The following is a 72,089-nucleotide window of genomic DNA, read 5'->3' as shown; positions in this document are numbered from 1 at the left end:
TGATATATGTGTGATCTGGCCGCTGGGGACCTGAACCTACATCACTAGAAGATGTAGCACAGAGTATTTGTTAGTACTTGAGAGTAAATTTGAAACAACATATAACCGAACAAAGAGATAACATGAACTGAACGTGTTAAGGATGCTGAAATATTTAACATAACTAAATTTAATGCAACGACCAAGCTATAACATGTTGAGACTTAATACTGAAACCTGGTCAATGCAATAGAGTCTAATTGAAATGTGGGATCTACTAATAACCGACATAAATCCACATGAGTTAAATGTGGAGTCCGATGTATATGCCTCATTGAGAGGACCTAATATACCCAACCAAAGGTATAGAGGCATGTTGGTGTGATCATTAAACTGATTCCCACAAAGGGACTTACAACCTATGTGTCTCATAGTTTTGGGACTATATGGGTGATTCCCTAATCCAACTTGGTATTATACTACTCCGAATGGATTAAATGATTAGCACATTAAGACTGGATTTCTTAATATATTGGATAACTGAAAACTGACATGCAAATTGAGAACATTATTAAACTAATAATGACACATTTACAAACTGAGGCATGTGTATCTGGATAGGTAAAATTTATGACCTAGCATGTGTAATTCAAGAACTAAATAAATACATAGCTATTTTTTGAAATTTATGCAAGAAACAAAGTAATAACATAATAATCTGATTAGGAAATGTAAATAACTAATTCATGATAATCTACTGAAGTTTTAGAAACCCTAGTCTAGTTAATAGTAGGGACTCAAGAATTTGACTGAATTTTAGGGACCTAATGGGTGAAAGGAACCAACTACTGAAATCCCACATACGTGGTGACTAATTCCATAGAAAAATATTTTGATTTCAAGGCTAGAACTGATGTCATCTTGTAACGTTCTTGAACTGGGATTTTGTCACCTCTTTCTTCTCTCTAGGTTCTAATTTTCTACGTTTTGATAAAATATCTCACTTAGGTAAGTTCTAGTTGTGTTTTTACGCTAATAATAACCAAAACCAAGAAATTTTAGGTAAAATGATGAGGTTTAGGTCTAATGGAATAGGAAAAGACCAAAATACCCCTAACTTAAAGTTGCAGACGGACTAACCACCTCCATCTTCAAGGACTATGAAAGGGACCAAAGACCTTGAAGTCGGTCAAGGTCTGGACTTGGTCAGGGAACTGAGGGCCTATGATTCATGATCCCTTATCATGGCCCGTGTGGAGGACCACGGACCGTGAAGGTTCCCGTGATCCTCACTTGGGCTGAGGTCTATAGATTAGCATGGGAGTCTACTGGTTAGACTTCACGGACGCCTTCACAACCCATGTGAGAGACCACGCACCCTGAAGGTGCCCATGATCTTCACTTAAGTGAGGGGTCCTAGCTAGGAGAAGTTTACTCTCTCGACCTTACGGATGCCTCCACGGCCCATCTTTAGGACCACATACTGTGAAGGTCCCCATAGTCCTTACTTGGGCGATGGAGGTGCGATGCTGGGAGGTGGCCTACTAGTTAGTCTTCTACGGATTCCACCACGACCTTTTGTGAGGACCACCGACCGTGATGGCCCCCGTAGTCCTTACTTGGGAGAGGGGATCTGCCTCTCTACTAAGAGCTAAGTCCACGGGCAGGCCTATCATGATCCGTGAACCCTGACGTGGTTCACTGATTCAGGTAAGTTTTGAAACTTTTTTTGGGGTCTGATTTTCGAGGTGTTACAGGGAGCATAATGTATCGTTTCTTGTAAATATGGATTCTTATGCCTCATTCTATAAAGATGTTAAATACTTGACAAACCAAGGGTCAAGTTTTTGATAATGGTACCAAGAAACCAATAATGATCCTTGGCGTCCTCTAGATGAGAAGCAAGGTTGGAAAGATTGAGATTGTACATGGAGAGATCGAGAAATATGGAGGATGCCAAAGTGGTATCCAACATGACACTCTCTCAAACTCAAAAAACGATGGTCATTGTATGAAGATAGTCACAAGGAGAGAAAAAGTGTTAGAGGATGCCAAAGTGGTATCCAACAAAGTTGGTTGGAATAAGGTTGATTATGGGTCAAGTCCTAGTGCACCCGAATTGTGGTTGATGAGAAATTGTCAAAAGAGGAGAAGATAAGCTTTGATGAAGAAAAGGAGGGTGATCCATCTAAGGTGATGATTGATATTGAGGAAGAAATAAGGGATAAATCATTTAACGGGCCCAAGTGTGCCCCTCCTAATCCTCAAAGAGTGATCAACAAGAAAGAAGATGTTCATTTCAGAAGTTGTAGATCAGCACAACAAACGGTCAGTGAATATTCTATTAATTGATGATCTGTTGCAAATGTCGGGGTAGTTAAGTCTCACCATTACAATGGTGTGATAGACAACCTATTCGCCACAAAGAAAAAATATCTGAGAGATTTCACCATTTCGTGTACAATTAAGGTGAACGAATTTGATAAAGTGTTACATGATTTAGGGGAAAATATCAATTTGATGCCTCTTTTAATTTTCAAGAAGTTGGTTCTCAGGTATGCCAATGGATATACTATTTGACGTCTCAGTCAAAGTGGACAAGTTCACTTTCCTGATGAATTTTGTAATGCTTGATTGCAATATGGACCTAGGTGTGTCTATCTTTTTAAGCCTACTATTTCTCACCAGAGGTTGAGTAATTATTGATATATAGCTTGGAGAACTCCAATTTATAGTTAGAGAAGAATTGATGAAGTTTCAATGTGGGCACACCTACAAAAACCACCTGATGAGTGTAGAGTAGTATCTGTGAATGGGTTGGTGAATAAGCAGGTGAATAATCCATAGGAGGAGAAAGTGCCATTCGATATAGCATAATTTTAAGGTACTAGCATCGTGCCAAGAGGTTAAATCATAGAGCTTCTTTGTCACGACCCAAAGTATACTATAGACGTGACATAGAGAATAGGCATAACACCTAAGATTTAAAAAGAAGGAAAATCCTTAGGTGGCAAAGTTCAATAATTCTGAAAATATCAAGGCTCCATCAAAGAATTCAAAACAAAATGATGATTCCTATTTAACATTTGTACTCTGCTTAAGCTTGGTGTGTCCTTACTGATCTAATGTTCCATATAAGACATAAATCATATAGAAACATTAGATTTTGCAGCTGCACTTCTTGTCACCCTACTAGTGGTATCACTAATGTCACTAGCTTGTTCCTTCTTCTCTTTTCTTCCTTTATTAGTAAACCTAAGGGAAACATCTGCTTGCTTCATTATTTGATCATAGTTTTATTTATGCCCTCCTCTTGATCCATCGAACCTTTTCCAGCATCATCTTCTTTTCCTTTCAATTGGAATGTGAGCAAATCACGTGCAAAGTTTTGTTAGGAGATGCTTGTCTATACAATGTAATCTCTACCACTGAGTCACCTGAAACTTCCCTACTTCCACTTAGACTTATGATTGCAATAGGTTTTGGATTAGCTTCGACTATTGCAAGATTGCTTTGAAGGATTGTCCAACTCGACACTCTTATCATTTGTGTTCTCATACGTCTCCACCTGGCCTTTTTGTTACTATAACAACTTTGCTGGTCTTGGGAAATATTATTTGACTCGTTAGTCTATTTAAATTCCTTTCTCTTGTCTCTTTATTATTTGTTGAATTTTGTCTCTTGCCTAATCTTGTAGATTTTCTTAGTGTTGTGAATTTACTATCACGCTTTCTTCCTCCTCATCATCTCTGTCTCCCCTTTTTTAGGAAGAAACTTGCTTGTATTGTCCCCCAAAAGATTGAGTGGCGCATTACTTTGTATTGGAAAGATCTTGATGCCTCCCACCACTGCCTAATCTAGCCTGCCATTCCTTATCTTCTTCTGTTTGCCCGTCCTCATTGACAAGCATGTCAAATTTATTTGTAGAAGTAATGTCTTCTTTGTTGCTAACCCCTTCCTTTTGTTTGTTATTAATGTTCTCCTTAACTGTATTGTCGTTCTTCATATTGATGTTTTGTTCCCATTATTGCAAGTCACCAACAATACAACCACTGGTAAGCATTTTGGTATCATGATGTGGTTGTCTCCCCCTTTTTGGAGACTCATCTTGATTTTTCCTCTCATCCTTGGAGTCGCTACTTCTACTCGACACATTGGGAATTGGCCTTAATTAAGAATGCAATACCCTATAAGTTGTCACACAATGACCCTGGAAATTACACTCCCTACAATAGTTCGGCAAATAATTGTATTGTATTTTAACATTATTTGCACAAACTTGGGCAAATCGGATATCAAGTCTACTTGAACGTTGATTCTAACACAACTAGGTCGAGGTTTACTAATAGTTGTCATGTCTAACTGCAAAGGCTTTTCTACTGGTGAAGCAAAAGAGAATAGAGTTTCCTTAACAAAATAGGTAGGTAGTAGATTTGGGAAGGATATCGACGCCATAGCTTATTGTCCACCCTAAAAGTAGAATCATATATTGGAAGTAGAAACTCCGATTTTATCCTTTATGTAATGAGAATTTATGGACGTTAGATTGATAAATTCTTCAATGAGTTCACATCGAATCAAATGTGACGATTAAGTAAGACCCTGATCCTACAGCAATCCTTTATCCCATATTAAATCGGCAAACCTTTCCTTAAGTCCTCAACATCAGGCCAACCATAAAAAAATTCATACTTCAGCACATTGCAAATCTTATTGGGCATTCATGCGATCAACTTTAGCTTCCGTCCACTGAATTATCAATATATAGTGTGTTTGGTATGAAGGAAAACATTATGTTTGTTATAAACAATTTGTATTATAGTGAATGTCTAATTATGTGGAGTCCTAGTAGGATATGGTTAGGAATCCTACTTGGGGACCAAGTAAGGTTTTCCCTATAAATAAAGGGTTTTCCTTCATTGTAAAGAAGATTGGTGAAAGATCTATGAATCTTGAATATACTTCAAGATGAATAAGAAGTCTTTTCTCTTCTCCCTACTTTCTTCTTCTTCTAAATTTATATAGTTTCATAACACGTTATCAGCACGATTGTTCTACTCTTAAAGAATTATTATAGAAGACGGGAAAAGTACAAAACAGATCTTGCATAAGTTATGCAATAAGGTTCTTAAATCTTCAAGGTATGATTTATCTTTACGTTATAATTATTTATTGACAAATATGGAGTTACCATCTGGAGTAAGTATTTAAAGTTTTATACGTTTAATTTACACGGATGAGAAGAGAATTCTTTAATCTATTTTAATAATTGAATAAGCACAATTTAGTGAAAGATATGTTTTCCACCTTTATATGAGGTATGTGATCTATTAAGCTATATTTATTAACTACTAATGTTGATTATAAGAAATTAATAATCTCAATTATGTGTGTAATTATAATGTACGATCATATTAATGATCATCAAAAGTGATAAAATTAAATTATTTTGAAGGCTTGAGGTTGAGCCTCATTGTGGGTAAGACGGTAGATTTAAGTTTTATCGCACCAAAAAAATAAGACGATGGATTTATGTCTAATCGCACAAAGAGGGTAAGAATTGGGTTAAACTCCTGATGCACTATGATGATAAGATATTGGGTTCAAGACCCGTTGATTTATGACCTAAGACACTTTTATATGAATAAGACATTGAATTTTGAGTTTTAATGCACCATATTAATGATATAATAATGACTAAAGAAAAACTAATGTATTTTAGATGAAGAGTAATGAAATTTACTGAATTTACTCCATTACAAAAGTGAATGTTGTATTAGTGCATAATATGTCTGAAAGAAGACAAGTGATTGAATAATGCACATAAATATGGAATGAGGTACTAGCTATTATAGTTTGATAAGCTCACATGTTTGTGTTCCATTCATGAAGAATGAGAACTTCTGATAAATGCTAAAATATGGATCCATTCTCTAAAGGGAATGAGGTGTAAGACACCATGCTAGTCATGAGAAAGATTGCGACCTTGGTCAATGATGTGATATCACCAAGAATGTCTCTAAGAAGACATGTATTATAGAAAAGTTTCATGTTTTATCTTCGGGCTTGTATTGGACAAGAATAAGAAATTTACTAATTCCTATACTTTCTTAGTTTAACATGATTGTCTGCGACATCGTTAGTCTATAATGTTTAGAAGAATTATGGAAAAATAAAATGGACTTTCATGGAAGAAACTAAAAATTCTTTTAAATGGTGAATTTTCTTGTACTACTTGTTAGCAAGGCAAGCTAACTGTGAGACAACCATAAATGAAAGTTGAGATTGAACTTTCTGCGTTATAGGAACGTAAACAGATATTTGTGGACCTAGTCATCCACCAAGTGGATCGTTTAGATATTTAATGGTCCTAACAAATGTTTCTTCTATATGGTCTCATGTGTGTCTATTATTATCTCGCAACTTGATGTTTGCAAAAATGTTGGCACAAATAATATGTTTACATGCACAATTTTCTTCAGATTAGTTCATTCAATGATCGGATAACGACTCACCTAAAGGATAAAGTGATTGAGAAGAAATAAATCTGAAAATTACTCTTGGAGTAATAAAATTGAAATTTACTCATATAATAATAAATTAGAAATTTACTGAAGCAGAAGGCACATGGCGTAGTTAACTTGAAGTTTACGAGTACTAATAATTTTATTAGTTGGCGTGAATAATTTGGTCATCCCAAAGATGTGGATACTGAGTAATGGACATACATTGAAAAACTAGAAGATTCTTCAAGAATTCTTTACGTTGCTTGTTCTCATGATAAAGTTGATTGGATCAACTAAAGTTGGGACTAAATCCCTAAATTCTGAAAAGTGTAAAAGGTGAATATGGGACCGTTCACCTATCATGTGATACGATAAAAAGATGCATCTATAAGATAATCACATGTGTTTTTGTTGTCAACATGTAGTTTGACATTCACAAAATTGTTTGTGCAAAAATAATTGAGTTAAGAACACAATTTCAAAATATGTAATCAAGACAATTTATCTTGATAATATTGATAAATACTCAAGATGATGTGACACTAAATGTCTCAAACAGTAAAATTATTTTTTGTGAAATTTAAGTTTCACATGTTGATATGAAATATGATATTACATACAAACATAATTGTATGAATCAAACCAATATAAGTTATGATCAATTTTTCTGTTAATTGGTTTATGGTCAGGGACCAAATAGTTTTCATCTGATAATTTTGATGTGCAATATATGATTAATGAATATACTATGATGCACAAAGATAGATTCTCCAACAGATTGAGATATATGTTAGTTTGTCTAACATAAGGGGAAGATTGGAAGCAACACAAAAGTTGTAAATACTCCTATCGAATGTCCCATAAGGATAAAGTCTATGACATACATGAAGCATGATAGACTAATCAATTCTAAATAAAATAATCCTTGAAAAAGGGGGAGGATCAAAGAATCAGAATGATCATAATAAGTAGACAATGCGCTCCTGGAGAGCCTACGATATAACACTTTATGAAACCTCATGAGAGGGGTAGCTACCTAAATATAATGAAGTGATGAGATCTCAATAAGTTATGTCGTATTGTGAATCAATGCAAAATGGTATATCGTGGACGATATCTTTGATACAATAGCGTGCAATATTGTAAAAGATTATGAGGATATGAATTCTACATCTATTAAAGAATGCTTGTGTAGAAATAATTATCAAGTGAAAAGTGGAATGATGCATCTTGGTAAGCGTAAAGCTTATTTGACTTGCAATCTAGGCACTAGAAGATGTCATACATCTAATATTAAGTGTTGTTACTTAACGAGATTGATATGAAAATATCCAATGGGTTCAAAATTTAAAGCATAAACAAGTTTTTGGAAAACTTGTTTATCATCCTCATAAGGATCAAATAGATTCAAAATGCATAGAGCATATAAAAGTATTATTATGCAAGTTGATGACTAGAATTGAAACTCTTGGCAATAGATTATTTGCTTAAAGAAGTTGAAGTAAGGAACTTGCAGAAATCTTTGACCCTGAAGGGAAGATTCATAAAAGCAGATAGAAGAAAGCATACTTCATCAAGGTTTTTCTACACTCATAAGCCCCCAAGAATGGTGATATCAACATGCAAGAGGTCTGTTCAAGTAATATTATTGTTGATTATTCATCAGGTCTCTACCAACTACAACTTTCAAGAAGATGGTGCACAAGCTTGGAAAACGAAGATTCTAGTCTCTGAATTGATGTTGTCATTAGGGGGAGTTAATACGCGATGTACTCTTTTTTCCTCACAAGGTTTTGTCTCACTGGGTTTTCCTTGTAAGGTTTTTAATGAGGCATCCATAATGTGTATTGTTATATATGTGTACTCTTTTTCCTTCACTAGATTTTTTTTCCTACTGGGGTTTATCTAGTAAGGTTTTAACTAGGTACATAATCTATCGACATTCAAGGGGGGGTATTATAAACAATTTGTATTATAGTGAATGTCTAATTATGTGGAGTCCTAGTGGGATATGGTTAGGAATCTTACTTGGGTGGGGACCAAGTAAGGTTTTCCCTATAAATAAAGGGTTTTCCTTCATTGTAAAGAAGATTGGTGAAAGATCTACGAATCTTGAATATACTTCAAGATGAATAAGAAGTCTTTTCTCTTCTCCCTATTTTCTTCTTCTTCCAAATTTATATAGTTTCATAATAATGTTTTGCTTTTTAATAATTTTTTCAACTTAAATTTTTATTTTTAGACTCCTACCTCCCCCCTGGCTAGCCCTCCTACCCACCCCTACCAGCCCCCCCCCCCAACCCCAACCCCAACCCCCAAAAAAATCACATTTGCTTTTTAAAAATATTATCATTCAAATTTTTATGGAAAAATACTCAAGTACCCCCTCAACCTATGCCCGAAATCCTAGAGACACACTTATACTATACTAAGGTCCTATTACCCCCCTGAACTTATTTTATGAGTAATTTTCTACCCCTTTTTTGCCTACGTGGCACTAGTTTGAAAAAAAAAGTCAATCATCCTTGAGCCCACAAGATAGTGCCACGTAAGCCGAAAAGGTGTAAAAAATTATTAATAAAATAAGTTCAGGGGGGTAATAGGACCTTAGTATAGTATAAGTGTGTCTCTGGGATTTTGGGCATAGGTTGAGGGGGTACTTGGGCATTATCCCAATTTTTATTTTTTCACTCCTACCCCCTCCTCCTGCCTCCCCTCACTACCTCCACCGCCACCACCCCACCCCAAAAAAAATTATTTTTAAAAACTATTTTTCAATTTCATAAATTATTTTTTACTCTAGTAAAAATAAAAGATGTTCCTCAAAAATATTTTTTATTCATAAATCAAACACTAAAAATCATTTTCGAAAAATATTTTCTACTCACCAACCAAACATGAGAAAATAAGTTCAAAATCTACTTTTTTTAATGAAAAACATTTTCCATGGAAAATATTTTCTTTCATACCAAACACACCCATAATTTATTGTCTTTGTAGGAATGGGGTCAATTTCCATGGACTTTCAAGAGATTTAGCATCCATAAAGCCCTTAAAAATCCAGGGGTTCACTAGGAGTTAAGGGTAATTTTTTTAGAGGGTAATGCAGGGAACTGAATTTGGTCAGCAGTATTCTCAGTCATCATCCCGGCAAAGAGATCATCGTAGAATTCGCTCTATTTCCATCAAATCGCCAAAATTGTAACTCCATTCATACGTAAATTCGTCTAGCACTACAAAATCTAGATCTTCAAGATGATTCATTCTATCCACTTCTTCCTCCATCCGTTTGATCTGTGGACTGTGGTAATTTCTTTATGAAGGAGATTGAATAAACATAATCAGTAAGCAATCCCTTTGGGCATACTAGGTTCAAGACATTAGGATTATTTATGTAATTACAAGACAGGAGGGAAATTTGAAGTGGACAAGTGTAGACCACTAATGATTGGGTTCATAGGCTAGGTTATGTATGCATGTTTAAGAGAGAGAAGAGAGAATGGTAAGGAAGTAGAAAGTCATTTCTCCTTGAGAAACAAGTCAAACCTAAATCCAGAAATAGAAATTTATTTAGATATATTTTAATCAATTATCCAACTAATATTACAAAAGCTACAATTCTTGTATTAGAAAATGTTGATGCAACAAAGAAGTGCACATACGACCAAGGCAATTATCGAACGAGATGCACAGGTTCACATGCACTTCCATCCTTGAAACTAGTCTAGATTTCCATGACCAAGAAAGAGAGATTGAAAAATGAAAATGTGAAGCAACAGCTAAAATTTCCGAATTGTCTCCAGTTTAAAATTGATAAACTCGATTCAGTTGATATTTAGGGGTATAAGCAATTGTGACAACAATTAAGTATATGATCATCTAAACCAGGCATGATTTACCCTCGTTCACTCCAAAAGAAAACTTCTGATGGCAAGTCCTCACTGAAAATAGTCTAGAGAAGTGAGTGAGCAGAACGTTTTATAGAGAGCATCAACATCTCTGTCCACCATTAGCATTCCTCCCCCCTGAAAAATAGCATATACCAGGTCCCTTGCACATGCATATGGCTGCAGCAAAATATCAATTTCACAATTGAACTCGACACTCTATCTACTGTCGTCTCTATGCATGCTTACTAAACAGCAACTCCCTCCCCTAATGTTGTAGAAATACATGAATAGCACGAGTGGAGCTTCCAATTCAATGGTTCTGCTCTATGACCTCAGATCCTGGCAACCCATTTCCTCGAGTTCCTGGAGACATAGGTGACATGCCAGATTCTGGGGCTATCTCCATATTTGGTTTTGAATCCACTGGCGCAGCTCCAGAAAATCCATCAACTGGTGCACCTATAGACAATGGAGGCATCACAGATGGAGGAGCAACCTGAATGCTTGACATTCCTGGATCTGGATCCATCTGATCGAACTTACTTTGGCGAGGCCTCCTTTGATATCTATCACGACTACGACTACGACTGCGGCTGAGGCTGCGGCTGCGGCTGCGGCTACGCCTGGGGCTGTAGCTGCGGCTACGGCTTCGGCTGTAACTCCTACTATAACTCCTGCTTCTGCTGCGACTCCTGCTTCTGCTTCTACTACCCCATGTTCGAACTCTCTCTGGACTAGGACTATAACTTCTTCCTCGACTCCGACTTGGCATGTCTCTTCTATTGTCAAAACGTCCACGCCCACGACCTCTCCCACGTCCTCGCACATCTGAACTGTCATAACGATCACTCCTGTCCCAAGCACTTTGAGCACCACCCCTGCCACCACGGCCACCAAAATTGTTGTCCCTCATCCCAACACGGCCACCAAAGTGACCATCCCTTCCACCGCGGCCACCAAAGTTGCTCTCCCTTCCACCACGACCACCAAACCCACCATCTCTCATCCCACCAGGGCCACCAAACCCACCATCTCTCATCCCACCAGGACCACCAAACCCACCTTCTCTCATCCCACCAGGACCACCAAACCCACCATCCCTCATACCACCACGGCCACCAAACCCACCATCCCTCATTCCGCCACGGCCACCAAAAGCACCATCCCTCATCCCACCACGGCCACCAGAATCCCAACGTGTGCGGCCACCATCACCATCGACAAGATCAGAACGGTTCATGCCACCTCTATCCCTGCCACCAGCACGTAAAGCCATCTCCCTAACATCCGGCGGTACTTGCTGATTTGCGCCTTCCAGAACTTTAACAAGATCAGGAGCATATTTCCAGTCCTGATCAGATAAAAAGGTGTATGAAACACCAGTTGCACCAGCCCTACCAGTTCTTCCAATTCGGTGAACATAATCCTCAATCCCAGTCGGAAAATCATAGTTGATCACCACTCTGCAGCATAGTGAGAACTTAAAATGATATAAATGGTCTACTACTATTTCAAATTAAAAAAAACAAGGGCATATTATTTAGCAGTACACATTGATAGTTTTTTTTAAGAAAATTCCGAAGAACACATCGAACTCACTCAGATATCAAATGAAAAGGAGGTCCTCACCTTATATCAGGTATATCCAGTCCTCTAGCAGCAACATCCGTTGCTACTAAAATTGGGGTCTTGCCAGCGCGAAATTGGTTGAGAACCCAGTCTCTCTCACCCTGGGACTTGTCTCCATGAATAGCTGCAGCTCCAAAGTTTCGACCAATACTTCGTGCAAGTTGGTCGCACAACTTCTTTGTGGAACAGAATATAATAGCTTTAGAACCCCTTTCTTGGGATCTAAGAATCTGCTCCAACCGTCTCTGCTTCTCCATTTGCGGGACTACTTCAATGTACTGCACAAGTATTTGACATTTGGAATAACCACGTCAGTATTTAAAATAGGAGAATGCTAGTTTCACAGCAGAGGGAGCTTGGTTTAAGCAAGCAACACTTCCATTGCTAATTAGTTACACTCCAGATCAATGCAGGAGCTAAAACCCTCAACAGTACTCACTTGTTTAGACTACCAAAATATTTAAACTTAGTTTCCACATAAAGCATGAAGAAACAAAAAGTTAGATGGATAAATCATGTTTAGGTATCTGCATTAGTGTCATGTGTCAATGTTTAGGGTTTAGGTTTAGGGTTTAGGTTTAGGGTTTAGGGTTTAGGGTTATGTTGTCAAAAACCAAGAAGCACAAACTCAAACTACAAATAAGAGGGTAATACAATTAAGTAACAATGAGAATACAGTGTCATTGCCTTTTTATCATGTATCATATTCAGATATTACAAAATTGGAAGATCAATAATCGAAGGACACATCTCAAACCCAAAAAATATCACTTTTTAAGTAGACCATGGCAGCCTAAAATCAGTAACTAATTGCTGGGAAACATTGCTGCAGAGAAATACACAAGGGAAATCTGATGATAATATATTAGCTGGTTACTTAACATGGATATTCCAGGCATTGCACACGAGTGTGGAAATAAACTAATTCAAATTACCTGTGTGATAGACTTGTTTGCTGCAAGCTGATCAACATTACCAATATTAACCTGGACAGGATTTCGAAGAAGATCACCGGCTATTTTTCGCACTTCTTTGGGCCAAGTTGCTGTGTACATAAGTGTTTGTCTTTGTGGGGGTATCTCATTTACAATCTTGCGGATCTGAGGTTCAAAACCCATGTCAAGCATACGATCAGCCTCATCTAGCACGAGAAGAGAAACCTGTCTAAAGTCAATTCTTTTCATTTCAAGGATGTCATTAAGCCGACCAGGAGTTGCAACAACAATATCTGTTCCGCGCTCTAGTTCTTTCAACTGGTGAACTTTGGGTGCACCTCCATACAAGCACTGAAATGAAATAGTTGATCGATATCTTCTTCAAGAATCAAAAGAGTTCAAATGAGAAATGTTCATATATCAACTCACCGTGCAAGAAACCCTTGCAGATCGACCAAACTTCAGCGCTTCATCTTGTATTTGTGTGGCAAGCTCTCGCGTTGGAGATAAAACCACCACTGTCGGGCCATTTTGAGGATTGTTGCGCCGCCGTTTAAGGTGGACAAATGCAGGAATTAGATAGCCCAATGTTTTGCCAGAACCTGTCTTGGCAATGGCCACTATATCCCTATTTTGCAATGCTATGGGCCATGTTTGTGCCTGAATGGGAGTGGGTGAAGTGAATCCCGCAAACTGAATCTGCAATATATGACCCCTAATGAATAGAGAGGATAACTGTGAACACATCTACACACACTTAAGAATTTCAAGCACAATACTAAAGCAAGTAGCATGAAAACTAAAATTCTTTAAAGAAGAAAAGGGTAAGATAGAAAAATGGAGGAATCCTAAAGAAACGCATGGGATGCAGTTGCTTACTGAAGCAACTCGAAGCAACAAAAGGGAGCAACTAAAACAGAAGACCCGGAGCAATAAGCTAGAAACCCCAGTCATCTAGTGGAATTTGTCTTAAGGGCCAACCACCCTTCATGAGCTATGCAACAGAGGCTCCAATTTCCATTTTGCAGCCTCAAAAACTCAGAACAGTTGTTGCCAAATTATGAGGATAGCATTACAGCGTACGACATGTGCTCCTCCTGCGGAGCAGATATCGCACCTGCGACAAGCGACAATCAATAAGCTTGTGGCATGTTCTTAAAATAAAAATGGAAATGAGACGAAGCAGATCCTAAAATCCTTCAAATAACCAACAAGTGATCAAATTTGAGAAGAACACTTACCTCTCTTAGTATTTCTGGCGGGAACCCAGTATCTTCAAATGTCATGAATGGAGCAGGGACATCACCACCCTGGACAATTAATTAAACCAACAAACTTCAGAATAACCAATGAAACCCCCTGGATAGCAAATGAAACGCCGACAAGTTTACTCCAGACTATATAAACCACAAAGCTTATACCAATGACTGACAACAACAAAATAACATCAAACGCAAAGAATTCTATGATAAACCTCAAATGGATCTCGGAACACTAGAAGCATAATAGTCAATACAAGGCCCCAAAAAATTATGACTTGTACTACACACTAGAACTTCAATTGCAGATACACCAGTTATCTGCTAACATACCCCCAAAAAGATGATGAACAAAAGCTAACATGAACACAAAGATAAGAGGAATTTGAACCCCTAAACACCAACAATCTAGCTATTCAGAATAACTTGTGAAAAGATTGAGTAAAGAGGTTCAAGCAGAAAAAAGAAATGACAGGATTCAAAATAGCATGGCATATACAATGATTTAACGCAATCCAAGCAATAGGTAAATATAGCACGGGCATCTAACTCGTTCTTCAGTAACTTCAAAAAGTTTCAAAAGCGTTTGTCATGGCTGCTGCTGCCTCTTCTTGCTTTAATGTTTATCAGTTTTGTTTTGTGTCCGTGAAGGCAACCACATTTTTTTGAGAATGTTTTAAATTGTTCTAGGACTGAAAAAGTCTAATTGACAAAGAAAAGCCTCTTTGACACTAACATTTTGCGTTTGTGTTGTAAGTAAAGCAAGTATAGACTTGGATGGGCACAAGTTCTGTATATTCTTAGTAATATTTTTGCACACTTAACTTCAAATTGCTACTGAGAAGTTAAAGAAAGTTCCAACTTCCAGTCGGTCATGCTCATCTATCCACTGCTTATACATATGATAGGATATGAAGATACCATGCCAGAACAATATAAAAATGTTACAATGGCATCTAATTTCCCTCCTAGAAGAATATTGACCCAAACAAGAAGAAGAAAATCAGAAAGACGAGGATTAAAAAGTCAATGAAACATATCCACTGGATAGATGCCAAAAAAAGGAATCAGTAAAATTAACAGCATTCTCATACTGCTTTTTAAAAATAAACTTAGGAGATAAGATGAGCTAAGGCAGCAATAATGCCGTCACAACAAAAAGTTATCCCACTAGTCAGATGGCCCTCGGTGTAACACGTTTAGTTGTGCTTCGACATATACAATGTCACCACCATCACATAAATTGCTAGAAATATTGCCAGAGCGATCAACTAAAGCATGTATTAAAAAAAAAATTATAGCATAATGAGCCCCCCTCAAATCCCCTTCTCTCTTCTCAGATAGTAGAGTTCAATCATGAGTTCATCCTATTCGGGGGGGGGGGGGGGGGGGGGGGGATACATTGATTTATTTACTTGAAACTCTCAGTCTATATGTAAGCAACAACAGTGTTCACATATTCCTACATAATATTTTATACACCACTACCTAACATAGTGCTAGTTCTACTCCATAACTATATGGCAACCACTGATCGATCAAAAAAAGGCTATAAGGCAAGTAACTGGATTTTAAATGATAATGTTGCGCAAAGGTGCTAACTTAGAACATTACAGAAAGAACATGAAACATCCAAGAGCTCAAAACAAGCTAGACCGACTGATAAGCATGAATTCCTTTAGTTGAAGGGAAAATTGGATCAAAGCACAGATGATAATGATGGGATACATACTGTTGCAGTTACTTCATGCTTCTGAAGGTAAACCTCAACGGATGATGGATGCATCGATCCTGGAGGTCCAGTGAGTGCTCCAGGTGGCCGCATGAGGCTAGAATTTGAAAATGGAGGTCCACCAGCTGCTTGACCATAGATATTTTGCATCGGAGGACCACCCATGCTATTGAACCCACTAGGAAGAGTTGGTACTGGATTTTGAAGCGGAGGATCACCCATTCTCATTTCCTAATGAACAATTGCAACAAAAAATGTCTACATTTAGCATCGCATTGGTTAGAAAATTTAACAAGCAATGCAAATGCCATCCCAAAACATTCACAATTGGAAAAATATTAACTGTAAAGTATCTTAAAACTGCCTAGTCATATATAGCATATTTAGCACAAAACTTCCCTATTTCAAAACAAGTATAAAGTAAAACTTTCCTATTTCAAAATAAGTATAAAGCAAAACTGCTTCACAATGGAGTTGACTGGTTCTGGCAACATGTCATATAAAGTTATTAACACAGACAAAATGCATTGTGCGTAGAAAATGATGATATAAATGGACCTGGAACGTTGCATCTAATAGAAACAGCAACAATTGATATGGAAGTAACATACATGCTGATTTCTTGCTACAGGTATAGCTGCAAGCTTGGGTTGCTGAGGCGGAGGCCTAATTCGACTATCCATATTACTGTTGTAATAATAGTCATTTCCTCCTCTTCCGGGTGTGTTTTCCTCATAACCCTTTGATCCAACTGGGGGTATATCAAGCTCATGACCATGTGCCGTACTTGAGCCCATCTGACCGGGAAAGCGAGGACCAGGCGGCCTCTGACCTGAATCATTTGTATTTTGCTGCCATTGACCCAAAGATGATGGTTGTTGGACATTTACAGAAGAACCGCCAAACTGCAAAGCTTGAGAAGGCTGAGCAGACATCTGAGGTCTGATAACAGAACCAGTCCCCACTTGCGGATTCTGAGCAGATGATGCACCAGTTTGCTGAACTTGTTGTGGCGAAAACCTAACTTGTTTACCTTGGGGGAAATCAACATCTTCCCTTTGCTGAAATCCCACCTTATGCTCTTGTTGATGGGAAAACTGTTGATTTTGCGGAACGTGCTGATTTTGCTGCTGTGGAATTAGCTGTCCCTGTGGAGGCAAATTATGTGGATACGCAACATGCTGTGCCTGCTGATGAGAAAATTGATAACCATGTGGTTGTCCCATTTGTACACTTGGAAATGCTTGTGCTTGGGAGCCTAGTTGTTGTGGCATCATTTGTTGTGCTGCAGGTTGAGAAACATGTGGCCCTGGCTGATTAGGAGTTTGTCCCATTTGCGATGGCATCTGATGAACAGGTTGCTGGATCATTTGAGACCGAAGTTGTGGCATAAAGGACACCTGTTGCATGGCAGGACCAGCTGGTGATCCTTGTTGCTGCCCTGCTGAAACACCTTGTGATCCATGTGGTACCTGTTGAGCTACTTGTGGATGTTGTGACATGTGTGTCATTTGGCCTTGTTGAGCAAACGCCTGTTGGTTCTGTTGACCTTGACTATCATATTGTTGCACTGTGCTAGCTCCTGGTATAGGAGCCAACTTAGGAGCAGAAGCTTCCGGAGGTGGACCAGGCGGCAGTGGAGGTGGTAAAGCTGATGGCCTCTCGTACTGAGTAACATTAGTTTCTGGATTCCAGAAGTACAATAACCCAGTACTACCATCAATTAAGCCCTTCCAAGGTTGGGGTAAATTTGGATCATCAGGTGCATAACGAGGTCCTAAGGAAGCCGTAGCTGCCTCAGGAGTTGTCATACTTGAGCTACCTAAGGCAATCCATGGAATAGGTCATATATAATTGACTAGATATCATAACAACTAAAGGGTATTGTAGTACATACTAAACGTGAATATGTTAACAAGAATACAACCATCAAGTAAATCAGACAATCCAAAGTCCTAATTAGATTAGTGTTCTCGAGCATAAAAGGCACAAATGACAGTTCTAGCATTCTCAACCCCATTTCAGCTGTGAATAGTGAACATGAGTAGATAAACTTAAGGATTGGTCAATCAACTTATCAGACAATCCCCTCGTTTTGTTGCAAACAACTCAAAAAACAAAATAGCAAACGGCGCAAACTCATCAGCATAAACATCAAAACCAAAACGAAAAAAAGAAGAAGATAATTTTTGTAAGAATTTCAGAGATTGCAAACCGTTCAAGCTAATCAAACCGTGCAAACTTGATTGGAAGAACAACATGAAAGAGAATAATCTAGATTTGCTGTTTTTAGATACTCAAAACCTAAAAACATAACCAAAACTCACCACTTCAAGCCCAAAAAAAAAAGAAAACGTTAATGGACCATCAGAACTAGGAAATTCAAAACTAGTTCATGCATGTAGGAATCTTACTTCATCGCACAACCCAAAAAAAAACAGGCAGATAGTAGCTGATGAGAACAACAAAATTGATGAACGGAAATCAAACCTCAAACAATTAACTTCAGGGAAGCTTTGTGTACGGCGAGCTCCGGGTGCCGAGTGCCGACGGAAGAGGATTGTACGCTTAATTTGAAGTTTAGGGTTCAGGTCTTTCAAGAAGAGAATTGTCTGCTTGTTGGACTATATTCTTTCTTTAAATATGGACCTGTTGGGTTGGGTTGGGTTGGCTGGGCTCCTCTTTCTTCTTCTAAACAATAACTTGAAAATATCATTGCAAGACTAGAAAAATAAAATAAAAAATCAAACACTAATAATCCTTTTCCTTTCATAATTCAACTAGTCAATTGTAACCATTCTTTTGTGTGATGAAAGAGGAAATTTACATTGAAAAATAAATAATTGAATGCATAGTCATTCAAAGAACTTGTTTGGGTCATTTCCTCGTGCTCTTTTTTAACACATTTTGATTGTTGAACGTATTTGATGAAATATTCATATCTGATAATTATTTGATTCATTGTCGATTAACAGTTATTTGATTTATTCTAACATATACTTGAATCTGTTAAAATTTATTTAATTTTAAAAATTAAATGTATTTCTTCTAAACCATTTGTGGACTGTCGGATGCTCTGTTTTAAAATTTCAAATTTTTACTGTTTGCAGAATTTAAAAAAAAGAAAGATATAAAAGATGTTTAGATAGTAGAATCTAGTTTGTCACAGTGTTGTTGAAACTTAATCGGTCTTTATACTAGTTGTTTTTTCAAAACTTAAAACTCAAAATAAGTTATTGAAATTAGGATCTATAACTCAGTGGACTGTGTCTTGACTTTCATCAATGGATTGTGTCTTGTTTCTCAGACAAACAAAAAAATGATTAAATATATAATCATTCGATAGAACTTGCTGATGCTCTGTTTTAAACATATTTTGACAGTCGATAATATTTTATATTCATAGGTGGTAATCATTTGATTTGTTGTCGGTTAACAATCATCTGATTTGTTCTAACATAATAATTGATTCTTGATTTTAAAAATGAAATGTGTTTTTTCTAAATCATATATGATTTGTCAAATGTTCTGTTCTAAAATTTCGGACTTTTATCTATAGAATTTAAAAGAGGTAAAGAAGATGTTTAGATAGAAGAATATAGGTTGTTATGACGCTGTTAAAGTTAAATCGGTCCTTGCACTATGGTTATTTTTTCAAGAAAAACTTATAACTCAAGATAAGTTGTTGAAATTAGGATATAACTCAATGAGCTATGTTTTGTCAATCAAACAAAAGAGAAAATAATTGAATGCATAGTCATTCGATAGAATTTTCTTAGGTGGGTTTCTCATGCTCTTTTTAAAATATATTTTGATTGTCAATTGCATTTTATATTCATAGCTGACAATCATTTGATTGATTGTTGGTCAATAGTTATCGAATTTGTTCTAACATAATAATTGAATTTGTTTACTATTTACTTGATTTTAAAAATTAATGTATTTTTTCTGAATCATATATCGTCTGTTAGATGCTCTGTTCTAAAATTTCAAATTTTTGTTATCTGCAAAAATTTAAAAGGGGATATGGAATATGTTTAGGTAAGAGAATCTAGTTTGTTATAATGTGGTTAAATTTAAACCGATCCTTACACCATGATTATTTTTTCATAGAAAACTTCGAACTCAAGATAAGTTGTTGAAATTAGGGATTTAAGTCAATGGACTGTGTTTATCTGTCGAACAAATGAGAAATTGACTAAATGCATGGTCATTCGATAGAACTTGCTTGGATGGTCCTTCCCATGCTTTTTTTAAAACGTGTTTTGATTGTCAATCGTATTTTATATTCATAATAGATAATTATTTAATTCATTGTCAGTCAACAGTTATCAGATTTGTTGTATCATAATAGTTAAAATTTTTAGTATTAACGTGATTTTAAAAATTAAATGTATTTCTTCTAAACCATATATGGTTTGTTAAATGTTCTGTTCTAAAATTTTATAATGCAGAATTTTAAAATGGGATACATAAGAAATTTAGGTAGAAGAATCTAGTTTGTTACCGTATTGTCAAAGTTAAACGATTTTTACACTATGATTATTTTTCATGAAAAACTTAGAAGTCAAGATAAGTTGTTGAAATTAGGCATATAACTAAACTAATTGTGTCTTGTCTGTCAAACAAACGAGAATATTAATTGAATGCATAATCATTCGATAGACCTTGCTTGGGTGATCTTTCTCGTGCTCTTCCTTAAACATATTTTGATCGTCAATAGTATTTTATATTTATAGGTGACAGTTATTTGATTCATTCCGTCAACACCTATCTAATTTATGCTAACAGGATAATTGAATTTGTTGGTATTTATTTGGTTTTAAACATTAAATGTGTTTCTTCTACTCCAATATGGTCCATTAGATTCTTTGTTCTAAAATTTTAGATTTTTGTTGTTTCCAATAACTTTATAAATAGATATATAAAATGTTTCGATAGAAGAATATAGTTTGTTACAGTGTTTTTGAAGTTAAATCGATCTTTAAAACACTTTTATTAATTCTCCATAAAAAATTTAGACTCAAGAAAACTTATTGAAAGTAGGCATACTGAACTATGCCTTATTTGTCAAACAAATAAGAAATTGATGATCGTCTTTTCTTCGTGCATCCCTTCACAAGAGATATTTGTCATGAATTTCTAAATTGAATGTATGGACAACATACAATTCATATATCAGATATAAAAAATTTATCAGCTCGAAAACTTTGAACAAAGGGCCCTATCATGAAGATTGGACTTGGTGTAGTGACTTATATTTGTACTGAAAATTTCATAGTACAAGTCACCAAAAGAAGTTATTTTGCATAATCTAAAGACAAGATTATGCACTAGATTTCAAATAATAGAATGTTGTTTGGTTTTCTCTCTACTATTTATGTCACGACCCAATTTGCAAGTCGTGATGGCACCTATGTTCCCAACCAATAGGTAAGCCAACCCAACATATTAACCCAACTAAACCAACAAATAAGTAAAAAGACTAACAGTTAGCAAGAATCTCCAACATTGAGTTCCTTATAAGTACGAAATGTGGAAGCTAAAATATATCACCCCAAGAATTTGGTGTCTTAAGTACAAGAGCTTCTAAAATTCGATGCAAGTCTGAAACTAAATGAAAAATCTAACATAAGGGATATCCTGTCTGAATACTAATAACAGAATAAATAAAAGATAGAGGGAGGTGTGGGCCACGGAACAGCCAAGCAGCTCACCACAACTCCAAAAAAACTCCAAGCTCGGACTCAATTTGCTCCACGAGATGTGCTCCTACTCAGAATCGAATCTGCACCACACAGAGTGCAACAAGTGTAGTATGAGTACGAAACTACGTGTACCCAGTATGTCTCATTGACCGACAACGAAGAAGTAGTGACGGGAGTTTAAATCTTCATAAGTGTCATACCCCATCAAGGTAACAGTACATAATCGATACACCCCTATCTATAACTACAGAATCCCCGACAGGAGTAGAAACACGTATCGACAAATCAAGAGACTCACATAATATATCTAGACTAGGAGCAAAATACGTGGACACATAAGAATAAGTAGATCCTGGATCAAATAATACAGTAGCTGATTGATGACAAACCGAAATAATACCTGTGATAACAACATCTGAAGCCTCAACCTCTGGCTTACCTGGAAACGCATAACAGTGAGAACGACCTCCATCAGATTGTGAACATCCACGACCACCACCTCGACCAGAAGGAGAACTACCTCTACCTGAATGAGAACCACCTTTACCATTCTGTGCACCACCCCTAGCTGGAGGTTGTGCAGTCCTGGAAGTCGAAGCCTGAGAACCCTAATGTAAGCCACCACATCTGGTCCTCGGCCAGTCTTTCACAAAGTGTCCCATATCACCACACTCAAAGCAGCCCCTACGAGACGCAGGCTGATGAGAGGAACTTGGATGACCAGAATGCCCTCCACGAACTACAGGTCTAGAAGATGAACCCTGCGAAGTATGCACCGAGTTCGAAGAGTTATGCCCCGCGTAACCAGCCTCAGACGCTGGTATAGCAGCATGAATGGGTCTGCTGGGCTGAGGGTGACAGCCTCTGCCCAAGTAACCCCGACTCCTAGGCGGAGCACCACCATAATCACCTGAATAACGAGTCCTCTTGCCCTCTCGCTGCTCAAATCCCTCACGCTGAATCATCTCCAACTCCTTAGCAACATCTACCACTTTCTGGAATGGAACACTAGAAGCAGCAACCTGAGAAACTCTCAGACGGATAGGAATAATCAACCCCTTAACAAACCTTCTCACTCTATCAGCCTCTGTTGGAAGTATCATCGAAGCATGCCTAGCCAAGGCATGAAATTTACCCTCATACTCTACAACTGACATACCGTTTTGCTGCAAACCCTCAAACTCGGCCCTCTTGCGCTCCCTCTCACTGCGTGGAACAAATTTGGATAGAAATACCTGAGTAAACTGAGTCCAGGATAGTGGATGGGATCCAGCTGGCCTACTACTAATATAATCCCTCCACCACTGCTTAGCAGAGCCAGTCATCTGAAACGCAGTGTAGTCAACTCCATGAGACTCCACCAATCCAAGATTATGCAACCTCTCATGACAACTAACTATAAATTCATATGCATCCTAAGCTAAGTCACCAGTATAAGTAGGAGGATTCATTAGTCTGAACCTCCCAAACATCTTTTGCTCATCAATAGTCATAGAAGGTCTGTTCACCAAATGTGATGTCATATCTGGAAACTCCATACTATCCAAATGAGGAGCTACAGCGGCAGTTGGCTGAGTCCTGGGAGCCTGAGAATCTGGAGCAACTATCGAATCTGGAGTTTGACCTCCAACACGGGTCTGTGAGCCATTAGAAGTGACAGGCAAAGCTCCTGCCTGGGCCATCCCCTCTAGGATTCCTAACATATGAGCCAAGGTATCTTGAAGCACTAGGGTGACAAAAGTACTGGGTGGAGCCTGAGTTGGCCCATCCCCCTCGAGACGATCTTGCACATCCCCATGAATAACATCTGCATCATGAGGTACGGTCCTATCATGACCCTGGGTAGCTATTGGTACTTGACCATCTACAGGTGCTGCAACACGGCCCCTACCCCAACCTCGAGCTCGTCCCCTACCTCTACCTCGGATAGTGTTCCCAGAAGCAGGCGCAGGAATAGGATCCTGACCACCACTTGCCGATGTACGATTCCTCGCCATATGAGAGAGAATGAGATATCAAGATTAGAATTTCTATAAGGTCAAGTGTGCACGATAATGAATAAAAGAACAGAATATTTCCTAAATGTCCTATAGCCTCTCGAAGATAGGTATGGACGTCTTCATACCGATCCGCAAGACTCTACTAGACATTGCTCTTGTACTCTTGAGACCGATGAACCTAGGGCTCTGATACCAAATTTGTCACGACCCAATTTGCAAGTCGTGATGGCACCTATGTTCCCAACCAATAGGTAATCCAACCCAACATATTAACCCAACTAAACCAACAAATGAGTAAAAAGACTAACAATTAGCAAGAATCTCCAACATTGAGTTCCTTATAAGTACGAAATGTGGAAGCTAAAATATATCACCCCAAGAATTTGGTGTCTTAAGTACAAGAGCTTCTAAAATTCGATGCAAGTCTGAAACTAAATGAAAAATCTAACATAAGGGATATCCTGTCTGAATACTAATAACAGAATAAATAAAAGATAGAGGGAGGTGTGGACCACGGAACAGCCAAGCAGCTCACAACAACTCCAAAAAAACTCCAAGCTCGGACTCAATTTGCTCCACGAGATGTGCTCCTACTCAGAATCGAATCTGCACCACAAAGAGTGCAATAAGTGTAGTATGAGTACGAAACTACGTGTACCCAGTATGTCTCATTGACCGACAACGAAGAAGTAGTGACGGGAGTTATATAAGAAAATAAATTCTTAAATTACACAAGTATATATATGTATATATATTACACTTACTATTTAAGTTTAATCCATAATGGAAATCAACATTAAGTATTTTCCAAACACCAAACGAAACATATATTCATCAAGAATGAATGATGAGATGATATGCAATGCAATATGATACCATGTAATGATATGTCTCAGAATACCCAATACTCACTCAACCGTATATACATGATACTCCTCGGAAATACATCGAGAGTTCATGACCCATGGGGGACTCGCGAGGTCCATATACCGACACGGACGATCTCCACGTGTCTGTGCGGACGATCTCAACGCACCATCATAGTATCCAACAATTTCCGCACGAACGGTCTCCACGTGCCCAAATTACAATCTTAACATCTTATCATCCCTAGCACGGACGATCTCCACGTGCCCATCTTATACTCAATCTCATGTCAATGCATGTATAGAATATTATTTCAAAATAAGGGGATGATAATGCATCTCACTCAATCAATATCGACATAATACATAATCACCTCAATTATCACAACTATACGGTGTAATAATTAAACACAATCACACAGAAATTTCAAATCAATAATATATCAGCTATGCACATATGCTTTGGAAATTTTCAAATTACAATCTACATTCTATAGTAGTAACTTTCCGTTTTATAACACCGGTACTCGTACCAATGCCCGTCACACCATTGATACGAGACCCCCATCTTTCGACCTTACCCCTTTGTCTATTTTTATTTTTTTTTAATCTTTAATTAGGAAAACGTCCTTCAACAAGTCTAAAAGTCTTAACACACCTTAAGAGCCGAACCTCGTGCCACAAATCTTCAAGATAGTTCCTTCCCTTTTTGCAAAGTTTCGGAATGCTCACGATCTACCAATGATGCAATATTCGTAGGTGAGCGAGTTTGTGGACATTCAAATTATTATAAGTATATCATAGACCCTAAAACTCACTCATATCTCTAATCAAACCCCAAATTTTAATATAATTTATATGCCAAAAGTTATCATATTTGTCGAATTTCAAGCCAAGAATTTAACCTTAATCACTTAAATACCCTAGAATTTAATATTAAACCATATAATATATACCTAATAATTAATTACCTATCTCCATATATCAAAATTAATATCTTGATTTGGTAAATAAATAAAATAAGAACAATTCTATCAGTTAACAGCGCAAAGCACTGCAAGTCGTCTAAAATCCATTACGTAAACAAAGTGACAAATTCTAAAATGGCATTACCAATTAACAATCATTGGCAATGATTGCCTAATGATTGGCCCCCACCATTCACTATATTTTCTCAACAAGAAAAGGAAAGAACAGAAAACCTTGCCGATCTATCCTAATTTCATTTTTTCATAATAATTAATTAAAAACAATCTTTAAACGAGAACACCTATGAAGAAAAAGTAACATTATTCCCTGCTGTTATATTCCAATTAATTAACCTAGTTAACCCTCTCCTTATGATCATCATGGGGATAACAACCAATCAAAATAATTGATTCATCCCGCAAAATTCTAAAAGGAAAAATCAATACTACACCTGCGCACTACTATTTCAAAATTTATATATATACACCTTACTAATTCAAGAAAAATCTGGTTATAATCCATATCAAAACAAGAAAGTTTCAGTTGCTTCATACCTGCCGCTTCGCTTTGTTCCTCACGTTTGCAGTATTTTGTAACCCTTTTTATTTTCTGCCTTTCTAATGTTAATTAAGTAAAATAAATAAACTAATCCCACTAACCTAAATCAATTAACGGGTCAAGTAAAAAGGTATTAAATGAATTATGGATATGACCAACTAATTATTAACTATATTAATTCTTCACTAAAAATTTTATCAACTGAATACTCTTAGTCTTCGAATAGTTTTAAAATACCCCTTTAAATTTTCAAAAGGAGTCGAACTAGTCCTAGTTCTCAAAACGACCTAGTGGATCGTTACAATTTAGTTCTAGATAGTGACACTTATGTGTATTAGTTTCTGGACACGTGCATTACACGTGTAGTTCATGAACTTTTATAAATAAGTTATAATGACAAAAATATTTATGAAAACATGAGTGTAATAAGTAATAAAATACAAGAATAACAAAAAATATGTAAAAGTGTGACAAGAAACACAGTAATTCATATCTTGATTTCTCTACTACAGAATACATATTTTTAATTATATATATTCTTTTACACTTGAATGTTGAAACTTAGTATTTTATATATCAATTAAGTTAAATAAGATTAAAATTTATTTTTAAATACTTAGGTGTAACGACCTTTTTTTGTCAGTAAAGAAGTCAACAGGGGAAAATTTGGGGCCGGAAATTTTTTCATAGCATTTGATTTTCCCAACATATCTTATATTTGAACGAAATCAGAGTCCTTAAGATGTAGAAAAATCTTATAGCAATCGGGTGATTAGATTTTGAATTTGATTACATGAGGTATTAGATAACTCGTTAAGGAACTCCTACGACTTTAAATGATTAAATTAAGGTTAGTAGAATTCTCGAAATCGATCTTAGAGTAAACAATATTTTTCTTAGTGGAGTTGATTAGAGATGTGTTGTGAAATGGGAAAGTTTTAATTCCTAAAATTGTTCTCTGTCTCGAAAGTGCCGCCTTGGACGGGGAATTCTGCCACTGTGCAGGGGTGATTATAATATTCCAGAAAATGTACTTGTCTAGTGCAGGGTCTATTAGGTTTTAACAATTTCTATGTATTAAGATATACTTTGATGTTCAAATGCTCCAATCTAAGCTTGTTTAGGACTTGTACCTGCAATGAAGTCCCTAAGCTAAAAAATTTGACTTCATATTACACACATCAGGTATGAGGCATCCAAGTGTCAAGTCTAGGTACCATGGCACATGATCATTTAAAATGATCATGTAGATTAAGCAGTGCCCAGGGACATAGTTAAGGTCCTTGGACAAGAAATGTGCAGCAACACATGTGCAAACATATGTGCAAAATACCAAGCGACCAAGCCCCAATTGAATTCGATTAGGGCGGTTAGGGGGCAGGCGCACGTACGGGTAAAGCCACGTGGGCCCTAGCTTCCTAACCAATCCTACGCTCTAAATAACTTACCTAACTAGCTAACTAACCTAGGACTAACTAAAATAAACTAATTAGTGTGTCCGAAATTCTAAGACCTAATCGGGTGACATTAGCCGAGTAACTAAAGAAACATCCTAATACTTAACCTAGGATGGTCCAAAAGGGTTGGTTATGGTCCTAGTGACTTAGGGTTACTTTAGTAATTACCCTAGGTCACTTAATTAATTAAATTAGCAACTTAATTAATTAATTAAAAATCATGGTCTTACTCGAACCCTTACCAAACTTTCAGAATTTGGCTAAGTCAAAGGCTCTCCTATTTTTAGTCAATTTAGGAGGGGCATTTTGGTAATTAGCTAATTGATTTATTTAATTAAGTTAATTGACCTAAGTTGAATTAGTCAATATCAGTTTCTAAGACTTAGACTCACGATTAATCAGTAGAAACTCACGATTGAAAAACAATGAACAAAGTAATAAAAATAGATTGGTTCTCCTCAGGCGATTTCAAGGCAATTCTTCAAGATTTTCGTGCAAAGTACAGGTGATCTTCGTAGATTCAATTCTACTGTAAAGTATGAGTTTTATCTCTTGGATTTATTTTCACAAGAGGTTTTCCAAACGTTTTGAATTCAAGAAAATCGAAACTAGGGTTGTTCCCAATGAAATTTTTGAATCTTCATCTCCTATTTTCGATTCTAGTAGTATGTATAATACAAATCTCGAGCATGTTGTTGGTATGTGGTGCTAACTGATCATTATGTGTAGGTTTCTATGATTTGATAATGTCGAATGAGACTTATAGGTTAGACCGGTATGATTAATGCCTAATTGTGTTCGAGAAGATGAAATTGTTATAAGTCATTTATGAAATTCAGTTTACTGTTGAAAGGAATGAAGGTTTCGATTACTGTTTGTGTTTTACAGTCTATATGTTTGTAAGTCTTGGGAATGCAATGTTTCCAAGAAGAAATAAGAATGAGAATCAAAGCTAGTTAATGACTCTTCAATGCCAAATTAACTTTATAGGTTGGCCAAACTAAGAACATAATTGTTCTTATGATCTACTCAAAACAAAAATGTTAAAAGTTGACTTGCTTAAAATGATGAGATTACTATAGTATATACATGAAGTTAATTGACTTGGCTAGTAATAATATCATGAGAAGTTTTTAGTGAAAGTTTGGTTTATGCCAATAAATTGGCTAGCAATATTATTTCCAAAATATGATATAGAGTTGGATAATGACTAAGTCAAACAAATCATATAGGACCAATGTAAATTATGATGTTTCTTGTAAAGCCAAATACATGTTAAAGATTGACTTGATAGGTTATAACTCAATGAACTCATAACCTAGGGCATGTCAATTAATGGGACAAGTCCCAACATACCCTATCTAAATGAACTTGTGAACATAGTAGCACATTGAATAAGTCCTTACACAACTTTCATAAAGAATGGTACAAGACCATCAAATAATGTTGAACAAGATAAGGTGAGTAACCAAATAACATAAAAGCTTATGAGTCATGAAATTGACATAGAATGAGGTGTTAAAGGAAGTGAGACAAGTCTCACTTGCACCTAAACAATTATGTTAAAGATACTCACATAAGTGGGTGTTAGAAATCGTGAGACAAGTCTCATTCACACCATAATGATAATGTAAAATTTATGTTCACATTCACCAAGTAAAGAAAGGGATGACTAGTCATCCATTGAGCTAAGCATACTTCATACTAGAAGCAAGATTCCATAATGTATGAGTCAACTCTAAAAGTTGTAAAGTATGATAAATTGAGCAAAGCACCGATAGACTAGCAATGAACTTGTGCAAGCACATGTAAGCCTCATGAGATGAGACTACCACCAAGGTGGATAAGGGTCTCCAAATTCTCCTAGTATTTGAACTATGTAGCCAACATAGGTTACTAGCTAGTGGATCCACCTAAGAAAGCTAGGAAGTATGCGGTTTCACTTTGGCCGGTGAACCACCTCTTTTAAGTGTGGAGAAGATAATGAATTTTATGTTAGCTCACATGATCTACGTCGGCTAATGCTAAAGATTTCTTTGAGAAAGTAAGAAAGAAAGAAGAGAAGTATGTTCAAAGAGAACATGAGATCAAAGAATATAAAAGTAAGTTCAAAGTTTACTAAGTAAGCAAAAGCAAGTATATCAAAATTATCAGTATTTGATAAGAATGAAGTTTTAACAGTTATTAACTTATGCCAATAAAGAGAGCAAATGATCAAATAATGGGCATAGCCAATAAATATATGCCCAACATCTTTATATTATGCAAATGATCAAATAATGGGCATAGCGAATAAAGATTGGCTTATAAAGACTTCATGCCCAATTTAACAAGAATGAAAAGAATAACTTGTAAGTAGGGTAGTCAAATCATTTTCTTAGTCTTTTGGATTGCTTACCTGATTCATTGTAGAAATGGGACTACAATGAATCATTGCGCTCGTAAGTAAAGCATAGGATCAAAGGACATCATTGAACTACACAATAAAAAGAACAAAAAACTGAAAAATAAATTAAGTCTGGGGAGAGGAGCTCTCGGCCTAAGGGGGAGCAAAAATATTAATTTTTTTTCGAGTCGTTATAAAATTATGTTCATGATTCCAAGGTCTTATGTTTATATAAAAAATGAATCCTCTGCTTTAAATACATGAAAATATGTCATACTCATAGCATGATTCAAAAATAATGAATTAAGAAAGTAAAGTGACTTCACTTTCCAAAAATGACATGTTACTATAGGAAGAACTTTCCTTGATCATGCATAGTCCTTATGTGTTTATGTGCATACACCCATACTTAGTACAAGTGTGTACTAACCCATATACAATTACTATTTTTATAAGGTCCTTGAAGAAGATTGAAGATCAGTTGACGCTGTTTGGACAGATGTTGGTAGGTCCTCTTGAGTTCGAGGATGTCTACGCTTTATATTCTAGCTTTAGTAGATTAGACATAGCTAGTGAATGTTGTCCCTAGCGTTTCCTTTCAAACATTTGTTCAAGCTTTCATATTCAGGCCGGTTTCGCAACTATTAATGGTATTATGAATTCTTTATTTCAATTGTTCAATATGTTATTATATGATTGTCTATTTTGAGCTATTAGTATATCACTCTTATGCAGAAATTATATGAAGTCTAAGTACACTTTAGTAAAGTTAAAAACTTTTAAATGTTTCCTAAATTTAACTGTTTGATTGTGATGAAAGCTAAGAAGAGGCTTGTCTGCGACCTTTGAGAGGTTAATGATGTCGGTCTCATCTAGGGTATAGGACCCGGGTGTGACAATGGTGGCCGCTGTGGCAGGCTAGACGCGACTTAATGTCGTTAATAAATTCTTACGACCTCATTATGCAATTTTACTTTTAGATCTAAGGAACGACCCCTAGGCGACTCTTACTCATTTTTCACTATTCTTCAGGCTAAAAGTAAGCTTTTCCCTTCCCAAATTCATCTTTCGATCTGTAGAACGTAATAGAACGAGTGAATATTTATGGGGGAGAGTTTTATTATAGATTTTATTGTGGGAACAATCCTAATTTGGATAGTTGAGATCATGGGTTTGATCTAGGGTTCATAGAATTGTTATTAATCTAGGTAATTAGTGATTATTGATTCTCGTATTATGTTGATTATTTGTAGATCAAGAACAAGCGAACGAATTTGAAAAGAGAAAGATCAAGTTTCTTAGGATTTCAAGCTTGTTTCGAGGTAAGTGATGGTTCTGATTCTATGATTGTGTGATAGATGTTTGTTCTTGCTTCATTATGATACTTGTATATAAATGAATGTTGCAATGTTGATCACACTTGTTGTAAATTAGATGGATGAATTATCATTGCCATTAAATCATGACGTAATTGTATGTTGTAGAAGATTTACTTGTGATTGTGATTGTGGTGTTGATTGGGATCAATTGCCACATTCCAGCAAAACTAACTTGGATCTGATTGCAACGTTTTGACATAAATATGGGATCAATTTATACATTCTGACACAATATGGGATAGGTTGCCACGTCTCGGCATGCTAATTGTTAAGGTTTGGATGAGAGGATCAATGATGTGATATAAAATGTAAAGTTGTTGGTTGTTCATAAATGTTGATGATATTGTATATATTGATATATATGCATGTGATTATATTATTGTATTGACTTGTTTATGTTACACTAGTGGGATAGCCGCGTGATCCTACCAGTACACTGTGGTTGTGTACTGATTATGCACTTGCCCTTATTTTTGTTTAGTACGGGACATCTTTAAGTGGCTACTGACAGATCTCACTTAGACAATCTGCGTGATCGTCGTTCAAATTCAAGGGTGAGCCAATTCTTCCGGGCTGCCATGAGATTCTCTTTCGTCTATGTCCACCATTTCCCGAAATAGACATTCGTTATAGTTAATTGATTAGTTCATTAGTTTGGAGATTGTATCCCTTCTTGTTTATAATTATGGACTCGTTTAGATGTTTTGATACACGGACTTTCAATTTCTAGGTTAATTCTTCCACATTTGTTTAGTTTATTGTTGGACTATTGTTAGAGTTTATGAAAACTCTATTTTCTTTTCTTAATATTTGACTTATATGCCTTAGTTTTTAAATTATTTGCTTGGTTTGGCTAGTTATAGTGATTCTCCCATCGGAGTGTTAGTGTGAATGCCACTCACGACGATCTGATCGTGACATTACAATATGATTATGAAAATGCACACAAAGATATTTAAGTGAAATAAAATGAATGTTTTATTTTTAAGAATCTTATATATATACAAAAGCAAACCCTCAACCCCGTGATGTGGTGCACTCCAAGGAAAGAATGAATAATTTATATATATATATATATCCTAAACTTGATGACATGGCACAATAAAAAATAAGAAATGTATTTTTTATGAATCAAAATTTTACCTTTTTTATTGTTAAAATAATGAAAATACATATTTTACTATGCCAAAATTTTTATTAAGAAGTATTAAAATATAAAATTAAAAAATACACAATCTAGCTTCAACTTGATTTCTATATACAATGTAATTTTTTTCTATCCTTCACTACTTTTCGCTGCTTTACATTATACAGATAAAAAATAAAGAAAAACTGTTACAAATTCACCTATCTTTCCTCCTCTTTCCTCCACTAAATATTCATTCTCTCAACTTCATATCCTCTTTTTCCTTTTTATTCCTCGATCTTTTTTTTAAAAAAATCAACTAAACCAATTTGTCTTTTCTCTTGCTTCTAATGTGTTTACTTTGTTGCATTCATTTGTGTTTATATTCTTTTCTTATTTTCTTCTTCATCTTATGTATGCCAAGTTACTTTTGTTTTTTTTAAAAAAAAATTCAACCCATTAATCATAATTAATGGTTATTGATAATGAAATATTTTGCTTCTTTTTTGGGAAAATACAATACATGAATCATGATAGCATTTTAAAGTATTTTTTTAAAAAAAATGAATTACATGCATGTGGATATATTGTTAAATCTGTTAAATATAGAATAATTAAATTTTTGGTAATGAATAATACCCCCTTAAGAGTGAACTTCTTGATTTTTCATATTAAAGATAAATATTTGTCGATGATTACTTAATATCATAATTGACGTATAAAAAAATTTAAGATGAATTAAACTCTCTAAAGTATTCTCACATATTTATAATTATTTCAATATTTCTATTTTTGTGATTTTCCTGTAGCTAAAGAAATAAAGTTATTGAGCTTTTCAAAATAGTATTTATATTACACTAATAATTAAGTTTAAGGTTGAGTTTATTGGCTAGACATTTCAGTCCATACTCATTATGTGAAAAAAATAAACTATTTCGAAATGTTATTGTAGAAAAGACAAAGGATTGGAGTTCGAAAGTGTTTCGTTAGATATTTCAATCGGATAGATAATTATATGTAGGTAAAAGAAAGTCATCTCATATATATGTCAAAGAAGAAAAGAATGGTAATTTTTCTCAAATTTTGTGATTTGTTTATCTTTTTAATTATATGTTGAATCATTCTTGCTTCTAATCTTGTGAATTGTGATATGTTTATCTATTCTAATATTTGATTAATCATGAATTTTGTTTGTTTGATCATGAATTAAAAATATTTGGATAAAAATAAAACCTAATCGTTATTTGTAAGTTAATCTCTCGACTTGCACTTTTTTTTATACTTTCAACTTTTTCAATTGTTGGAGAGAAAAAAAAAATCATTCCCTGGCTGAATATCGATGTAAATCATGATAATTGAATAGGGGAAGTTTACTACTATACGAAACCCCAAATTGTGCTTATGACCTCTTTAATTTCTACAGATTATGGTTATACCTGCATATTAAAGTGTATGACCATATCATTTTATAAAAAAATAGTTATTAGATAAAATATATTTTTATTTACTTAGTTATATTTTTAGATAAATTTACATGTTGTTTTAAAACAAGTTTAGAAGGAAAAATTAGGAGCCAGGATTTCAGCTCTACACGAATTGGTGGCATCTTTCGTAAAGGTATGTACTTTGTATTACTTATACAATACGTTCTGAAAGGCTTTTGCATTTGAAGATGTTGATAAACATATTGATGGGTTTATTCCAACAGAACTCTTGCAAAACACTATTTTGGGTGGCTATCTAAGAAAAGGAAACACGAATTATAGACATATATTAGTTTCTCCATTCGATAATAGTTGTCTATTATACTATTTTGGGATATTTAATAATATTTATTCACCTTATAAAATTAAGAGATAATTTTATATTTAGTTCATAATTTATCCTTATCATTAATTATAATTATTTGTCAATTACATTATTTAAAGAAATTGTATTTATTATATTTAAATGATAATATAGTAGAATTAACATTCTATTCATAATTTCTTAAGAAGTGTGCAAATTCAATAATAGACAAGTATTGTTGAACACAGAGAGAGTATATAAAATGAATGATTCTAAAGGATTCTACATATAACTAGCATACACGTGCAACAATGTGCTGAGAAACTAGTACTACTAAAAGAGTAAACAAAAAAGATGAAAGTTGAAATGCCAAAATCATATGTATATATCTTCATCATAATAAATTCTCCCTTGAACTCATATCGAACAGTAACTTACACGCTTAAGCTATCATGATGACCTATTACACACCTTTACTATTCAGAATTGAATTTAGTATCACCCTGAGATGTAACACCACTCTCACAGGGTGTGGTGTAATACACTCCCCGCCTTAATAGCGCTACGTCAGCGTCATGTCAGAAATTATGATTTTTTATAAACTTTTTTGTTTTCTTTTCTTTATTAATTACTTTTCTTTTGTTAACAATATTTTACACTAATTAATCTTCAATTAATTTATTAAAATTCTCTAATAATTATACCTTCTTCATCACAAAATCGCACCCACTCCATCTCTTATCTCATGAAAAAAATCATATTCGCCTACCTTATTCACTATTGATTCTTTGTACTTCACCATTGCCATATCACCTTCAATTCTTCTTCTTCTTTGTAATCCACCACTAATTATCAAAATCATCATTTCTAATATAATTTTTCTTCTTCTTCACCTTCATCAATTTCCAATTCTTTTTTCTCCAAAATCATTACTAGCGCCTCCACACTCATAAAATTGTCATCTTCACCAAATTCAAAAATTGGTTAATCCTCTTCACTACTTTCAATTTCCTCTTCTTTTTTTCACTCATTATCTAGAACCACCATACCCACAAAACTACAATTAGAATCAAATTCTTGAATTGATTAACAACCAAAATTTCTTTAACAGAAGTCAAAAATAAAAAAAGATAGAAACAATCAATCAAAATAATATAAATATAACTTAAGGATTTATTTATTTGGGTTTATCAAAAATTCTTTTTAGATTCTTTCTTTAGTAAAAATTATCACAAAATACAATTATTCACGAATTGTTATAAATATATTTGTATTATAGTGAATGTATAATTATGTGAAGTTCTTTTAGGATATAATTAAGAATCCTACTTGAGGACAAAGTTAGATTTCTCCTATAAATAAAGGTGTTTTCCTCATTGTAATGAAGATCCATGAATCCTAAATATCGAATAGAAGTCTTTTAATTCTCCCTACTTCTTTCTTCTCATTTATATTATTTCATAACACGTTATCAGCACGAACCAATGATCGAGCTTTGAGCTTGTTAAGTATAGGCTTTAAGCCATAAACATATAGGGTGTGTAATAATGCAAAAACTTTAAGTAACGGGTTTGGTAAGTATTTGTGAAATTCTTTTGTGTGCGCATAAAAACGTACACATGGTGTATGCAATTATTTTTTCTCTTCAAATTGCATGTTTTTTAATTCTTTTCTGACTGTTATAAGACTTACTGAAATACTTTTTAAAGATGTGCTAATTTTATCCTTCAACTCAAAGATTGAATTTTATGTATTTTGACTTATTATTTGATAAGTTAAGGGTAAGACAATATATTCATGTCTAATCACCAAAAAAGGATAAGACAATGAGTCATGTCTAATTGCACTAAAAGGGTAAGATATCAGGTTTAAACATTGGTGTACCGTGTGATAAATTAAAGATCTTGAGTTCAAGTCTCATGATTTGTGGCTTTAAATCCCTTTATATGGATAAGACGTCCAGATTGAGTCTCAATGCACTATATTGATGATATAATGACGACTAAAGCAAAACAATATGTTTTTTGATGAATATTAGTCATAAAACCCTATTCAATTAAAACGGCTCCATTCCCTAAAGTGAATATGGTAGTCGTGCATATTATGTCTCAAAGAAGACAAGTGATTGGATAATGCACATGAATATGGAATGAGATACTAAAGTTATCATAATTTGATATGCTCACATGTTTGTGTTTAATTCATTAAGAATGAGAACTTTTGATAAATGCTAAAAATCTAGATCCATTCTTTAAAGTGAATGCGACGTAAGCCACTATGTTAGGCGTGGAAAAGATTGAGACTTTTGATTGTAGATGTGGTATATATCACCAAAAATGTCTCTGGGCAGACACATGTTGAAGAAAAGTTCATACTTTATTTTTTATTTTTATTGAATAACAATTAGTGTAATTGAGTCACTTTTTATAATAAATAAGAAGTTTACTAATTTCAATACTTTCCTAATTCGACATGATCTTCTTGGACATCATGGGTCTAAAATGATGAGATGACTTATAGAAATACAATGGACATACTATTTAACCTAAAGATTCTTTTAAATGATAAATTTTCTTGTACTACTAGTTAGAAAAGCAAGTTAATTGTGAGTCTATTACAAACGGAAGTTGAGATTAAGTCCTTTATGTTCTAGGAACGTATAAATGAGGATATTTGTGGACCTATTCGCCCATTTAGTGGGTTGTTTAGATTCTTCATGGTCTTAATAGATGATCCTTCTATATGGTCTTATGTGTGACTGTTGTCATCTGGCAACTTGGTGTTTGTAAAATTATTGGCACAAATAATATGATTACTGACACAATTTTCTGATCAGATTAAGTCCATTCACCTTGATAATAATGTAGAGTTCTCATCCTAAACATTTAATGATTACTGCCTATCAATTGTGATTGAACAAACTCAATAATAAAGTGAATGTGATAGTGAAAAATAAAGTTCATTAATACAGATATGATTTTATTGTGATGGGATCACGATTCACCTTAAAAAAAAGTAGATAAATTGAAAAGAAATAAATCTGAAAATTAGTCTCGGAGTAGTAAAATTGAAATTTTCTCATATAATAGTAAAGAAGAAATTTACTAAATCAAAAGACACATGACAGAGTAAACTTGGAGTTTACAAGTACTAATAATATTATTAGTTGACATGAATAATTTGTCATCCCAAAGATGTGCTTACTAAGTAATAAACATTCATTGAAGAACTAGAATATTCTTCAAGAATTATTTTTTATTTCTTGTTCTCAAGATAATTTGATTGGATCAACTAATGCTGAGACTAAATAAATCCTTAAATTCTGAAAAATATAAAAGGAGTATTTGGGCCTGTTCACCTATCATGTGATATGATAACGAGATGCATCTATAATATAATCACATGTTCGTTTATTGAAAACTTGCAGTTTGACATTCGCAAAATTGTTTGTGCAAGATAATTAAGTTAAGCGCAAAACTTTTAGAATATGAAATCAAGATAATTCATCTTGATAATTTGATAAAAATCCAAGCTGATGCGACATTAAATTCCTCAAATAAATAGTCAATCATTGCTTATGAGAATAAAGTTTCACGGTCTGAAATATAATGTCGTTGTATGCATCAAACCAATAAATTATGATCAAATTTTATTTCAATTGATTTATGGTCAAGGACTAGATATTTTTCATCTGATTTTTTTGATTTGTAGTATATAATCAATGAATATGAAATGATGCACAAACATAGATTCTCCAAAAGATTGAGATATATGTTAGTTTGTTTAACGTAAGGGGGAGATTAGAAGCAACACAAAATTTGTAAATACTCCTATTAAATGTTCCTTAAGAATGAAGTCTACGAGTTGCATGAAGCATGATAGACTAATCGAATTTGAGTAAAATAATCTTTGAAAAAGGGGGAAGATCAAAAAATCAAAATGATAATAATGAGACAATGTGCTCTTGGAGAGCCTACGACATAACACTTTGTGAAACCTCGTGAGAATGGTAGCTACCTAAAAATAATAAAGTGATGAGATCTCAATAAGTTATCTCGTATTGTGAATTGATACAAAATGATATATCGTTGACGATATCTTTGATACAATAGCGCGCAATATTGTAAAAGATTATGATGATATAAATTTTTACGACTATTAAAGCATGTTGGTGTAGAGATAATTATCAAGTGAAAAATGAAATGATGCATCTTGGTTAACGTAAAACTTATTTGACTTGCAATCTAGGCACTAAAAGATGTCATACATTTAATATTGAATGTTTTCACTTGACAAAATTGATATGAAAATATCTGTTGGTTCAAAATCTAAAACATATACAAGGTTTTGAAAAACTTGTTTATTATCTTCATAAGGTAAAATAGATTTTAAAATGCATAGAATATATACAAGTATTGTTATGCAAGTTGATGAGTAGAATTGGAAGTGTTGAAGAGTTTTCAAAAGGCAATAAGTTATTTGCTTAAAGAAGTTGAAGTAAGGAACATGCAAAAATCTTTGATCTTGAAGGGAAGATTCATAAAAGGAGATAGAATGAAGCATATTTCATCAAAGTTTTTCTACACTCGTGAGCTCCCAAAAATGGTGATGTCAACATGCAACAGGTTTGTTCAAGTAATACTATAGTTGATTTATTCATCAAATCACTACCAACTACAACTTTCAAGAAGTTGGTGCACAAGTTTGGAAAACAAAGGTTCAACTCTCTGGATTGATGTTCTCATTAGGGAGAGTTAATACGTGATGTACTCTTTTTCCTTCACAAGGTTTGTCCCATTGACTTTTCCCTATAAGGTTTTTAATGAAACATTCATAATGTGTATTATTAGATATGTGTGCTCTTTTTCATTCAATCCCACTAGTTTTTATCTAGTAAGGTTTGAACGAGGCACATAAGTATCGACATTCAATGGGGAGTGTTATTAACATATTTGTATTATAGTAAATGTCTAATTATGTGGAGTCCTTTTAGGATATGATTAGGAATCCTACTTGGGGACACAGTCAGGTTTCCCTTATAAATAAATGATTTTTCTTCATTGTAAAGAAGATGCATGAATCATGAATATACTTCAAGATGGATAAGAAGTCTTTCCTCTTCTCGCTGCTTCTTTCTTCTCATTGTTTTATATTATTTCATAGCACTAACAAATATATGAAAATTAACCCAATTGCTAATCAAAAAGAAAAATTGTGCTTTGAGATTGTGATGTATAAAGAATGAAGAAGATGAGATGTAAAAAAGAAGAATATGTGTGAAGAAGATGAGGTGTGGTGGTAGGAGTGGGGTAGATGAGGGTTTGGGGGGGTGGGTTAAAAGTTGATTCTAATTATTATTTTTATTTTTATTTCTAAATGACGCGTTTAGTTTTTATTTTTATTTTATTTCTTTGCCACATCAATTTAGGAGTAAATAATTTCACTTTTGAATAGTAAAGGTGCGTAATAGATCATCATGATAGTTTAAGCGTGTAAGTGACTTTTCAATTTAAGTTATGAAATTTATGTCTTTTCTCATATAAATATTATGAATATTAAAAAAAATAATATATAAGTAATATTTATGAATAAAAATATAAATACTCATAAATTATAACTCTCCTTTTAAATTAAATTCATATCCCATAAATAAAAACCAAATGTATAAATTAATTGATTGAAGAAATTAAGCTCTCACTATTTTAGAAAAGTTATACAAATTTCATTTATTACTGCATATTTTATGCATCACATCTGTCAATTGAAATAACATCTCTTAGAAATTATTCTAATAAATGCAAAGTGAGATTATTATTTAATTCATATACTAAATTAAAATATTATAAATATTTAATCAATTAAATATTAAATAATAATCATATCTTGTTATATTAAAATACTAAATGTGGAAAAATGATAAGTCAAAAGTTGAAAGAGGAAAATATCCATAGAAAGTTGCTACACATTTTCAACTATTTAAAAAGTAAATTAGTTACATTAAAAACTCTTTTGTATTATTTTCATTTCTCTCCTTTAATATACTAACACAATTTATATATATCAAAATGATGCGACACCCTTTTAAGAGAGCATTTTTTTTTTTTTTGCATTTTAAAATTAAATTGATATATTTTTGAACAGTTACTAATACAATGAAGAGCCGAAGTAGGAATTAATAATAAAAGTTTAGAATTCTACCATACGTTGCCTAGCAAGAAATTTTGTATAAATGCACATATTTTTTTTTTCAAGATTAAAGTATATTTTTGTTTTCTCCTTGTTGATTTATGTTATTATTCTTTTCAGATTGAACAAGTTTTCAAATTAAAAAAAAAAAAAGAAGACATTTTGACAAATATTTTCTCTTATTCATTCATTTATTATTTTACTTTTTTATTTGTTTTAAGATTCACCTTTGTAACTCCTATTTAATTATCTATTAAATTGCTGTTTTTTAATATTCATAAATTTTATGTTTTATATTCATAACCCTCAAATATTTAATTTAAAACTTTTTAAGATGTCTTTTGGAGTTAATGTCTCAAAAAATCACTCAATTTAAGAAATTTATCTTGCTAAGTCATTAAATTTTATTTTGTGTCACTAAAATCAGTCCAATTATGTTTTTGTATCAATAGAATCACTCAATCAAATTTATCATTAATCAAATATATAGAATTATTTTTACCGATTTACACGTAATTAGACCCAAATATATTCACAATTCTATCCATAGACCCAATAAAAAGAACCCAACACTTCTTCATCTTCATGCGATCTTCTTGTACAATTTGAGTCTACTTTTAATTATTTCTGAAGAAGTCCCAATTCCAGAATTTTTTGCATAATTAAGCTGGCAATACAGATGAACCATTTCGAAGTGTCACATACAATAACGAGAACATGTTGCATAACTTGTTACCAGAACAAATTGACAGTTATCTATACTAATGAATAAGAACCATCAATTTATATTTCAAGATTTTGGATTCTACTACTGAAAAGTTTACAATTTTTCGTAAAATCAGAAGATGAATAAAATATGAATGTGAATTTATTTGTTTCAAAAGAGGGGAAATTTGTGTTGAAGTGAAAAAATTATGGAGTAATCATATGGGAGAGGCAAAATGGGACAAATTCGAATTTGGTTTTAATTATTGCTGAAGAAGTGTGGTGGTTTTTAATTTGGGTTAATGGGTAGAATTATGAATGAATTTGAGTCTAATTGCATGTGGATAAAAAATAATAATAGTGTATATTTATAAATTAATAATAAATTTAGTTGAGTGATTTTATTGATGTCAAAATATAAGTTGAGTGATTTTACTGATATAAAACAAAATTCAATGATTTTACTAAATAAATTTTCAAAATTGAGTGACATTTTGAGATATTAAGTCATATCTATTGATATTCCAACATTTTTATTTCTATAGATTCATTTTTTAGTTTCATGAGACCCCAACACAAGGTCATCCTTTTCATTCTATAATCAAAGCAAAGAAGCACTTATATCATTCTTGTAGTACATGATTCATAATTTAGTTTGACTCGATGAAGAAGATTCTTCTATTTGATTGGTTATGAAAGAAATTGTCGAAAAGAATTTGAAAAATTATGTATTTTTCTCTCTCTATGTTGTAATGCTTAAAGTCTTAAAAATAATGTGCATGTTATATTTTTCTTCTTCCACGATTACTTTATAAGACTACTATATAAAATCAAATTTAAAAAATCTACTCTGTTCAAATTGTAAAACTCTTCTGTTCAATATTGAACCCTCTTAAAGCAATGAAACTTAGAGAAGTAATTGTTGAATGTTGAGTATGAACTATTGAGGGTAAAAGGTTTTCCCAAGAAAAAAAAAGAGAACAGAAAATAAAAAGGTTCCCCAATAAAATAAAAAATAAAACTTCATTCCGTTCTAATTTGTATAGCACCCTGATCACCCGTTTAGCTACGAAAATTGTGATATTTGTAACAAAAAACAATTTCAAAGTAAAAAATAGTGTTTGAAAATCGGATAAGTTTGAAATTAGGGAGAAGCAACACTCTTTGTTACTCTAATTCATTCTTAGAGACAAGTAGTGAAATTGATTTTTTACTTCACTTTTGCTTGTTTTCTCTATTAAATGATTCTCTATGAAGAGAAGTGGACTTGTACTACTTGACTTACATTTTGCCTTAAGAAAATGTCTATTATATCTAGATAATCATATACATAATTTAGTGCATGTACCATCACTTAATTCTATTCTTTCCTATTTTTCGTAGAGATATATTAGACCATACATGTATCCTCAAGCTCCAAGTGACCACAACAAGGAGATGACATCCTTCCTATTCCGAATTAGCATAATCGATAAAACAGGTTCCAGATGGTTTCCATTCCTCCTTCTGAATGTGACCTACCCAGCCTAGAAGGTCTGAAACCTAAGGTATGACTTCAAAAATGTAAGAGATATTTTGACCTGTATAGAACAATTGAGAATGAAAAATTAGAGGCCAATGCTCTTTACTTGAATGGTTTAGTTGAGACATGGTACCATTCATAAGATTGAGTAGGGTTGTGGTGACTTGGACCGAATTCAAAGAGGAGTTATGTGATAGATTTGATGCGGAACCTTTAGATGATATAATGGAGGAATTTAAATGGCTCGAACAGAAATCTGTGGATATGTTTCTGGGCAAATTTGAAGATCTTATGGCTCAAATGTTGGTGACAAATCAACCTCTTGTTGAGTCTCATTTTGTTTCAAGTTTTATGGGGGGTTTAAAAAGAAAATATAAGGTTTGATGTAAAGATTTTTAAGCACACATCTTTGAAATTTTCTATTGAGCAAGCTAGAATGCTAGAGAGGGCTATTGAAGCTATCCCGTAGAAGAAAAAAGTACCTTCAAATTTGTTGGAAATTCAGTTGTTGTTCAGAGCAATAGTATCTTGACAACTAGGCCTATTACTTACAAGTTGAATCTTCAGATTCATGAATATAGGAGGAACAATCACTTGTTTTTAGATTGACTTGTCCATTAGTGGAAACAATCGAACTGTAGAATAGAAGAACTTGAACCTAATCAGGTAGTAGAAGAGGCTAATGTAGAGGTTGAGGATATCACTTTGTATATAATTATTGAAGGTGATATAGAACAACGGATACAAGTAGTAGTGTGTCTAAGTGAACCCTTAGGCATCCATATAAGGGTAAACACTATTTTGGTCAAGCAACCGTGAAGAATAGGAACCTGCAGAACTCATAGACTCTGGAAGCACATAAAAATCCATTGATGAGGATAATATTAAGGAGACTAGTCATAAAGTGAGCTATTGTCCTTCGGTAAGAGTGATAGTTGCTGACAAAAACTATGTCATGTGCACTTTATATTGCCAAGAGTTTTGTTGGAAGATGAAGGACAGACCCCAGTGAGGAATTGTGAATTATTCCTTTGGGAGGATCTGACGTACTTGGTAATGATTGATTTACCAACTCACAATCATTAATAAGATAAGTATAAGTAAATATGGATTGTATAAAAAATCTTAACTTATTAAACACTCTAGTAAAATATATTGTTAATAACAAATTTGAAATCACACTTTCTTCCGAGACATAATTGAGTTGGATAAATCCACTAGAACGCTTCTATTTTGGTATAAGATAAAGAAAAGAAAATATTAATGCTTCAATTAATACATCGTAAACACAGAGGCATTCCTGCTGGATCAAGCTCCCAGAAGCCTCGCAAGCTTCCATCTCTCTCTTCTGTCAGGCAAAAAGCAGGAATTCGATGAGAAAATCTGAGATGCTCCGATACACATATTTTCACTACTTTGTCAGCCTCTTCTTCTTCCACTCGAGCCTTGTAGACAGACTTGAAGCCATTTACCCACTCTAAGAATTTCACATCTACATAATTATCGGAAACATCCACTATTTCAACAATCTCATATTCAAAATATTCTAGAGTATTACCTTTCATCAGTTGAGGACTCCAGTTTTTGTATACTGCCCAAACTTCACCTGTTTTTGGGAAGATCTTGTATAAACCTTTCTTCAAAGGTTCTGCAACTACTACATGTGAAAATTTGTTGGTTACAATATATTTGTTTAGCTTACTGTTTAAAAACTTAAACAATCCACAACCAATTGGCATTGTTTTATCATGCCATTGTATTGTACTTTTAGGAAGCGGACACGCATAAAACCATGCCACATGTAGTACAAACTGAGGGAGAGTATCTATCTTTTTTATCAGACCATAGTACCGGGGCAAGGCATCTTCATCGCTGTATAATGCCCAACATTGACCAATTTGAAATTTCTCTTGTGATCTCTCAGCAGCAAATTTGTAAACCTCAGGTTCAAGAACCTGATTAGGTATTGGTGGAACCCAATTTTCAGCAGAATTCACAAATTCCATGAAATTAGCTATCACACTTTTGTTTATGGATGAAGCAGAAACATCTAACTGGTCAATAGGTAAGGAGGTAGGGTCTAGTTCAAAGGATCCTTCAGGAACATCATCCCTCTCCATCCCTGTCATCTTCATAGAAGGAATTCGATGAGAGAATCTAAACATACCCTTTGTTGGAACTAGAAATGGGTCTCCCACCCTATGGAAAAGACAAGTAAAGCCTTTTGTTTTATCCATGTATGCAACATGTACACCAATAGTTTCATCATAATTAGACAAAACCTCAACAAATTCGTAGTTGAGATTTTTACTGCCCCAATCTTTTAGGAGGGCCCAAGTTTCTCCTTTCAATGGAAATATATTTATTGAATCATTGTTGTTTCCGTTTGTTACACATACTAAATGTGAGAACATAAGATGATCTTCAATGTGTTCTAAGTTTCCTATTCTGAACCTACCACAAGAAGTTAGAAAGCCCTCATATAGCCATTTGGTTTCATTCAGTGGCTCTGGCTCTAACCATGTTATGCGCAGTTTGAATTCCGGAGACAAAATATCCCTAATGACGCCATAAAATCTAGGCATGCCATCGAAGGTATCATAAACAGCCCATACTTGGCCAACCTTAAAGCAGGACTCATCCTTGTCCTTGTAAAAATTGCTAAAATCTGGATCTGGATATTCAAGTGATTTTGACTCGGTCACTGTACAAAGCCCTATATCATGAACACTTTCATTTGAAGTTTCAATTTCCATCTCTGTGTTCTGGAAGCTCTCTATATTAGACAAACAATGTTCTATTTTCTTTCTCTCTCCATTAGGAGTTGTTGCACAAGACAAATGTTGCATCTCAGACTCCTTAGTAGGAGATGGATATCCAACCTCCTTAAATCTCTTAGAAAAATCTTCTTCATCATCATCACTTAGATTATCACGGTAATTGATACGATGTCTACGCCGCATAGATCTAAGCCGATTTTCCTTGTTGAGACACTGGAGATTCTGCCCAGGCACATGATCAGATACTGCCCAATTTTCACTTGATTTTGTTGATTCCCTCTTTCTATTATTTTCCATCATTTCATTAGCAACGCCTTTAGCCTTGATAGCCTTTTCTTTGTTGCACTCCATCACTAGTCTAGACAATCTGTCAATTAATTTTTGATTTCTTTAGAAAAAAAGACAGAGAGGATTGGAAGAAAAGGGAGAGTGAATAAATTTTTCATATATAGGAAAAATTTCAAGATTATGGTAATAGATTTTCTCGTGATGAGTAGGATCCAGGAGGACAAGTAATTTCTCTTAATTTCTTACAACATTTTATTTAATTTAACTTGATGAGTAGGAGTCAGGAGGATAAATTCTAAATGTTATTTGGTTTAATTTAATGAGAAGGAGTCAAAATGATAAATATCAAATTTTAGTTCTTGCGGTATTTTCTTAAGCATTTAATTTGATTAGTAGGAGTTAAGAAAGTAAAATTTAAATTTTATTTAATTTACTTTTATGAGTAGAATCAAAGAGAGTCAATTTTGAATTTTATTTCTTTTTTTCACTCAAGCATTTAATTTGATGAGTAGGAGTAGGGTTGGTATGTTCGAACATCCTCTCTTTCCACAAAAAATATGATTTACATGTATGAAATTACTTTCACCACATTGGACTTAACCGAATGATATAGAATGGTTACATCATAGTCCTTCAACAACTCAAGCCACCTATGCTACCTTATGTTCAAATCCCTATGACTGAAGATGTACTGAAGACTCCGATGATAAATGAAGATCTCCTAATGTACCCCATACAACTACTGATGGCATAACTTAAGTATACAGACCAAGACTACCAACTCTAAATCATGAGTAGGGTAGTTATTCTCATGTGTCTTCAACTACCTAGAAGAATAAGCAATCATCTTTCCCTTCTGCATCAATACACCACCTAACCCGACTCCTGAAGCATTAAAGTATATAGTAAATTCACTACATCAAAAAGGATCATTAGCACAATTAATTCATAATTACCGCTAAATATGTATTTTTAGCGGCAATCAATACTCTTTGTATATGTCTCTAAATCCTTTAGAGACATTGGTTCTAATGTCACTTAACTAATGCCGGTAAATACTTTAACACTCTCTATTAATGTTAATATTTATTGCCGCTAAAAGTTATTTTGTTTTACTAATTACACACCTTCCTTTGGTAGAGTCAATATAAGAGCCGAAGTTAACAAAGTCTTGAGCTTTTGAAAGATCTCCTTACACTCATCAGACCACTGGAAACCTATATCCTATCGAGTCAATATGGTGAATGAAGGTTTAATAGTAGAGAAACTCTGAACAAATCATCGGTAATAACCTGCCAATCCTACAAAACTTTGAATTTATGTTAGAGAAATAGGTCGCGTCCAACCTCTAACTACCTTGATCTTATCCGGATATACTCTAATACCCTTCTTACACACCACGTGTCCCAAGAATTCCATAGAAATAAGACAAAATACACTTAGAGTACTTGGCGTACTTGTATTCCCTCCTCTGAAGTACAATGCTCAAGTGTAAAACATGGTCCTCCTCAGTCTTGAAGTAAACCAAATATCATTGATGGAGATGATCAATGTCATCAAAGACGTTTCATCTAATACTGAGCATCGACAATCGTTAGTCAGTATATAACCCAAGCAAGGGTTGTGATCAGTACCACAAGGAGTGGTTTTGAGAATTAATATAAAAATAAAATTTAGTTCTAATTAGTAATGCTATAAATGTTATCGAAAATAAACATAATAAAGCTAAAGGGGTGACGCAAGCATTAATTATTTATGGGGGTTTTGTAATCAAAATTAATAGCTAAAAAATAATAAAAACATAAGAGAGACTAATGGGAAATGAGATTCTTGGGATATGATAGGAATACGGGATAAACTAAACTATTGGGTACATGATTTTGATAGTGAATTTGTTTAATATTTGTGACTAGGCTAGACTATAAAGGGGGTAAGCTTTCTCTCGAACAACTCACCCCAAATCAAATGGGTTCCTCTCGGACACCCACTTGCCTTATGAAGAACAACCTCCGCCTTAGTCCACTCACTCTCTTGAGCTGAGTCTGTGGGATAAGGACTAGGGTTCACTCTCTTGAGGTGAACATAATGTCGACCCAATCCCATTGGCCATCAATTTAGTAGTCTTAATTTTACGACCTCTCTCTCTCGCAAGCCGAAAACACAAAGGTGAAATTGTATTTGCAACTACAGTTTCATTAAGTTCCAACACAACTACTAAACAAAATCACATTTAAACAACGATTAAACTATCATCTAGCGAGACCCAACAACTAATTTAACCCATATTCATAAAATCAAATCCCAAGATTTGGGGTTTTAGCTAGACATAATGAAAATCAAAAAAATAATACCAAATTGAACATCAACTGGGTATGATTTATTTATGCTTCAATCAAGTCTAGAATCATGAATTTCCACCCACGTTACATTTTTCTAATATAGCTCTCAAAAACTCAAAATTGAATCTATTTCTAAAATTTACTGTTCAACACTATGAAAATCTCTCCCCCAAGCTAAAAAAATTAACAAGTATATATAGTTTTCAAAAAGATAAGCTACGAAGGAACACTCGACACAGTTAGTCGGAATCGCCGATCAACTCAGCGATCCGGCCCTTTCGTATGTTCTACGCCTTCTTGCGTTATCCTATAACATGTTCGTGTTTTGGATCATTGGGCGAGGTAGTACTGCTTCGCGGAATTTCTCATCGACACACAACCTACTCCTTTTCACCGCCGATTTGATCCTTTCTTTCGGGGCTTAACTCACTGGAACAAAAGGAGAGGATGGAACCTTTTGGCGACATGATAAATGGGTTTGGCGATCCTCAGGTCTTCACTTCTTCAATTTTTCAGCTGCCTTTGTTCCTTTTAGTTCGATTGTGTCTATGCTTTGTCTCCAAGTGTATATACCTAAATCTCAAGGTACTATGTCAGTTTTTGAAATAAAATGTGCATTTGAGGACACTTAAACTATCAAAATATAGCCCTAAATGAGTCCAAATTGTGGACTCATTAACACCCCCAACTTAAACAGTGCTTGTCCTCAAGAAAAACTCAAGTTCAACAGTTCAAAAAGGATGTCTCAAACAATGCTACACAAGACTCGATCATGAATGTACACAACAAAACTCAACTCACTCATGTAAGAATCAAATATGCACTCAAAGACTCAAGCTGTGACACACCATTATCAAAGATTTTCAAGCTCACGATACTTTCTTCAAATGCAAGTTTAAGCTCAACAAAAGTGACCAAATGCCCTCACATAAAGGATGATTTATATTGGTTTAATTCTTTAATGTTTCGGAATCAAATGCAACACTATGCATGCTTTCACCCATATGTTTGCCCATATTTTTCAATCAACATATGTTTAAGCTCACTTGAGATCAAAAAGGTATTTTCAAGGTTTATAATGGGGCTGCGTGCAAAGGTATGTTTATTTAGGCTTGGTGACTTTAATCGTCATGAAATGTGGTGCTCATAACACTTCTTTTTTCCTTCTCTCATCATCTTATTATGTGCTCATAAGTCATCCCTCTATTCACTTTCCATGGATTGTTTGGGGAACCCTAGTTCTTTTGTACTTTATTGCGCAACTTTCTTTTTCATTCTTTTCTTCTCTTTTTCTCTTTCTGTTTTTTTTTGTATAAAGGAGTTCTATTTTTCTCAACATCATGGGTTAATGGAGACTCTTCCTGCACGTTTTGACTTGCCTTCTCTTTTCTCCACACCCCTAACTTAGGCTTTTGGCCTAAGTCGACTATTCAATCAACCACTAATCAAGAGGATTATGAGTAGAGGATTAAGAGAGGTCAAGAGGATTATCGGCAGAGGGTTAAGAGAGCTCATTTTTTCATCAAGTTTCATCCAAAGAAAGCTAAGGCTTTAGGGGCGTTCAAAAGAGGTTCACACACTCACAAGGTAGGCCACAAACAAGGTAAATGAAATTAGCTCACACTCTTCTAATTTGCCTAAGATCATATCAAGAGATAGCTTTACTAAGTCGATCGGACCAGTGGGGCAAATTCTAGGTGTTATCATACATGGTTCAAAGTAGGTCATCACTCAAGGCATGGACACTAAAGTCAAAACGACTCCACACTTTTGCAAGTGTGAAATGTTCATTGCAAGAAACTCAATTTGATAATTGGCTAATCACAACGAGATGCATAGGGTTTACATATTGTCTGTGCAACTTTATTTGGTCTCGTTGTAGCCGCACATTCATGTTCGTACAATTGAAAGCACTATTCAAGTTATCGGTATTGATCAAAGTGAGACTCAAATTTGCCTAAGAACAACCACATTCAAGTACATGCAAGAGGTGGCGGAAAGATGAAAATATTTTTGATGGGTCAAAATATTTGTAATTTAAACAAAAGGATCCAAAAGCTCAAACATCCGTAAAAAACAATATAAAACACAATTTAAGATAGAAAAACCCAAATATATACACAAAAGCACAAGTCACAAATAACGCACAAAAGGTGAGCCTCACTCCACCACAAATAAAAAGACATTTGTCCTCAAATGCAAATGGAACAATAGATGCAAAGTTTAGGAAAACCAACCTCGTTTGCCGATTTAAATAAAACTGTAATGTAAGTGGCAAAGTGACCCAGCTCCGAGCACAAATCAACCCTAAGAATATTATAAGATTGCAAAAATATAGGTATTAACATGCAAGTGTCAGTTTGAGAGTAAAAAGAAACGAGGAAAGGTTTGAAATCTTTAAACGTGTGACTTTTCAGCAGTTCATTCTCGCCCATTTGACGACGTAAGTTATGGTCGCCAATTTATTTGGCGACTCACTGAGTGATATCCCTTGCCAAGTTATACCAAACTCCCAGTTGATTTTGGTAATTTAAATGATATACAAATCGCGATCGATCGATTCAACGATTCACCAATAACTTCATATGCTCGGTGAGTTTACAAAATCTAAACTCATATTGGGTTGAGCTAAGCGACGAAATAAGTTTAGTCGCGGATCGGTTTGGATTATCGCCGACCAAATTCTTATTTCATGAAACTTTCCACACTGTAGTCAAACTTAGACGGTGAGGTCTTAGGACAATCACTAACCGTTTCAGTGATATGCCGAATGAGTGAGCTCTGGGCCTAAAGTTCCAACTAATGGCCTCTCAACAAAGAGTTAAGATGCGACGTAGTTTGACGACACACCGATGAGCTATGGAACACCGCCTAATATTTCAGAACTATGTCTTACTTTTTCTTTCAATTCTAACGACGAACTAGGTGAAGATCGCTGAAAAGCTTCAACGATACGCCAAAAGTTCTTTCTCATATTTTTCAACACCTGCAACATTAACACACTGATTATTGAAAATACTACCACTTGGGTTACCTCCCAAGTAACACCTTTTTTAACGTCGTGACACTATGTGGAGATTGCCCTTGTCACGACCCAAAAATAGACATGGTGACACTCGTCCTATCTTACCAAAACAAGTCAGCCTAAAACTCGACCATTACAGTAAAATATGGAACTTATTATAATATACTAAAAAATACCCCCAAAATCTGGTTGTCATGTGTACAATCCTTTAAAGTATTACAACTAAATCAAAAGAAAATACAAGTCTCATATGACATTGTTTCTAGAGTAGAACAAGATCATAAATAGGAGTAAGAAGGTATTCTTAGATGACAAACAGTTACCTCACAAATCCCCAAGAAGCCTCGGAAAAGAAGAGAATATATCACAAAGTTTAAGGCTAGTAACCTACAAAAAATTGTATAAACAAGGGGTTAGTACCAAGCCATACGGTACTCAGCAACTAAACGTCTAAACACGAGTTAAAAAGATAGAATAAGGGTACTCCTTACACCCCAATAGAACTTTCACAATTACAACCTATATAAAATAAGCCCAACCTAATATTTCACAATTTACAAACACATAATTCAACAACAATTTTTTTACAATCATATACTCTTAGCCACAAGCCCAATATTCATCAATAACAACCTCCACAACTATACTTGTATAAAACAGTGTTGTGGACGGCGAGAGGCGACAAAAGGCGACAAGGGCCTGCCTCGCCACGCGGCGAGGCGCTTGCCTTTTTGATTAAAGGCGCCAATTAATATCAAAAATAAAAATATTTAATTGCATATTTTATCCAAAATCTTAATAGCAATAACACATATTAGCAAATATTCAATTCAAAAACCAATAGTAGATACTAAAATGTCTAAAACTTTAAAGACCATAATTCCATCCAATGTCCCTCTTTTTGCTAGCATCCGCCATTGGTTATTAAATTCAATTAATTCACTGTTTAGGAATATTGGAATAAATAATTAGGAAAATGGAAAGATTTTTTTTAATTGACTGCCTATAATTTTTTTTAAAAAATCACATAAAGCAATAAGCACTGCTTACACCAAAAAAATAGAATTGAAAAAAAAACTAAAGAAGAAGAACACAAAAAAAATGAAGAAGAAGAAGAGAGAAAACTACATACCTGGAGAACAGAGAGTTGCGAGGGAACAGAATCGTGAGGCGGCGGCCGGCGAGGGAGAACAGAATACGACAGCGAGGGAGAACTGGAGAGAGTCTCGCTATGGAGAAGCTGACAATGATGGAGAACTGGAGAATAGAGCGAGGGAGAAGAGACAGCGAGGGAGACGACGAGAAGAGAGTCAATCGAGAGAGAGAGAGTCTCGAAGAAGAAAGCAGAAAATTTCAAAAGTATAAAAAAAACTCTAATTTTGACTAATATTGTTAAGTCAAATTATTTTAATTAAAAAGGAGGCGCCTTTTCTGTCGCCATTGTATCGCCACACCTCGCCATTTTGATATCGCCTCGCCTCGGTAGAGAATGGAGAGGAATCATCGCTTCGCCGCCTCTCGCAAAGGCGAGGAGGCGCTTGCCTTTTGTAACAGTGGTATAAAATAAGCCCAACCAAACAGTTCACAATTTACAATACATATAGCTCAACAACCACACTCTAACAATTTCATATAATCATCAACAACACTCTAACAGTTTTATATCCTCAACAACAACACTCTAACAATTTCATATCTTCAACAACATGCTCAATATTCCTCAGTCACAAGTCCCATAAAAAGACACTCACAAAATCAACAACACACAAGATCAAGTTCACCAATAATAATGAACTGCAATGCAATGTCAAATATGGTGATGCATGTCTGACCTAATCATTCACACCCGCTGTCTCTCAGTCCAGGACCCATGGGGGACATATCTGTCCATGCATCAATCGCGGCGTTTGATACGACCCTCGATAATAGTAACTATCTCGGTGCATGATACATCCCTCAAAATATTGTATCCATCATGATTCTCGATACGTTCCTTGAAATATAATATCCATCACGGTGCACGATATGTCCCTCGAAATGGTACATCATCTTCTCAAATATCACTTATCACAACCATGTGTCAGAACCAATGCAAATGACATTTTTATACAAATAGTGAGGAGATGACCATTTTAAGATCGATGCACAATTCACAGCAATACAAATATGATACAACATCTACAATTAAACACAAGTCATTCAAAACATTCTCAAACATCACACACCAACAATTAATCAAATCACCTTTTTATTACCCTTTTCCATAATTAGAATTATATAACATGGACAAGTTAACCCATCACCAATTCTCATTACTCCCAAACATATACCACAAGGAAATACACAAATTCCATACGCTTAACAAGGTTTTAAAAACCCACTTGCCTCAATCAATCAAGAATTCACTCTGAAACTTGAACCTTCCCCTTTCGCTGAACTTCCAACTCAAAGTAATCTATTCAAATAAATGAACACAATAAGATTTCAAAACTAGCAAAACCCATATTACTATGTGTTTAGCTTTACCCCAAAAATTCATTCAAATTTATAGTCAAGTTCTTAAGCTCGATATCAATTAACATGTCAACTCTCATATTTCTCAAATTCAAGTCTAGGGTTAAGTCATAATTTCTCCAAACACTACAAACTTAATAACTTTAATATAATATAATACACCAAATATTTAATTAAAATTTTCAATATATCAAACTTGGTCTATAATGTGGTACACTAAAAAAATTAAAAACATGAAAATTAAAAAGGAGTCGTCGACCAGTAAGCAAAATTCCAAACTACAATGTATTATCTGTTCTGATACACTGGTAATGGTAATTAACGGAGGCCCACCAACATTCTATTAACATTCATTACCAAACAATGATTACCCTACCAAATTGTTCCTATCAATTCGCAAAACAACACATTGCAACGATAAAAAGAAATAAATCCAATTCCCTCCATACCACCATATAATAATAGTTTTAAAAGGATAAAGGCATAACAACTTTCTATTACCTGAATGTAGATTTTCCAACTTTTATGTCGACCTCCACAAGGAACTTTCTTTTATCTTTTTTTTTGGAATTAAATATATATTAGAAGTGAAAATCTTACTAACATATTTCAATGTATATATGGGCCAGATAATAGACTTAGCCCATTATCCACCAATTAAAATTAACTATTTAAGATCAACCATCATAATTAACAAATTGCTCAAAAAATATAATTTTTCAGGTTATTACATTATCAACCACTAAAAATCATGATCGTCCTTGAACATAAGGAAGAAAATGGAAGAATAGGCGACGTTACCAAAAGTCTATGTTATGATGTGCCAGTTGTTGTTTATCTTTCTAAATGAGCTCATCTTTAAGACCATTGCATCAAGAACAACTACTACAAAGTGAAGTTTCAAATCAAAACTTGATAGATCTACAAATCAAGAGTTGGTTATCAAGCCATAGACTAATCCATGAACTCAATCTAGATAGAAGTTCATTATACTTAACACAATCATCATGGAGAATCTTTTCTCATTGACAAAGAAAACATTCTAAATCAATACCCACTACAACCAGAAGTGAACCTGAACCACCCACCACATACTCATAATGCACAAACCATCATATATCTTATCAAGATTTCCTTGTCAAAACATAACTTTTTCATGAGCTTAGAGTATTAAAATCTGATGTTTAGACGTAAGTACTAATCTAAGGGAGAATCAAACTTATCTATCCTAAAGAAGAATAAGACCAGGTACACACCCAACACGCGATATACTTCAAAATATAAAACCTTTAATAACACTCTTAGACAATTGTAACTTTTCATAGAAGCCCTTATATAAGTTCTCACAAACAAGGTTATGCATGTAGAACTATTGGTATAATTAAACCATCCCAAACAATACCAAACTGAAATGACCAACTTTGTACAAGGATGCCACCCTATGAGAAGGACAATCGTAGGATCAGTACACATGATCCACCACTAGGAAGTATCCCGTAACTGCTGAAATGAACATAACATAAGTAATGAATCATACTCCAAATAATATGCGGTACGAAGAAGGAAGTTACATAAAAATATACGTAAGAAAGGTTATATAACACAAGATACTCCTTCCATAGTGCCGATATAAATAAAATTCCATTCATCTGACTCCATCTCTCGATTTTTAGCCACCCATAATCAACCAATCTGACACCCTTTACAATATTACAAATACTCAATTTATCAAACCTCATATATTTCTCAGAATTCTCCATTTAAGCCAACACTCTTATTACCAACATGAATCATAACCAGACCGGCCATTTACCTTACTCTCAAACTGCCACTAGTATCAAAGTCTTCTCAGCAAACACATCGTCGCCTCCAAAAATTCCGAACTATGGCTCCCTCTCTTTCCATTCTCACAATATTGGTTCCATCCAAGGCTTATATCAGTAATTTAAAATCTATAATTACTTCCCTATTAATATAAAGTTATTGAATCACGTACAATGTCAAATCCATGTAATCTTTTAGATACCAAATTTCAACTAATATTAAAACCCATCATATACCTCATTCCAACACTTATGAAATATTCTTGGCCACTTCAGTGATTCAGTATTCTATAAGCTCATAACATCTACTCACCATCAAATAATTATGTAACACATTCTAATAGTCTATATCATCCCACGACAAAGTAGTTTCAATCCCCTCAAATCCTTATTAATTAGGTAAAATTGTAGGTCCACACCGTTGAATATCACTAAGTACCTATCATAATTTGAACAATCTAACTCTACATAACCACATAGAATCTTCCACATATAGTTTCTTGTCACCAAATAAAACGTAATATTTAGAAAAGTCGATGATAACTTCCTAGTAAGTCTGCACCGAAATAGTTCAAATCCACAGTCATATATAAACTCATAAGAAAATATCAATAAATCCTTCAACTACCAACCAAGGGTTTATACAAGAGGTCTTATTCCTTCGTTTTTCTTAATTCTTCCCATGACAAAAAATTCTAAATATCGTAAACTCTACAATACACTAGATTCTTGTTCCTTCTGTTGACTCGCTCAGCAATCTTATCTTTTGGCCAACAACCCATGATATTTTTACCTTATCCTCTAAATCAAAACATTCTATGAAACTAATCCTTAGGTCCTTTGATAATTAAAATAACAAAGTTTATGACTCAAACTATGTACAAGTCCTTCAAAGTTCGAAATGCTCAATATTTAACGTGATCAATCACTTCTTACATTACCAATTCATACCTTGACAAAACATACTAGCACGAACATAATTCACCATAAAAAAACTTAAATTTTGATTCCAATCGTGTAACACAATTCCATTATCTATCAATATTGGCCCATACATTTAAGGTCTTTATGAATTCAAGTATCTTAGCCTATAAGTAATTGCTTCCCAATCGATCTTATCATATTCTTTGTTGAAAATCTATTGTACCAGTTATCAAACTCAAAATCATAAAAGAACTTATCACCACACTTGAATCAAACATGTGTAGAATAAATCTTATCAAACAACTTTTAATGTCGTGTAACACTATTACAATAATCTAGGCAAAACAAGTTGAACCACATGTTTTTGAATCAAAATAATCCACTGTTTTGAAGGTACATCTTTGTCCCTTGCAATCATGTAAAAATCATTGTTTTCTTCTTCTAATAAAAGCTAAAATACATCCCACTAATCCTTTTAATTTATGACTCTAATTCGTTTCAGCTCTATTCGAGTAGTGTCTCAGCACCTCTTATAACTTTCCATGCAACCAAGTTACTCATCAAATAGTAGAAAACCATAACATTAGATACTCACAAGTCGTCATTACCATGAAAAATCCATTTAACAGACACTCTTTATCAATAATTGCATCCTAATCACAATCCATCACGAACTCTTATTACTATCATGCTCAGTTAGCTCTAGTCATCACCACGAAGTCAACCTTTTTATTATTATGACACCTTCAATCCATTTATACGAACCAAAATTAAAGGACTAACCTACTTTTATATGCACATTTTACTAAAAGTTTCAATTACCTTCACACAATTATACTCTTTGGGACTTCTTCACCCATAATCTTGTCATTCTGGTATATATCCATTCCTTTGGACCTTAAGATGAGATCACCAGTCTTGATTTAGAACTTATGGGATACACTTCTCAACTTTACCTTCGCTGATCACGTCAATAGTATGAGTAACACACTCAATAAGTCTAATTAAGTTAGCATATGTATCATTATAGTAGTTGTATCATGATCCTATTGATAGACACTTAATCGATAAAAGATTTTAACGTCAATTGGTGCAACATCATTCTCATAAATTTGCTAGCAATCCATATATGTTATAACAACTATACCAACTGTATTTTTCAAGTTACATTGTTCATTATCTAGCCAACCCTTTAATCATTTCACTTCCAACTGGCAAATCACTCTATATATCGTATATACCACACAAGTATTGATCCCACTACTAGATGAATAGCCTAAAAAATATAATACGCCCATGAATTCCCTTAACCACTGTTCAACCTAATCATTTATTTATCCTTCAAAGTGCATCATTAAACCATAATCTCACACAATTTCTTCGAATTACTGAACATTCTAAATCTGGCCACACATCATCTCCATAAATATATAACTTCAACCTTGATACCATATCTAATATCGAATCCGTACACAATATACCAACTATTCACATAAAGAACTACACACAAGTCATCACTATATGTGAGAGAAATAGGATGAAGCGATAAGAATCAGAACAAACAATTGATGCCTGATAGAGATTCAAGAAGTGAAGATTTTTTCTAAAAGTCACTATAGTATCTCGAAGATAAGTACAGACATCTCTGTACTGATTTTTGAAACTTTACTAAGACTCGGCTTGTATAAACGTGAGACTTATGAACTAGGGCTCGATACCATTTTGTCACGACCCAAAAATACACATGATGGCACTCATCTTATCCCACCAAGAAAAGTCAACCTAAAACTCAACCATTACGATAAAAATGGAAATTTTTATAATAAACTCAAAAATAGCTATAAATCTGACTGTCATATGTACAAGCCTATAAAGTATTACAATTAAATCAAAGAAAATACAAGTCTAATATGACATTGTTTCTAGAGTAGAACAATACCATAAACAAGAGTAAGAAGGTCTGGTGAGATGAAAAACAACTACATCATAAATCTCCAAGAATTTTTGGAAAAGAAGAGAATATATCACAAAGTTCTGGGCTAGTAACCTACAACAAATTGTAGAAGCGGGGGTGAGTACCAAACCACACGGTACTCAACAAGTAAACCACTAAACACGAGTTAAAAGGATAAAATACAGATACTCCTTACACCCCAAACAAACCTCCATAACTACAACCTGTATAAAATGATTCCAACCTCACAATTCACAATTTACAAACACATTACTCAACAACAACTTTCTAACAATCATATATTCTTAACAACAAGATCAATATTTATCAATTACAACCTCCACAACTATAACTTGTATAAAATAAGCCCAACCTAACAGTTCACAGTTTACAAAGCACATAGCCTAACAACCGCATTCTAAAAATTTCATATAATGAACAACAACACTCTAATAGTTTCATATCCTCAAAAACAACAGTCTAACAATTGCATATCTCCAACAATAGGCTCAATATTCTTCAGTCACAAGTTCCACAAAAAGGCACTCACAAAATCAACAACACACAAGATCAAATACACTAATAATAAAGAACTACAATGCAATGAAATGCAATGTCAAGTATAGTGATGCATGTCTCATCTAATGATATACATCCGTTGTCTCTTAGTATGTGACCCATGGGGGACATATCTGTCTACTCATCTAGCGCGGCATGTGATTCGATCGAGAATAGTAACCATCGCGACGCGCGATACATACCTCAAAATATAGCATTTATTATGATACACGATACTTCCCTTGAAATATAGTATCCATCGCGGCGGGCGATACGTCGCTCAAAATGGTACATCTTGTTATCACATAACACTTTCTTTTCTCAGAACTATGTGTCAGAACCAATTCAAATGACATGTTCATACAAATAATGAGGAGATGACCATTTTAATATTAATGCACAATTCACAACAATACAACATTGATACAACATCAACTATTAAATACTAAGTTTTTCAAATCATTCTCAAATATCACACACCAACAATTAATCACATAACCTTTTTACTACCCTTTTTCCATAATTAGAATCATTCAACATGGACAAGTCAACCCATCACCAAATATCATTACTCCCAAACATATACACAAGGAAACACACAATTTTTGTACGCTTAACAAGAGTTTAGAAATTCACTTGCCTCAATCAATAAAGAATTCACTCTGAAACTTAAGTCTTCCCCTTTCGTTTAACTTCCAACTCAAAGCAATCTATTCAACTAAATGATCACACTAAAATTTCAAGACTAACAAAACCCATATTACTATGTGTTTAGCTTTGACCCAAAAGTTCATCCAGGTTTATGGTCAAGTTCTTAAACTCGATGTTGTTTAACATGTCAGCTCTCATATTTCTCGAATTCAAGTCTAGGCTTAAGTCATAATTTCGCCAAGCGCTACAACCCTAATAAATTTCATATAATATAATATACCCAATATTTAGTTACATATTTTCATATATCAAACTTGGTTAATAATGCGTTACCCTAAAAAAATTAAAAACATGAATACTACAAAGGAGCCATCCACCAGTAAGCAAAATTGAAAACTACAACGTATTATCTACTCCGATATACTGTTAATGGTAATTAATGGTGTCCCACTAACATTCTGTTAACATTTATTATCACGCAATAATTACTATCTACCAAATTGTGCACATCAATTCGCAGGACAATACATTGCAACAATCAATAAGATAAATCCAATTCACTTCATACCACCATATAATAATAATTTTAAAAAAGAAAAAGGCATAACAACTTTCTATTATATGAATGTAGATTTTCCAACTTCTACGTCGACCACCACATGTAATCTTCTGTTCTCTTCTTTTATCTTTTTTTTTGAATTAGATATATATTAAAAGTGAAAATTTTACTAACATATTTCAATGTATATATGGTCTAGATTATAGACTTATCCCATTAGCCATCATTTAAAATCAGACGTCAACTAAACAATTGTAATTAACAAATAACTGAAAAATTTACGAATATGATTTTCGGGGTCATTACAACCCGCAAGCCTCCTCCAAGTACACCACCTGAATCAGGGATATCTCTCGGTGTTCACCATGGTGTTGTTTCAAACGCTACCCATTCACCTTAAAAGCAGGCTCTTCATGTCCTTCCATTTTGATGGCCCCATTAATGGACACCGCATCACTCTAAATGGTCTTAACTATTTGTACTTAAGTTTTTCGAGACAAAGTCAAAATTAGAGCTATGTAATAGCACCTAATCTCCCACTTTAAATTCTTTCTTGAGTATTTTAGAATCATTCATCTTTTCATCTTTTGCTTGTAAAACGTTGAATTTTTGTAAGCGTTATATTTGAATTCATCCAACTCGTTCAGTTGCTCCACTCTATCTTTGGAGTTCTTCACAATCCACGTTCAGTAATTTTAATGCCCACATGATTTGTGTTCCAATTTGACTGGTAGATGACAAGAATTTCCAAAGACTAATTGATATGGAGACATACTAATGAGAGTCTTTTATGCAGTACGATATGCCTAGAGGGCATCGTCAAGATTTCTAGACCAATCATTTCTCTTGGCGTTCATTGTCTTGGCTAAGATGCTCTTAATTTCCCGGTTGGACACTTTAACCTAACCACTTGTTTGTGGGTGATATGGAGTTGCCACCTTGTGTTTTACCCCATATTTTCTCAATGTAACGAAGAACCATCTATTACGAAAATAGGATCTACCATCGCTAATGATTACTAGAGGTGTACTAAATCTAGCAAAAATGTAGCATTTCAGGAACTGGACTACACTTTTGCCTTCATTGTTAGGCGAAACAACAATTTCCACACAATTAGACACATAATCCACGACCACCAAAATATACTTATTACCAAAAGAGCTACAAAAGGGCCTATAAAATCTACATCCCAAACATCAAATAGTTCAACCTCTAAAATGGGAGTGAGGGGCAATTCATGTCTTTTGGACATTCCTTTTCTTTTGACACTGGCATATTTCTTCACAAATTTATGAGCGTCTTTGTAGAGGGATGGACAATAATAACAACTTTGGAGGACTTTAGCTGCAGTGCACACACCACTGTGATGATCACCCCACTAGGTGAAGCCTAATAGCCATGGAGTATATCCAACTCTTCCTTCTATGGAACACACCTTCTAATGATATGGTCAGCACATTCATGAAAAAATATGGTTCGTCCCAAAGGTATATTTTTTACATCAAAAAAGAACCTCTTCCTTTGGTAAAAGTTTATCTCCTCTACCTTTAGCGTACAAACTAAATAATTTGCGAAATCTGCATACCAAGGAGGTTGACTGAGAGTTATCATGAAGACCCTTTCATATGGAAAAAAATCATTGATGTCAACTTTTGGTTTTTCATTTTCCTTGCCTTTTTATATTGATAGGTGGTATGCCACTTGATTTTTACAACCTCTTCTATCTTTGACCTCAAATTCTAATTCTTGCATAGGTAACACTCATCTTATCAACCTTAACTTTGTGTCGTTTCTCGCCGTAAGGTAGCATAGGGAAGCATGATCAGAATGGAAAATCACCTTAGTACCAAGTAAGTATGCCCAAAATTTTCAAATGCGTACACCACAGTAAACAATTATTGTTTGGTAACTGTATAGTTATGTTGTGCATTGTTCAATGTTCCTCACATTGTATATGGGGTTGAAGAGTTTGTTGCATTTTTGCCCCCAAAACAACATCTAATGCAACCATCCTTAAAGTAAAACTTCATGCTATAATCCTTAAAGTAAAACTTCACTTCTTTATCTAGAAGTTTGCACAAACGGATGTACAATTTTGGAAAAGTCTTTGATGAACCTCCGGTAGAACCAACATGCCCTAAGAAACTATGAACTCCCTTATAGAAATCGGGGGCGTAAATTTCTCAATCACTTCAATCTTGGCTTTGTCCACCTCCAACACCTTTCACAAAACTTTATGCCCAAGCACTATACCTTCTTTAACCACGACGTAACATTTTCCCTGTTAAGGAATGAATTTTTCTACACATATCTTTGGAGAGCTTTACTTAAGTAGTCCAAATATACTTTGAAGCTGTCACCCATAACCGAGAAGTCATCCATGAACACCTCCATTGAATCTTCTACCATGTATTCGAAAATGGATGGCATGCATCGTTGAAATGTAGTTGGAGCATTACATAATCCAAATAGCATTCTCTTGAAGGCAAAAGGTTAATATGGGCAAGTGAATGTTGTTTTCTCTTGATCTTCCCGGACAATAGTGATTTGGTTGTATCCTGAATACCCATCCTAAAATATAACCATCCACTCTCGAAAAGTCGATCAAATATTTGATCTATAAAGGGCATAGGGAAATGATCAGTTTTCATTCACGAATTGGATTTCGGTAGTCCATGCGAACTCTCCACCCAGTCACTGGTCTCGTAGGTAAGCTCTTCTTTTTCATTAGGCACGACCATGATACCTCATTTCTTCGGTACATATTGCACCGTAGTTACCTATTTTCTATCAGTAATGGGATATATCACACCTACGTTTAACCATTTGATGATCTCTTTTTTTACCGCCTCTTTCATTGGTGGGTTTTATCTCTTTTGGTGTTCAATACTAGGCTTGCAATCGCTCTCGAGCTAAATTTTATGAGTGAAAATGCCAAGAGGGATACCCACTGTACCAACATTGGTCCACCCTACTGCTTTAATATATTTTGGCAAAACATCAAGGAGCAATTTGACCTGCAAATCAAGCAAATCAGCTGCAATAATCATTGACAAGGTGTTATTTGCCTCTAAGAAAGCATACTAAAGATGGATCAGAAGCTCTTTAGCTCTAATTTTGGTGGTTCTTCAGTTGACGGCTTTGCAGGAGGGTTCTTTTAGTTTTCTAAATCGATATACTAACTCAATAGAGTTTTTGAATACCTCCTAAACATGATAGAGTTGCCACTACCTCTTCATAACCTTGAACGTAGCGTCAACACAATTTACAAGTATGACTTCCAGTGGCTTGCTCTTGCACATCAAGAGGCTCACACTAGCTACCGCTTCATTAATGACATCATCAGTGGAGATATGAATATCAATCTGTTACTTCATAGATTTACACACATTGAAGGTGATTTCATCTTCATTTACCCAAAATTTCAATTCTCCACTTTTGACATCCACCAAAGCTCTTCTAGTTGCCAAGAAAGGTATTCCCAAAATAGTAGGAGTTTTGGCATCTATTTCACAATCTAAGATGAAAAAATCATCCAGAAAAATAAATCCATCAACCTTTACCAAGATGTAGTATAAAATACCCACTAGATGTTTGATAGTATTGTTTGTAGATTGCATCGAGGTCATATGTCTTCTTGATTAGATCATTTGTCATGATCACACTATAATTATGAGAGAGCTCAACAATTTCAAAATCCAATCTCCTTTTCTTTGTGAACAATTCCTTCATGAAATCAGCGTAACTCGACATTTCTAATAATGCTTCAATAAGAGGAAGGTTGACTAATAGATACTTCAATACCGATAGAAAATTTCTTGAGACGTTGAGGGAACGGAGGTGATATTTTGGGCAAGGGCTGCATAATTTATGGAGAAGTTAAAATATGTTTCTGTCTTATTCTATCCTTTTGTCCTCTTCATGCTCTTAATTTTCTTCATTTCCCAACGCATTTGTTATTGTTGTTTTTCCACTACGAGTAACCACAACGAAATGTCTACCCTCATGTTTTATTGGCACTCGCGGTTCCAACTGTGCTGCAAGTAAACTCAGTTGCCCCTCAATTGTTCTTATTGCATATGCATGAGAGTTCACTTAAATATTTAATGACGAGAAATCAATATTCATTCCTTTTAACAAATTGTTCGACCCCTATAACTTATCAAGGATGCGCGACAACAGATTGTTGACTCACAAACTACTCTCATCTCCTCTTGATCATGGGCTTTAACTAGAATGAGTGTGATTCTCTTCATAATCCTCCTTTCTTCACCAATAGGCAACTTGATCTTCTCCTTTTGATAGTTCTATCTTTGATTTCCACCCTGTTATGGGTAACGTGGATGGAAACTCTCATTGTATTGCCTGAAGTTTCAACCTTGATTCATCCCCTAGTTTGAGTCACCGGAAGACGAGACCCCCTTAATTCTAAATACTCCACAAAGTTTCCTTTATATACTTTTGCAACAATTCCACTTGAGTTAGCATCTTCTTAACGTTGCCATCTCTCTCTTTCCTTTTCAATTTTCTCTAGTGTCATCCGAAAGTAAAATGGAGAGACTTGGTCATCCTGGGTATACAATGCTTGATTTATCTTAGTCATATCATTGAGAAGAAATATGGACACCTCAAATGATTGTGTCATTAGTCCTCCTTGAACTAATTGATATGTTATTCCTTTGTTAATTGAATAAAGACTCTTGTAGAAGTATGGAGTAATAGATCACTAGGAAACTCATGAGTCGGACAATTTTGCAAAAGAACCTTAAACCTTATCCTTATTTTGTGAATTGGTTCGCCTTCCCTTCGCTTAAAACCTTAAATTTCATTTCTCAGTTGCATAATCTTCGAAGGAGGAAAAAAATCTTACATTAAATGTCATAACCATTTCTCCCCATGACGTGATGGAGTTGGTTTTAAGTTCGACCAGACATTTACTTGCTTCCCATGTCAATAAGAATGGAAATAATCAAAATCGGATGGACTTTTGACATATTCTTACATTACAAGGGCCTACACTCTTCTGCAAAGCTCTGTACATGTTCATGCAGATCCTCATGCTCTGATCCTCCATATAGACCTTTAGGCTGTAGGAGATGAAATGTTATGCTAGTAACCTAAAACGTTGCATTCTCTTTAGCTTGTGAAATGCAAATAGCACTCATTTAACCCTATTGATCGGGGTTATAAACAATATTAAAATCATGGATACCGTCCAGATGGTAAGCACAATACATTTGATGGCTTGCTTGAAAGCGATTTACACTCATATTTCCTGTGTTCAACATAATCAATTGAAATGAAACTAAAAATTAAGTTAGTAAAGCAAAAACTAAGTAGGAAATTTTTTTTTACTCAACTAAAAATTCTCAAATAATAGCATTCCCCGATAGTAGCACAATTTTGATCATTGTCATCAAAGACATTTCATGCAATACTAAGCGTCGACTATCGTTAGTCAGTACATAACCCAGCAAAGGGTTGAGATTGTTCCCACAAGGGCGGTTTTGAGAATTAATAGAAAAATAAAATTTAGTTCTAATTAGTCATAGCTATAAATATTATCAAAAATAAAAATACTAAATCTAATGTGGTGACGCAAGCGTCAATTATCAATGAGGGTTTTGTAATCAAAATTAATAGCTAAAAAAAGTAAAAACAATAAGAGAGACTAATGGGAAATAGGATTCTTGGATGTGATAGGAATACGAGATAAACTAAACTATTGGGTACATGATTTTGATAGTGAATTTGTTGAATATTTGTGACTAGGCTAGAATATAGTGGGGTAACCTTTCTCTCGAACAACCTACCCCAAATAAAATGGGTTCCTCTCGGGCACCCACTCGCCACGTGAAAAACAACCTCCACCTTAGCCCACTCACTCTCTCGAGCAGAGTGTGTGGAAGATGTACTAGGGTTCACTTCCTCGAGCTGAAACTTATGTCAATCTAGTCCCAATGGCCATCAATTTAGTAGGCTTAGTTTTATAACCTTTTTCTTGAGCAAATAAAAAATACGAAGGTGAAATCATATTCGCAACTATAAGTACATTAAGTTCCAACACAACTACTGAAACAATATCACGTTAAAACAATGATTTAACTATCAACTAGATAAACCCAACAACTAATTTAACTCATATTCATAAAATCACACCCCAAGAATTGCTGTTTTAGCTAGACATAAAGAAAAACAAGAAAATGATACCAAATCTAAGTAACATCAACTGGGTATGATTTATTTATGCTTCAATCAAATCGAGGATGAACCAACACCCTCTTTGAATTTCTCCCGGATGAGGATCTTCAAATCTCTAAGGTTCAAGTGCACAGTTTCCCAAAAGCTCTCAAAAACTCAAAATAGAAGCTAAGTCTGAAATTTACTGTTCAATACTATGAAAATCTCTCCCAAAGCTAGAAACATTAACAACTATTTTTATTTTTCAAAAAGTTATGCTGCAAAGGACCACTCGACGCAGTTAGTTGGGATCACTGATCAACTCGGTGATCCGCCCATTGGTATGTTCTACACCTTCAGTTTTAGCCTACATCTTCGTGTTTTGAATAATTCGGCGACGTACTATTGCTTTGCACAACTACTCGGTGGAACGCCCACTTCACCTTTTCACTGCCAATTTGATCCTTTCTTTTAGGGCTCAACTCACTGGAAAAAAAAGCGAGGATGAGACCTTTTGGCGATACACCATATGGGTTCGACAATCTTCAAGTCTTCACTTCTTCGATCTTTCATCTGCCTTTGTTCCTTTTAGCTCGATTGTGTCTTTACTTTGTATACAAGTGTATATACCTGAAACTCAAGGTATTTTATCAGTTTTAGAGATAAAATATGCATTTGAAGACACTAAAACTATCAAAATATGGCCCTAAATGAGTCGAAATCGTGGACTCATCAGAAGACAATCACAAAAGATTCAAGGTATGGTCGAAACACTCCATTCATCAACTCCATGAATGTTGTAGTGGCATTAGTTTACCCCAAGGGCATCACTAGGAACTCATAATGCCCATACCGAGTCTTAAAATATGTCTTAGGGATATATGATGCCCTAATCTTAAGCCATTGATACCCACACATCAAATCACTCTTAGAGAACAACAATGCTCCTTTTAGTTGATCAAATAACTAATCAATACGCGAAAGAGGATGCTTCTTTTTTATTGTTAGCATGTTCAATTATTTATGATCAATACACAACCTCATAGTCCCACCCTTCTTCGTAACAAGCAATATAGGGGCACTCTAAAGGGATACACTAGGTTGAATAAACCACTTACTCAACAAATCCTACAACTGCTCTTTAGACTCTTTCAACTATATTATAGTCATACATAACGAGTAATAGAAATGGGTTTAGTACCCGACTCCAAATCAATATCTCTACCGGGAGGAAAACTTAGAAGATAAGAAGGGGATACGTCGAGAAACTCCCAAACCACTGGAACAATATCCATGGCGGTGGTTCTATACTAATGTCTCGAATGATGTCTAAGTAAGAAAAAATACCCTCTCTCCACCAATTTCAGAGCACATCTGCAGGAAATAACCTTGTTAGTATAAGAACCACTAAACCATTCTACTTAAACCTTAGAACACCATTCATCGCTAAGGACACATTCTTAACATTAGAATCATGAATAACGTGATTGGGGGAAAGTAATTCATACCCAAGATAACTAACATAAAAGTCTATCATCCCCAAAAGTATTTAAGTCTACCCAAGTTTCATACCTTGCATAAGAAACAAGACAAGACCAATGATCGATCCACCACTAATGTATCATCCACAGGTGTAGAAACATGAATAGGTACATGCCTCCACCTTAGCTTATGCACTCTCTCGAGCTGAGTGTGTGGGAGAAAGAATAGGGTTCATTCTCTTGAGCTGAATCTCATTTCGACTCAATACCACTGGCCATAAATTTAGTAATTTTACTTTTACGACTTCTCTCTCGAGTAAGCTGAAAACAAAAAGTTGAAATCGTATTCACAACTATAATTTCATTAAGTTCCAACACAACTACTAAAATATATCACATTTAAAAAATGATTAAACTATCAACAAGCAAGACCCAACAACTAATTTAATTGATATTCGTAAAATCACACATTAAGATTTGTTGTTTTAGCTAGATATAAAGAAAAATGAAAAAATGACACCACATCAAAGTAACATCAACTGGATATGATTTATCAATCAAGTGTAGGATTAACCAACGTGCACTTTGAATTTCTCCAAGATGAGGATCTTCAAATCTCTATGGTTCAAGAGCACAGTTTCCCAAAAGCTCTTAAAAACTAAAAATAGAAGCTAAGTCTAAAATTTACTGTTCAATACTATAAAAATCTCTCCTAAATCTAGAAACATTAACAAGTATTTTTAGTTTTCAAAAAGTTATGTTATGAAGGACCACTTAGCGCAGTTAGTCGGGATCACCGATCAACTCAGCGTTCTTTCCTTTGGTAAATTCTACGCCTTCTTGCATTATCCCACAACATCTTTGTGTTTTGGACCATTCGGTGACGTAGTATTGCTTCACAGAACTGCTCGGTGACACGCTAACTGCTCTTTTTCACTGCCAATTTGATCCTTGCTTTCAGGGCTTAACTCACTAGAACAAAAGGCGAGGATGGGATTTTTTGGTGACACGCCAAATGGGTTCGGCGATCTTCAAGTCTTCTTCTTCTTTAACATTTCAGCTGCCTTTGTTTCTTTTATCTTGTTTGTGTCTATGCTTTGTCTCCAAGTGTATATACCTGAAATTCAAGGTATTTTATCAGCTTTCAAGACAAAATATGCATTTGAAGACACTAAAACTATCAAAATATGGCCCCTAATGAGTCCAAATCATGGACTCATCAAAATACAATAAAAAAGATTCAAGGTATGGTCGAAACACCTATTCATTAACTCCATAAATATTGTAGCGGTGTTACTCAACCCCATGGACATCACTACGAACTCATAATGACCATATCGATTCCGAATAACATTCTTAGGGATATATGATGCCTTAATCTTCAACTTATGATACCTGGACCTCATATCAATTTTAGAGAAAAACAATGTTCCTTGTAGCTGATCAAATAACACATTAATACATGAAAGAAGGTACTTCTTTTTTACTTTTACCTTATTCAAATATCTATAATCAATACGCATCCTCATAGTCCAGCTAGGGTGAATAAACCCCTTACTTAAAAAATCCTTTAATTGGTCCTTCGACTCTTTCAACTCTGTTGGAGTCATAAGTCAAAGATTAATAGAAATGGGTTTAGAACCCGACTACAAATCAATAGTAAAATCAATATCGTTACAAGGAGGAAAACCTAGAAGATAAGAAGGGAATACATCGAGAAACTCCTAAACCACGAGAACAGTATCTATAAATGGTGGTTCTATACTAGTGCCCCGAATGAAGTCTAAGTAAGAAAAATAACCTCTCTCCAACAATTTTTGAGCACGTATGAAGGAGATGGACTTTCTAGGATAAGAACCACTAGAACCATTCTACTCAAAGCTCAAACACCAGTCATCGCTAAGGACACAGTCTTAGAATTAAAATCATGAATAACGTGATTAGTGGAAAGTATTTCATACTTAAGGTAACATAAAAGTCTACCATCTCCAAAATGATTAAGTCTATCCAAGTTTCATACCTTTCCAAGAAACAAGACAAGATCAATGATATTGATACACCAGTAAGTTATCACACACGGGTGTAGAAACATCAATTGGTACATGCCTTCGCCTTAGCTCACTCCCTCTCTCGAGATGAGTGTGTGAGAGAATAACTAGGGTTTACTTTTTCGAACTGAACCTTATGTCGATCTAATTCCACTGGCCATCAATTTAGTAGTCTTAGTTTTACGACGTCTCACTTGAGCAAGCCGAAAACACAAAGGTGAAATCGTATTTGCAACTACAGTTTCATTAAGTTCCAACACAACTACTAAACGAGATCACATTTAAACAACGATTAAACTATCAACAAGTATGACCCAATAACTAATTTAAATCATATTCATAATATTACACCTCAAGAATTAGGGTTTTAAGTAGACATGAAGAAAAGCAAGAAAATGATACCAAATCGAAGTAACATCAACTGGGTAGGATTTAACTATGCTTCAATCATGTTAGCACAGTTTCTCAAAGGCTCTTAAAAACTAAAAATAGAAGCTAAGTCTAAAACTTTGTTGTTCAATACTATGAAAATGTCTACCCAAGCAAGAAACATTGATAAGTATTTATAGTTTTCAAATAGTTATGCTTTGAAGTACCATTCGACGCAGTTAGTCGTGATCACTGATCCGCCCTTTGGTATGTTCGACGCCTTCTTGCATTTAGCCCATAACATCTTTGAGTTTTGGATAATTGGGCAACATAGTACTACTTCGCGGAACCACTCGGTGACATGTCGACTGCTCCTTTTCAGTGTTGGTTTGATCCTTTCTTTCAAGGCTCAGCTTATCGGAACAAAAGGAGAGGATAGGGACTTTCGGCTACACGTCAAATGGGTTCAACAATCGTCAGGTCTTCACTTATTCAATCTTTTCGCTGCCTATTGTATTAGTTTTTGAGACAAAATATGCATTTGAGGACACTAAAACTATCAAAATATATTCCTGAATGACTCTAAATTGTGGACTCATCATAACACAATCACAAAAAGAATCAAGGTATGGTCGAAACACCACGTTCATCAACTCCATGAATGTTGTAGTGGCATTAGTCAACCCGTAGGACATCACTAGGAATTCATAATGACCATACCGAGTTCAAAAAACTATCATAGGGATATATTATGCCATAATCTTTAGTTGTTGATACCTGAACCTCAAATCAATCTTAGAGAACAATGATGCTCATTGTAGCCGATCAAATAAGTCATCAAACACGAAAGAGGATTCTTTTTTTTTGTTACCTTGTTCAAATATCTTAAATCAATACATATCCTCATAGTCATGTCCTTCTTTATTAAAAACAATACTGGTACCCCAAAGGTATACACTAGGGTGAATAAACCCTTTACTCAACAAATCCTACAACTATTCATTTGACTATTTCAACTTTGTTGGAGTGATAAGGTAAAAAGTAATAGAATGTGTTTGGTAACTAACTTCAAATAAGTAACAAAATCAATATCCTTACCAGGATGGAAACCTAGAAAATAAGAAGGGAATACATCGAGAATCTTCCAGACCACGGAACGAAATCCAGACTAGTGGTTCTATACTAGTGTCCCCAATAAAGTCTAAGCAAGACAAAGAGCCTCTCTCCACCAATTCTTGAGCACGTATGAAGGAGATGAACTTTCTAGTATAAGAACCATTAGAACCATTCTACTCAAACCTCGGAACACCAGACATCGCTAAGGACACATTCGTAAAATTACAATCATGAATAGCATGATTAGGGGAAAGTAATTCATACCCAAGATAACATCAAAGTCTTCCATCCCAGAATTAGGGCTGTACAAACAAAACCATAAAGTCAAACCAAATCGACCAACCAAGTAAAACTGAGAAAAAAACCGACTTATGGTTTGGTTTGATTGGTCTGGCGTTGAAAAAGAAAAACTGACCATTCTTGATTTGGTTTGGTACTAATAAAAAAAGTCAAACCGAATCTAACCCAAACCGACATAATACATATATAATTTTAACTTTTTATACAAAAAATATTTATATAATGTATTTTATAAATATTTTAAAATTAATTTTATTACTTTTCAATATGTACAAAATTAGATATATATTAAGATATGGGCTTATAACTTGTAAGTTATTATAAATATTTGTCCATCAGTTGGTGAATGATCCAAGCCCAATGTAAACTAAGTTAAAACCCTAGACTAGTCATATTCTAACTTTTCCACTTTCCACTTTCCAATCTTTGGACTTTCCAGAGAACAACTCAATCTTGCTATTCTTATTCTTCTCAGTCAATAGATTCGTCTATTTGGTGATAGTTATGTATGTTTTCCTTTTTGTTTTTCTTGAAAATGTAAATTTATAAATGAAAATCATCACTTGCAAGTTACAATGGTTGTTGCTACCATCAATCTTA

At 34.6% G+C, this 72,089-nt stretch overlaps 2 protein-coding genes across 3 annotated transcripts; both read right to left on the bottom strand.

Moving 5' to 3' along the window:
- Window positions 1–10,270: 10,270 nt before the first annotated feature.
- LOC101266555 (DEAD-box ATP-dependent RNA helicase 40) lies at window positions 10,271–18,819 on the bottom strand. 2 transcript variants are annotated; one of them, XM_010320983.4, is made up of 8 exons: window positions 18,421–18,819; window positions 16,542–17,752; window positions 15,931–16,161; window positions 14,181–14,249; window positions 13,369–13,638; window positions 12,940–13,290; window positions 12,005–12,282; window positions 10,271–11,838 (listed from the first exon to the last, which is right to left on the bottom strand). In XM_010320983.4, the coding sequence occupies exons 2-8, from the start codon at window positions 17,739–17,741 to the stop codon at window positions 10,686–10,688; spliced, it is 3,552 nt and encodes a 1,183-aa protein (XP_010319285.1). In that variant the 5' UTR covers window positions 17,742–17,752; window positions 18,421–18,819; the 3' UTR covers window positions 10,271–10,685. The 2 variants fall into 2 exon arrangements, with proteins under 2 accessions (XP_010319285.1, XP_025886127.1); XM_026030342.2 differs by having other exon boundaries at window positions 16,542–17,748; window positions 18,421–18,538.
- Window positions 18,820–43,848: 25,029 nt separating this feature from the next.
- Window positions 43,849–45,711, bottom strand: LOC112940676 (uncharacterized). Its single transcript, XM_026028934.1, has one exon. It carries the CDS (start codon window positions 45,709–45,711, stop codon window positions 43,849–43,851), a length of 1,863 nt encoding a protein of 620 aa, XP_025884719.1.
- Between the last annotated feature and the right edge of the window lie 26,378 nt (window positions 45,712–72,089).

This window comes from Solanum lycopersicum, chromosome 1 (assembly GCF_036512215.1).
Source record: "Solanum lycopersicum chromosome 1, SLM_r2.1".
NCBI classification, from domain to species: domain Eukaryota; kingdom Viridiplantae; phylum Streptophyta; class Magnoliopsida; order Solanales; family Solanaceae; genus Solanum; species Solanum lycopersicum.
The sequence above is the reverse complement of the archived record's forward strand: the minus strand, read 5'-3'. Positions and strand labels throughout refer to the sequence as shown.

What these genes read in the sequence shown, in the direction of transcription:
- LOC112940676 (XM_026028934.1), bottom strand. Translation starts at nt 45,711, where the DNA reads ATGGAGTGCAACAAAGAAAAGGCTATCAAGGCTAAAGGCGTTGCTAAT.
- LOC101266555 (XM_010320983.4), bottom strand. Translation starts at nt 17,741, where the DNA reads ATGACAACTCCTGAGGCAGCTACGGCTTCCTTAGGACCTCGTTATGCA. An exon ending in CGCCAGAAATACTAAGAGAG is followed by an intron (nt 13,639 to 14,180) that starts GTAAGTGTTCTT and finishes CATATATTGCAG; the next exon opens with ATTCAGTTTGCGGGATTCAC. An exon ending in CTGGATATACCTGATATAAG is followed by an intron (nt 11,839 to 12,004) that starts GTGAGGACCTCC and finishes ACTATGCTGCAG; the next exon opens with AGTGGTGATCAACTATGATT.